General features: G+C 33.3%; 8 protein-coding genes and 1 pseudogene across 12 annotated transcripts; 5 read left to right on the top strand and 4 right to left on the bottom strand.

Moving 5' to 3' along the window:
- LOC107428256 (G-type lectin S-receptor-like serine/threonine-protein kinase RKS1) overlaps positions 1-1,502 on the bottom strand; it is a 4,120-nt pseudogene extending 2,618 nt beyond the window's left edge.
- Positions 1,503-7,052: 5,550 nt separating this feature from the next.
- LOC125418650 (G-type lectin S-receptor-like serine/threonine-protein kinase At1g11410) lies at positions 7,053-9,574 on the top strand. Its single transcript, XM_048462700.2, has 2 exons — positions 7,053-8,630; positions 9,045-9,574. Exon 1 carries the CDS (start codon positions 7,346-7,348, stop codon positions 8,402-8,404), a length of 1,059 nt encoding a protein of 352 aa, XP_048318657.1. The 5' UTR covers positions 7,053-7,345; the 3' UTR covers positions 8,405-8,630; positions 9,045-9,574.
- LOC125418757 (cysteine-rich receptor-like protein kinase 10) lies at positions 9,124-11,026 on the top strand (the record flags this gene model as incomplete). Its single annotated transcript, XM_060813528.1, has 4 exons — positions 9,124-9,195; positions 9,432-9,642; positions 9,781-10,259; positions 10,766-11,026. Coding segments are annotated over 3 exons (522 nt in total), but the record flags the coding sequence as incomplete, so codon positions are not given.
- Positions 11,027-12,316: 1,290 nt separating this feature from the next.
- Positions 12,317-16,718, bottom strand: LOC125418749 (G-type lectin S-receptor-like serine/threonine-protein kinase At1g11410). Of its 2 annotated transcripts, none has more exons than XM_048463132.2 (7): positions 15,343-16,718; positions 15,060-15,191; positions 14,518-14,702; positions 14,121-14,331; positions 13,763-14,000; positions 13,492-13,669; positions 12,317-13,098 (listed from the first exon to the last, which is right to left on the bottom strand). In XM_048463132.2, exons 1-5 carry the CDS (start codon positions 16,667-16,669, stop codon positions 13,957-13,959), a joined length of 1,899 nt encoding a protein of 632 aa, XP_048319089.2. In that variant the 5' UTR covers positions 16,670-16,718; the 3' UTR covers positions 12,317-13,098; positions 13,492-13,669; positions 13,763-13,956. The 2 variants fall into 2 exon arrangements, with proteins under 2 accessions (XP_048319089.2, XP_060669518.1); XM_060813535.1 differs by having other exon boundaries at positions 14,212-14,331.
- Positions 16,719-18,967: 2,249 nt separating this feature from the next.
- LOC112493217 (cysteine-rich receptor-like protein kinase 34) lies at positions 18,968-20,472 on the top strand (the record flags this gene model as incomplete). Its single annotated transcript, XM_048462699.2, has 4 exons — positions 18,968-19,178; positions 19,317-19,554; positions 19,645-19,795; positions 20,173-20,472. Coding segments are annotated over 4 exons (900 nt in total), but the record flags the coding sequence as incomplete, so codon positions are not given.
- Positions 20,473-21,767: 1,295 nt separating this feature from the next.
- Positions 21,768-27,643, bottom strand: LOC112493162 (G-type lectin S-receptor-like serine/threonine-protein kinase RKS1). 2 transcript variants are annotated; one of them, XM_048463136.2, is made up of 7 exons: positions 26,284-27,643; positions 26,026-26,157; positions 25,451-25,635; positions 25,041-25,251; positions 23,369-23,606; positions 23,098-23,275; positions 21,768-22,731 (listed from the first exon to the last, which is right to left on the bottom strand). In XM_048463136.2, exons 1-7 carry the CDS (start codon positions 27,590-27,592, stop codon positions 22,420-22,422), a joined length of 2,565 nt encoding a protein of 854 aa, XP_048319093.2. In that variant the 5' UTR covers positions 27,593-27,643; the 3' UTR covers positions 21,768-22,419. The 2 variants fall into 2 exon arrangements, with proteins under 2 accessions (XP_048319093.2, XP_048319092.2); XM_048463135.2 differs by having other exon boundaries at positions 21,769-22,731; positions 26,008-26,157.
- A 21,451-nt stretch (positions 27,644-49,094) lies between these two features.
- On the top strand, positions 49,095-55,764 carry LOC107428271 (inorganic pyrophosphatase TTM2). 2 transcript variants are annotated; one of them, XM_016038779.4, is made up of 12 exons: positions 49,095-49,572; positions 50,259-50,614; positions 51,354-51,468; positions 51,780-51,975; positions 52,084-52,197; positions 52,322-52,495; positions 53,213-53,407; positions 54,006-54,128; positions 54,257-54,378; positions 54,674-54,797; positions 54,952-55,224; positions 55,441-55,764. In XM_016038779.4, the coding sequence occupies exons 2-12, from the start codon at positions 50,278-50,280 to the stop codon at positions 55,660-55,662; spliced, it is 1,995 nt and encodes a 664-aa protein (XP_015894265.3). In that variant the 5' UTR covers positions 49,095-49,572; positions 50,259-50,277; the 3' UTR covers positions 55,663-55,764. The 2 variants fall into 2 exon arrangements, with proteins under 2 accessions (XP_015894265.3, XP_015894264.3); XM_016038778.4 differs by having other exon boundaries at positions 49,097-49,509.
- Positions 55,765-57,711: 1,947 nt separating this feature from the next.
- On the top strand, positions 57,712-60,258 carry LOC107428261 (F-box/FBD/LRR-repeat protein At1g13570). 2 transcript variants are annotated; one of them, XM_016038767.4, is made up of 4 exons: positions 57,712-57,926; positions 58,545-59,380; positions 59,506-59,664; positions 59,781-60,258. In XM_016038767.4, the coding sequence occupies exons 2-4, from the start codon at positions 58,568-58,570 to the stop codon at positions 60,072-60,074; spliced, it is 1,266 nt and encodes a 421-aa protein (XP_015894253.3). In that variant the 5' UTR covers positions 57,712-57,926; positions 58,545-58,567; the 3' UTR covers positions 60,075-60,258. The 2 variants fall into 2 exon arrangements, with proteins under 2 accessions (XP_015894253.3, XP_015894254.1); XM_016038768.4 differs by lacking the exon at positions 57,712-57,926 and having other exon boundaries at positions 58,548-58,689; positions 58,856-59,380.
- Positions 60,259-60,911: 653 nt separating this feature from the next.
- Positions 60,912-64,824, bottom strand: LOC107428258 (protein NSP-INTERACTING KINASE 2). Its single transcript, XM_016038764.4, has 11 exons — positions 64,352-64,824; positions 64,105-64,237; positions 63,889-63,960; positions 63,645-63,788; positions 63,474-63,545; positions 63,313-63,372; positions 63,072-63,163; positions 62,694-62,843; positions 62,269-62,610; positions 61,696-62,075; positions 60,912-61,572 (listed from the first exon to the last, which is right to left on the bottom strand). The coding sequence occupies exons 1-11, from the start codon at positions 64,455-64,457 to the stop codon at positions 61,252-61,254; spliced, it is 1,872 nt and encodes a 623-aa protein (XP_015894250.2). The 5' UTR covers positions 64,458-64,824; the 3' UTR covers positions 60,912-61,251.
- Positions 64,825-70,653: the final 5,829 nt, after the last annotated feature.

The raw sequence follows: 70,653 nt of genomic DNA, 5'->3' as shown, positions 1-70,653 counted from the left end.
AGAGAGTACCTAACTCACGCTCATCAACACGAACGTATAAATCTTGACCACCAGCAGCTGTGAACTTTCTGGTATCAGTCAAATTCCCATGCCATAGTATACATCCACTCCCTCCTTCACTGATATTAGCACTGGCATAAGCAGCGCAACTGCAGTTCCTTAAGCACTCCTTTTCACATGCTTTCAAGCTCAAACCGCCACTAATCACTTTAACATTGGAAGTATCAGGAACTTTGACATTTTCCACATTCACAAACCCATCACCTTCACTGCAAATCAACGTCCCGGGCTTCCTTACACAGCCATGTTTTGCATCTCTCATGTACCATTCAGCAGGAGACCCGGGTTCGAATCCCGGCAAACAAGTGCACTCGAACTGTTCAGCATTGCTACTGTCACAAAGGCCAAATGCACCACAATGATCATATTGGTCACAGCGGTCTGTGGGTGCCGACCACACTCCATTCCATTCTTGCTCACCTTGATCGTACCACCAATTGAAGCGTTCAACAATTCCAGACTCAAATACAACAATTCTTGACAGGACTGCGGAGTTGAGCACACCCCACATTTGACTGATTTCATTGTTGTCGTTCACAAAACTCAAATTGAAAATGAATTTACCAGCCATGGCAGGTATACCACTCCATCCGATCCCATTCCAGTGACCAGCTCTCCACCATGGAATCTGATCTTTGTACAAGAACTGCTGAGGGGACCCACTTGGCTCAATCCTATAAGTGTAATTTCCTGATCCTGGATCATCTTCAGACTTCCAGGATGTCAGGAACCGATTCAGTCCAGTTCTTCGATCTATCCCAAGTTTCATGTTTGGAAGCATTGTGTCCGTTGGGTGGTCAAAACTCTGCCATATAACCTGTTTCGTGATGTTATGGAGCAAAACAAGGTTGCCTGAGTCCAATAGCTGAGCTACACAGTAACTTGCAGGTGAACATGCTGAAGAAGAAGCATTTGTGGACCAGACAACCTCAGCTGTTTGATTAGTCCTGTTTTGGTAGAGTACGAGGTTTCCATTAGTTGTATCGATGGAGAGAAAACCAGAGGAATCATTTATAGGATTGTTTCTGTTAGCAACCCACACAACAGTTTGCCCTGGAATTTTGTGGTACCAAATTCCAACATAGCTGTAATTTGATTTGCCTGGTCTGAAAAATCCAAGTGCAAAGGTTCCGCCGCTGGAGACTAGAACATTATTATCTGTGGCTCTAATTGGTTGGGTATTTATGGATATTGTATCCAAGCAATTATAAAGTCCGAAAAGAAGGAATTGAAACAGTATTCTATAGTGAATCATACCCTGTACTGCAAACTTGATAATCTTTATTACTGATATGAGTTTGGAGCCTTTTTTTTGAAAAAATTTGCATATTAGTGAAGTTGTCGATTCATATTTTACATTAAGCTTGCTCAAGAGGAAGCCATAGATGCAACAAAAGAAAAAGTGACCCAGCTGATTTGTCAGCAAGGCATAAAGTCCAAGTGATAATTCAATAACAAGACGGCAATTGTGTAATTACTAAATACAAAATAAAATGACAATTTCAAACTGATGACGTTTAAGCCAATTACTATCAATTCTCAACTGTAAATATCTTCTGGAATCTTTTATTTGACAATTTCATATAGATATCACCAACTCTCATTTTTTTTCCCATTAGTAATAAAATCTCACCATATTTTGGCTGCTATTATTATTATAATTATTATTATTATTATTCATTTTGTTTATTTTATTTATTTATTAATATTTTTAGTTAAGATGATATTAATTATATCAATTTTTTTTTTTTTTTAGAGAGATTAATTATATCATTGGTGGTATAGGGAAAAAAAAAATGACAAAAGCTGGATTCATGTTTGCGAATCCATAAATGAATGAAAGTGAGGGCTTTTTGGTTTGGAATTTATCTTTACAGTAGGGGTACAATCAATTTAATTTGTACCCAATTATAATAAATTAAAAATTAAATAAATAATTCGCCCAAATAAATAAATAGAACAGAGCAAACAGAGGAGGGGATGAAGATAAAACCAACTTTCAGAAACCGAAATTCTTTTACAGGTTGAGAAATTCTAATAATATATGGTCCATATCCCCATTGGCATTTAGACTTTCCCTTCAAACAAAAATAGGGTGTTCCCAGGGAAAAAAAAAAAAGAATTCGATACAAAAACCAAAAATAGGGCCGGAACGTCCCTTTTATAACTATCATTCTCCTTTTACACATGTTTTTTTCTCATTGGTTTATAATTTAGTAGAAGGTTACATCTTTATTAGATTTACTGTACTTGCTATTAAAATAGTTAAAGATTTTTTCTTTTTTTGCTAAAATAAAGATGACAGTTTTTACACGTAAAAGTGTCTTTCATCATGAGACTTTCTTAAGAGAAAATTCCATCTAATGTTGTATGATATTTGGCCGAATAACAATTATGCTCAAAACTTCAACACTTTGTATTTTTTGAGCCAACCAAATAATGCATAAAGTTTCTTTCATTTCAGATTAAGTTGATTTCTTTATGGTCTATTTTAAGTTTACGTGTCAAAATAAATATAAGACATCTTGATGCAGACCATATAACTAATCAGCTTGCAGCAGCTCCAATTTTTAACATCTTTATAACTGGATATCTTTTTCTTGAAACTCATCTTTATTGTTTGAGATCGGCATTATATAAGATTAATTTTTTATATTGGATGGACTTCATAAGTTTTTTGTCAAAATAGATTCCCATAACTTATTGAACACTTTGTTCAAAAATAGCTACTATAGTGGAATGTTTGGGTGATTATACCCTACCCAGCAAGTATGTAATTATTGATTCCTCACTGTCAAAAAAAGTGGGATTTTTTGACAAATTGTGTAACTCTAAACTAACTGGCCGCTTATACTTGAAAGCCCAAATAGCTAGATACAAGTCTTTTAAGCTACCAAAAGCAAAGGTCCTATAGTGTGTAATAGTTATTATAGCACTATTCTGTAATGTGACTTTTATTGGTTAAAAAAAATCCAATAAATATATGTAATATATTGCAACTTGAGCATGGAATAACAATGGGAATGAATTAATTATGTGCATTGTTGTCTATTCATTAGGCATCATTTGTGTGGCTTTGCAAACAGTTAGAAAAAATAAAAGCCAACAAGGACACAAACCAAAAACAGAGAACAAAGAACAACGATACATCCCTAATTTTTTATCTTCACAAGGATTGGATATTTGGATTTATATTTTTGAAACTAGCTTTATTCACCTACAAATTGGATCAATTCTCAAGCAAAATTCTCTTCAAATTCAGTGCTATCATAGATTCTCGAAGCCCAAAGTTGGATTTGCTAGCTTCTTGAATTCTATATGATAATTAATACTCTCTCTAAAAAATGTTTTGGTTTTATTACTGTTGCAATTTAAGCCTTATTTTTTTGTCCTTTGTTTCTGCCTGCAACAAAATCTAGCTAGCTCTCCTCTACGATCAATCGGCAACAAAATCTAGTACCAAATTTAGTGCTCTTTGATTAATATTTAGTACCAAATTTAAAAGGACAAACTCTGCGTGATTAGAACTAAAACAGTTTGGTTAAATTATAATGCCAGAGTAAGAGAGCTTGAGAGAGAGGGGATTTCATGCCCCATATATATATATAGATATAGATATAACTGGTGTATGATTTCAGGGTCAACTAGTGAATGGACGGGAAATAGCTGTGAAAAGGTTATCAAAGCATTCGGGACAAGGAATGGAAGAGTTTAAGAATGAAGTCACGGTGATAGCAAAACTGCAGTGCCGACACCTTGTGAGGCTTTTGGGCTGTTGCATCCATAAGGAAGAGAAGATGTCAATATATGAAATACTTGCCAAAAAAAAAGCTTGGACTATTTCATATTTGGTGACAATTTTTCAAACCAAACTACAAGTTTAGTAGAATTACACAGATGACAATCATGATTATTATCATTCCAATCATGCATTACATTTTTAACTGAGCACAAATCTAGACTGAAGCTTTATCGCTATATGTTCTAGATGCAACAAGAAGGTCACAGTTGGACTGGACAAAGCGGTTTGAAATTGTTATTGAATTGCTCGAGGGATCTTTTATCTTCACCAAGATTCAATGACTTAAAATCATCCACAGGGATCTAAAACCTAGCAATGTTCTGCAAGATGCTTGAATGGATCCAAAAATTTCAGATTTTGGAATGGCTAAGATGTGTCAGCCATTTTCTGCTCAGGAGGAAATGTCAAAACGCATTCAAGTTGGGCTACTATGTGTGCTGGAAGGTGCAACAGATCGAACGACAATGTGGCTTATGAAACCTCTCTTCCTCCACTTAACACACCTTTTATTTTCCAACAGAATACCTCACATTATGCCAACTCTTCAACGTCAAGATCAGGAGAACCTGTGTCTTTGATTAGCATTACCATAACTACACTTGAAGCTCGTTGAGCTCGATATATAAAGTTTTGACCTCCTTCTTTTGAATCTATAATATATAGCATGGCTGGAATGATTTGTTTCATAATTTCTTGCAGGTGCAAATGGATGTATTTGTATAAAAATATTTTCCTATTTGATCCAATGTGACAATTAATAATTAAGCTAATACAGTTAGACTTTTAAAACTCAAATATAGACCAAGTTGGTTAAGAACAAGTTGATAAACTATGTTCATATTTTTTGCCATGTATATTGCTCATTAAGGAAGTATTTGCAACACAAACAACCAAAAATTGCTTGAAAATTTTCATACTGAAGCAGAGCTAAAACAGGGGAGTGCCTTATTTGTATGCCAATAATTACAACTACAATATCTGTTTGCTGTAAGAATTCAATCAATTTGAACACAGGTGGTCACATAATTAATACTATATATGTTCGCACATATGAGAATTGAGATGTTACCCATGAAGATGTACATGTAACACCATGATCAGGACCTGATAGTTTGAGGAGGAAAATAAGCTGTACATTTCCAACTCTAAATTCCATCTCAGACAAACTTTACTTGCTCTGTAGCGTATGATTTATGCATCAAATATAGCATCTTAAATGAGGACGTTAAATTTTTACAACTTCCATTCAAATGTCAAAACTATAATTTTGCTTCCCGTTATTAGAGACGCTCTAAATTGTTGGTCCTATTCAGGATGAGCTTGTGGGTCACATTATAGAACTATGCTATAACCATTACACACTATAAGTCCTTTTGCTTCTAGTAGCTTAAAAGACATGTATCTAGCTATTTGGACTTTTTTGGTGGCTAGTTTAGTGTTAAGTTATATGTCAGACACTCATACTTACTTGACAGTGAGAAATCATTGTACCTACATGTTGTGTGAAGTCCCACATCGATTGGAAAGAAGAACGAAGTATGGCTTATAAGCGTGTGGATACCTTTTCCTTGTAGACGCATTTTAAACCCGTGAGGGTTGGGTTGTAAGAGGATTTTCCAGGCTTAAAGCGGACAATATTACATGCAGGTGGTCTGGCCCATCACAAATGGTATCAGAGCTGAACCCAGATCAGTGTGCCAGCGAGGACGCTAGACCTCAAGGGGGGAGGATTGTAAAGTCCCACATCCCTTGAAAAGGGGAACGAAGCATGGCTTAGGGGGGAGGATTGTAAAGTCCCACACTCTTGAAAAGGGGAACGAAGCATGGCTTATAAGCGTGTGGATACTTTTTCCTTCTAGACGCGTTTTAAATCCATGAGATGCGTTTTAAACCCGTGAGGGCTGGGTTGTAAAAGGATTTTCCAGGCTGGGTTGTAAAAGGATTTTCCAGGGCCAAAATGGTATGCGGGTGGTCTGGGCTGTCACATGCTGGGTAGGATAATCCCCCAAACAATATTCCAAACACAAGGATAAATATGATGAATATTATACATGACATCGTTACTTATATGTTAATTAATAATTAGCTTCATTTAAATCAATTTTAAGTTTAAAAAAATTAAATTTATAAATGGAAAAGTAAATGCTTAACACAATCTAATTAATGATTAACACATAAATATAGATCCCACTGATACAGATCACCCAACGGTGACAAAATATCATTCTCCAATGCACAATGCCCGTATAGTTAGGGAATTACTTGACTCATTTTTCAGCATATACCAACTTTGGGCCCTGTTGTCAACACATGGTGGCTTTTTTTCCAGCTAATAAACTCCTTTTCTCCGTTTTATCATACCCTTCCAATTTGACCGTATAGAATTTTCTATAGAGACATCAAGACTGAAATCTTGTCTTCCATTTGGTCTTGGTTAGTCGTTATAAGTGTTTGACGACTTTTGTGATCTTCAGCCAAGCCAAGTAAGAATATACTCTTTTGACCAATAAAACGTCCAAATTTTCAATATAGAAAATATCCATAGCTTTCATCGTCCAAGAAAAAATAAAAAATTACTCATAGCTTCATCCTTCAATAAAAAGAGGCATCATTGTCTTGCTTGGTCATAGATCAACGTATCCTTTGGTGAAATTTGACTTAACTGACCATATCAGCCAAGCCAAGTAAGAATTTACTATTTTGAACAAAAAAAGTTCCACTTGCTTCATCCTTCCATAAAAAGAGGCATCATGGTCTTGGTTGGTCATAGGTCAACGTATTCGTTGTGGAATTTGACTGAACTGACCATATCAGCCAAGTCAAGCAAGAAATATACTGTTTTGAACAATAAAAGTTCCATTATCTTCAGCCTTCCGTGAAAGGAGGCATCACTGTCTTGCTTGGTCATAGATCAACGTATCCGTTGGTGAAATTTGACTCAACTGACCATATTTTACTCCAGGGAGGCTTATCCAATGAAGTTATTCACCACAGATGCGATTGATTTAAACAGGGGTGGGATTCACAAACCAGAAGTCATAAATTAAGAGGAAGGGGTAAAATTGGAAAAGTAAGTTAAAAATACGGTGGCAAAGGAGTTTATTAGCGTGGCAATATCTATGGCTTCCCTTATTAAGCAAGCCTAATATAATAAAAATGAAGTGCAAGTTTTATATACAAATATTTTCAAGAAAAGCTCTTGAATCCGTTTTCAATATCATATTACTATTATGAATTATCTTCCACAGTTTATGATTCACCATGTATTGGTTCTGTTCCTTATTTTCAGACTTTGCACTTGCCTAGACACAATATCTATAAAATCCCATCCGATCAGAGAGGGTGATGTTTTAGTCTCCAGCAGAGATACTTTCGCACTTGGATTCTTCAGCAGATCAAATAATCACCGCTATGTTGGAATTTGGTATCACAAAATTCCAGGGCAAACAGTTGTCTGGGTTGCTAACGGAGATAATCCCATAAATGATTCCTTTTCTCACCATTGATACTACAAATGGAAACCTTGTACTCTACAAAACAAACAGGACAAATATTAATCAAACTGTCCAGGTTGTCTGGTCCACAAACGCTTCTTCAGCATGTTCACCAGCAATTGACTGTGTAGCTCAGCTATTGGACACGGGCAACCTTGTTTTGCTCCATAACATTAGTAAACATGTTATGTGGCAGAGTTTTGACCACCCAACAAACACAATCCTTCCAAGCATGAAAGTTGGGATAGATCGAAGAACTGGACTGAATAGGCTCATTACATCTTGGAAGTCAGAAGATGATCCAGGAACAGGAAATTACTCTTTTAGGATGAACCCAAGTGGGTTCCCTCAGCTGATCGTGTACAAAGGTCAGATTCCATGGTGGAGTGTTGGTCACTGGAATGGCATTGCATGGAATGGTGTACCAGCCTTAGCGGTTAAATTCCGCTTCCATGTGGGTTTTGTGGATGACAAAAATGAGACAGGTGGTGTGTGGGATGTCTTCGATTCGTCAATCTTGTCCCAATTTGTTGTAAATGAGTGTGGAAGAATTCAACTCTTTCTATGGTACGAGGGAGCTGAGCAAGGATGGAATGAAATGTGGTCAGCACCAACGGATCGCTGCGACCAATATGGACATTGCAGTTCATTTGGTCTTTGTGATAGTAGCAATCCCTCACAGTTTAAGTGCGCCTGCTTGCGGGGATACGAACCCAGGTCTCCTACCGAATGGTCCATGAGAGATGCAAACCATGGCTGTGTAAGGAAAACAGGGTCATTGATTTGCAGGGAAGGTGAAGGATTTGTTAAAGTGGCAAATGTAAAAGTTCCCGATACGCCTAGAGTTGAAGTGATTAGCAGCGGTTTTAGCTTGAAAGCATGTGAGAAGGAGTGCTTGAGGAACTGCAATTGCACAGCCTATGCCAGCGCTAATATTAGTAAAGAAGGGAGTGGATGTATACTATGGCATGGGAATTTGATTGATACCAGAAAGTTCACAGTCGATGCTGGTCAAGATTTGTACATTGCGTTGATGAGCATGAATTAGGTGCTTTCTTCTAAGCATAGAAAATTTTCTTTCCATATATTTAATTGAATTGTTATTCTTAACTAATTAGTAGTTTTTTTTTTTTTTTTACCAGCCAAGTATACCAAGAAATCTAAAGGTTTGCTTGCCGCTAAGTTGACTCATATTATACTGGTAATCTCTGCTGTAGCAATTTTGTTCGGCATCATCTTCTTAGCATATTGGCTTTTAAAGAGGAAAAGAAAAGGTATGTCAAACTTTTTTTTTTACAATTTTGTTTTCTACAAAGCTTTCAAACATTTCTGTTTTTTACTGTGTCAAATTCCTGCAACAACTCAACAGTAGGTCAAAAGTCAAGGTGTCCTAAACAATATTGAATTTGCTTATCATCTTGTGTTGTAAGACTATGTGTTTTATTTGCTATATGGCCTTTGGCCCTGTTGCTGGTGAAAATTACTGTGGTGACATAAAGTAAAATCAAGATTTCAATCTTCAAGTAAAAAAGGAGAGCCAGAGACATATATATATATATATATAGAGAGAGAGAGAGAGAGAGAGAGAGTAATAAAGATGGAATTATTTAGTCTTTTATTTCTCTGTTATCACTTCTTTTGTAAAAAAGGAGCTGAAGAGTGTGTGGTAATACTATCTTTGTGTCAAGGACAACATAATTTATTCCTCAATGCTAACATTACTTCCGGAGAATCGTCCAAGGAGAGGAATCTTGGGAAGAGTAAAATCATCTTACTGCCACGGACAATTTCTCTGCTACAAATAAGCTTGGACAAGGTGGATTTGGATCAGTCTATAAGGTAATTACTTAAACTAGATAGAATATTGAGAGGCATTATAATAATCATCTTACTTTTCATTTCACATGGCTTCCCATTTAGTGCTCTTTGATTAATATTTAGTACGAAATTTACAAGTCTAACGACAAAGTCTCCGTGATTAGAGCTGAAACACTTTCATTAAATTATGATACCAGAGTAAGAGAGTTTGGGAGGGAGAGGGGATTTTATGGCATATATCTGGTGTATGACTTCAGGGTCAACTAGTTAATGGACAGGAGATAGCTGTGAAAAGGTTATCAAAACATTCGGGACAAGGAATGGAAGAGTTTAAGAACGAAGTCATGTTGATTGCAAAACTACAGCACAGAAATCTAGTGAGGCTTTTGGGTTGTTGCATCCACAGGGAAGAGAAGATGTTAATATATGAATACTTACCAAACAAAAGCTTGGACTACTTTATATTTGGTAAGACTTTTTCAAAACAAACTATCAGTTTACTAAAATTGCACAAAAGAAAATCATGTATATTATCATTTCAATCATGCAATTACATTTTCATCTGAGCTTTAATCTAGACTGAAGCTTTGTTACTATGTGTTCCAGATGCAACGAGAAGGTCACATTTGGACTGGACAAAGCGGCTCGAAATTGTTACTGGAATTGCTCGAGGGATCTTATATCTTCACCAAGATTCAAGACTGAAAATCATCCACAGAGATCTGAAAGCTAGCAATGTTCTATTGGATGTTTCAATGAATCCAAAAATTTCAGATTTTGGAATGGCTAGGATGTTTGGAGACGACCAAACTCAAGCAAATACAAACAAAGTAGTTGGTACATAGTAAGTGATCATATTGATTATGGTATTCACCTATTTGGACCAAAGATGAACAAGATTATATGCTATTCTTTTCACACTGTGTGCCTACAGTGGTTATATGTCACCGGAATATGCAATGCAAGGGCTATACTCAACAAAATCTGATGTGTACAGCTTTGGTGTTTTGCTAATAGAGATCATTAGTGGCAGGAAGAACACAGATTACATCGATGGAAGCTCCTCGCCAAATCTCATTGCACATGTAAGTTTTGCTTTCTAAGTGCTCATTTGGTAGCCTATATGTTATTTGTTTTCAGATTTTTTTCTTTTAAGATTTTACTTTATTAGTTGTGCATGATGGGCTTTTGCTTCAAATGATAGTTAGGCTTCTAAGAACAACAGTTCAATCTTAAAGAAAAAAATATATGTAAAATGAAAGGCATTTCAAACTATTATAAAAAATAATAAAAAAAAAAGAAAAAAAGGCTCATGTTAGCATACATCTTTGTTATTGCAAATGACTAGTATAAGAGTCATTTTATCAATATTTAGGCATGCTTAGTCTTCAACAAACGACCTTATTATTAATTGCTTACTTTGAGAATCATACTAAAAATGAAAAGTCATTTTTTTGAGTGATATAAATATGGGAGTTATGGAAGGAAGGAAGAGTGTTGGATATGGTTGATCCAACACTTTGTCAGCCATTTTCTTCTCAGAAGATTTCAAAATGAAAAATGCATCCACATTGGGCTACTGTGTGTGCAGGAAGGTGTAACAGATCGACCGACAATGTCTGCTGTTATTGGTTCCACAACCCAACACACCTGCATTTATTTACCTAAAGAATACCTCTCCTAATGCAGACTCTTCGATGTCTAGATCATTAGAAGCTATTCTTTGAATAGCATCACCATAACTGCATTTGAAGCTCGTTGAGCTTAATGTATAATGTGTGACCTTCTTCTTGTTCTTCTACAATAATATTATATTGAATTAATTTAAAGAACCACATGTACCCATGCCACTAATATAATATTTGAAGAATAATTCATATAAAAGAACAGAGGAGTCATAAGTAGATTGATAAATGTTATAGAGGAAATAAGAATAAAGAGCTGTTTTTTTTGCCTTTTTCTTTATATCAAAAAAGGCTCTTTTATCATGGAAAATATGCTTTTTATTTTAAAAAGTCCCCTTGAAAATGCTCTTAACTCTATGAATGATTCTTACAAAATCAATCAATTAAAATCTATAAATTCTTTTAAATTCATTAACTCCTTTAAAATCTATCAAAATATTAATTGAATAGATTCCCTAGTTCATCAATTTATGATATGAAGACTTTAAACAAAAAGAGAAATAATAAGTTTCTAGGTGGTTTGAATTAATTTCTGTTGTCTGTCTAGCCTCTGAAATTTATCTAGGTTGAATGCAATTATAAATTTCAAAGTTTCTGCACTGAGATCTCAAACCGGATTGAATACTTGTATCTCTATAATTTTATATGATAAGGACATTATGATTACTTTATGGTAGGTGTTAAGATTCTATGGCTAATTGGCTCCTTCAATTTAAGAGAAAAAATCGATTTATGATAAATTGGCTCCTGTATTCCACCAGGACTTGCTGTCTAAGGTAGGTGTCGAGATTCTGATGGTTAAAGGCCTTGAGAATTTCTTCATATCTTATAGAAGAAGTAAAAGGCCTTGAGAATGTGGGGTTTAGTTTAGAAGAGAAATTGTTATAATTAATTATGTGAAAATCCAGTTAAAGAGATGATTATATATAATCCCCATGCAAATAATCTATGGATCATTTTATTTCATGCTCATATGGCATAGACCACCCCACCTGCTAAAGCAGAGAAATACGTGGATAACAGCTCATATTACAAATACAAAGCAAACATACACGAAATATATAGAGCCTTGAACCCTGGCTGGCGTACAACATCACATTTCTCACAGCTTAAGGGTTGCATATTGAACCATCACAGTAAGCATCCTCAACGGGACTGCGCCATCTCCCACCTGCTTTCTCTTTGAGATCAGGGGATGTTGATGATGATGAAGAATATGATGTTTCCTCCAATTACCAATATAATTATTACAACTAAAAAAGTTAGCTATAATAAAAACCATGCCCAAAATAACAAAAGACCCACTCCAATCTTCATCATTTTGCTCCTTTTGATCTCTTTTTCTACCTAAATCCAGGCATTATCTGCTTGGCATTGATGGTAAACCAGAAAAGAAAACATATATTTCCTGCGAATTTGTCAGCACATGTAGACATTGTATCACCACATACAGCCAAAAAGTACCAAATATTTTCATTGTAGTAATCACCATGAACATTTATGCATGGAAATATTTGATAAAATACAATAGTGTCACTGTAATTAGTGCCATTCAAAGGCAGTTCCCCTGTTTTAGCTCTGTTTCACTATGAAAATTTTCAAGTAGTTTTCGGAAGTTTGTGTTCCAAAGACTGACTTAATGAGCAATTTACAGGACAAAAAATGCTAACGTAGATGATCAAATCATTTCACGATAACCATGGGTTTTTCTGCTCTTAACCAAATCAATCAGATCACCCTATATTTGAGCTTGAAAAACCTAACCGCTTTGGTTTAGTTATCAATTGTCACATTGGATCTAATAAGAAAATATTTTGAACTATTACACCGATTTTCCTTCAGAAGAAATTATGAAAAATATCATTCCAACCACGCTACATGCTCTAGATGAAAGAACAACAAGAAGGTCAACCCTTATACATTAAGCTCAACGAGCTTCTAGTATAGTTATGGTATCGCTATTTGAAGAAACAGCTTTTGCTGAGATAACCATTAAAGAATCAGGAATATGAGAGGCATTCTTCTGGAAAATAAATGCAGGTGTGCTGGGTGGAGGAAGAGAGGTTTCATTAGCCAACATGAAAATAACAGCAGACATGGTCGGTCTAAATTTTGCACCTTCCTGCACGCACAGTAGCCCGATGTGGATGCATTTTGAAACCTCCTTGGCAGAAAATGGCAGGCACAGCTTTGGATCAACTACATCCAACACTTTTCCTTCCTTCCATAATTCCCATATCTATATCACTCAGAAAGATGACTATTCATTTTTAGTATGATTGTCAAAGTAAGCAATTAAGAGTAAGGTTGTTCATTTAAGACTAAGCATGCATTAATTAATGATAAAATGACTATTAATAATAAAATGACTATTATAATAGTATTTTATCCTTAATAGTCATTTGTAATGACAAAGTGTATGTTAAAATGAGCCTATTTTTTATAGATAGTTTGAAATGGTTTTCATTTTACACCTATTTTTTATTTAAGATTGCCTTTTTGTACTTGGAAGCCTAACTATCATTTGAAGCAAAAGCCCATCATATACTATTAAAGTAAAAACTACAAGAAAAAAACTGAAAACAAATAGCATAGTTGCTACCAAATGAGCACTTAGAAAGGCAAAACTTACATGCGCAATGAGGTTTGACCAGGAGCTTCCATTGATATAATCTGGCAAGGAGCTTCCGCTGATATAATCTGTGTTCTTCCTCCCACTAATGATCTCTAATAGCAAAACTCCAAAGCTGAACACATCAGATTTTGTTGAATAGAGCCCTTGCATTGCATACTCGGGTGACATGTAACCACTGCAGTCAAACGATATAAAAATAAAAACATATAATCTTGTTCATCTCTTGTTCAAGTAAGTGAACCATAAATGAATGAATGTGATCACTTACAATGTACCAACTACTCTGTTTGTATTTGCTTGAATTTGGTCATCTCCAAACATCCTAGCCATTCCAAAATCTGAAATTTTTGGATTCATTGAAGCATCTAGTAGAACATTGCTAGCTTTTAGATCCCTGTGGATGATTTTCAGTCTTGAATCTTGGTGAAGATACAAGATCCCACGAGCAATTCCAATAATAATTTAGAACCTCTTTGTCCAGTCCAAATGCAACCTTCTTGCTTCATCTAAAACATATAGCACCAAAACTTCAGCCTAGTGAATGTTCAGTTAAAGATGTACATGCATGATGAGAATGATAATATCCATGATTTCCCTATGCTCAACTTCGGTAAACTGATGGTTACCAAATATGAAGTAGTCCAAGCTTTTGTTTGGCATGTATTCATATATTAACATCTTCTCTTCCTTATGGATGCAACAACCCAAAAGCCTTACAAGATTTCTGTGCTGTAGTTTTGCTATCACCATGACTTCATTCTTAAACTCTTCCATTCCTTGTCTTGAATGTTGTGACAATCTTTTCACGGCTATCTCCTTTCCATCACCTAGTTGACCCTGAAATCACACATCAGTTTTATATATTTATGTTCTTGAAATCCCATCTCCCTAGATCTCTTCCTCTGTCATGATTTAATCAAATTGGTTCAGTTCTAGTCCAACACATTTTTCCTTGTACTTATAAAAATAGTGCTGAGCATTAATCAAAGAGCATACATTTCTCAATGATTTATAGTTAATTACCTTATAGACAGAACCAAATCCACCTCGTCCAAGCTTATTTGCAGCAGAGAAATTGTTTGTGGCAGTAATTAAGGTTTTAAGACCAAAAAATGGTAAATCCGGATGTCTTTTACTCTGGCCAAGCTTCTCCTCCTCGGAGGATTCTTCAGAAGTAACGTTAGCATCAGGGAACAGTTTACGATGTCCTTGACACAAAAACAGAATATGTTTGCAGCTCCTTTTCAGAACAAGGGATAGTAGTGAAGCAAAAGATTAAATCAATATGCATATATATGCGGGTTATATGTCTCTGTCTTTCCTTTTTACTTGTAAACTGAAACCTTGAATTTACCTTATGACACAGTAGTAATTCCACCAGCTAAACCGTAAGCCATTTAGCAAATAAAACACATAATCTTCCAACATAAAAGGGTAAGAGAATTAAATGTTGTTTAGGACATAATGACTTTTGACCTATTGTTCAATTGTCGTATTAATTAGAGACAACAAACAGAAATGTTTGCAATTTTAGTAGAAGACATGTAAGAATAAATTTGACATACCTCGTCTTTTCCTCTGTAGTAACCAGTATGCAAAGAAAATGATGCCGAACAAAATTAAGACACCAGAGACTACCAAAATGATAAGAGTCCTCTTGCTAACAAGCATACCTTTTTGTTTCTTGGCATACTGGGCTGAAACCCCAAAAACAAAAACAAAAACACAAAAAAAAACAAAAAAACAAAAAAAAAATATAGGGAACTTAGACAATTAGTTAAGAATTCAAAGTGAATACAGGGGAAAGAAAATTTCACGGTTAACATGCTCAACTTAAAGAGAAAGTACCTAACTCACGCTCATCAACACGAACGTATAAATCTTGACCACCAACAACTGTGAACTTTCTGGTATCAGTCAAATTCCCATGCCATAGTATGCATCCACTCCCTCCTCCACTAATATTGGCACTGGCATAAGCCGCGCAATTGCAGTTCCTCAAGCACTCCTTTTCACATGCTTTCAAGGTCAAACCGCCACTCATCACTTTAACATTAGAAGTATCAGGAACTTTGACATTTGCCACATTCACAAACCCATCACCTTCACTGCAAATCAACGTACCGGGTTTCCTTACACAGCCATGTTTTGCATCTCTCATGTACCATTCAGTAGCAGACTTGGGTTCAAATCCTGGCAAACAAGTGCACTCAAACTGTTCCGAATTGCTAGTGTCACAAAGACCAAATGCACCACATTGACCATATTGGTCACAGCGGTCTGCGGGCGCCGACCACACTCCATTCCATCCTTGCTCAACTTGATCGTACCACCAAGTAAAGCGTTCAAAAATTCCAGACTCAAATAGAACAACTCTTGACAAGATTGAGTGATTGAGCACAACCCACATATAACTGATTTCAGTGTTGTCGTTAACAAAAGTCGCACTGAAAAGGCGTTTACCAGCCATGGCAGGTACACCACTCCATCTCATCCCATTCCAGTGACCAGCTCTCCACCATGGAATCTGACCTTTGTACACGAACAGCTGAGGGGACCCACTTGGGTCAATCCTATAAGTGTAATTTCCTGATCCTGGATCATCTTCAGACTTCCAGGATGTCAGGAACCTATTCAGTCCAGTTCTTCGATCTATCCCAAATTTCATGTTTGGAAGCGCTGTGTCCGTTGGGTGGTCAAAACTCTGCCATATAACCTGTTTCGTGATGTTATGGAGCAAAACAAGGTTGCCTGAATCCAGTAGCTGAGCTGCACAGTCACTTGCTGGTGAACATGCTGAAGAAGAATCATTTGTGGACCAGACAACCTCGGCTGTTTGATTAGTCCTGTTTTGGTAGAGTACGAGGTTTCCATTCGTAGTATCGATGGAGAGAAAACCAGAGGAATCCTTTATTGGATTGTTTCTGTTAGCAACCCACACAACAGTTTGCTCTGGAATTTTGTGGTACCAAATTCCAACATAGCTGTAATTTGATTTGCCAGGTCTGAAAAATCCAAGTGCAAAGGTTCCACCGCTGGAGACTAAAATATCATTGTCTGTATCTCTAACTGGGCGGGTATTTATGGATATTGTATCTAAGCAATTACAAAGTCCGAAAAGGAGGAGTTGAAACAGTATCGTATAGTGAATCGTACCTTGTACTGCAAACTTCATAATCTTTATTACTGATTTGAGTTTTGAGCCTTTTTTGTTGAAAATATTTGCATATGAGAAAAGTTGTCGTTGATTCGTATTATATATTAAGCTTGCTTAAGGGGAAGTCATAGATGTAACAAAAGGAAAAGCGACCCAGCTGATTTGTCAGCAAGGCAAATTGACAAGTGGTAATTCCCAAACTAGATGGCACTTGTGTAATTACCAAATACAACATAAAATGACAATTTCAAACTGATGACGTTTAAGGCAATTACTATCAGTTCTCAACTGGGTCCGTAGATATCTTCTGAGATCTTTTATTTGACAATTTCATACCGATATCACCAACTCTCACTTTTGTCCCATTAGTAATAAAATCTCACCATATTTTGGCTGCCATTATTATTATTATTTATTTTGTTTATTTTATTTATTTATTACTATTTTTAATTAAGATGATATTAATTATATCATTGGTGGTATAGAAAAAAAAAATGCAAAAAGCTGGATTCATGTTTGCGAATACATAAATGAATGAAAGTGAGGGCTTTGGTTTGGAATCCATCTATATTGTACGGGTTACAGTTTAAATTATACCCACAACTCATAAATTAAAAAATAAATATATAATTCATCAAAATAAATAAACAATACAAAGCAAACAGATGAGGGGATGTAGATAAAACCAACTTTCACAAACCGAAATTCTTTTCAAGGTTGAGAAATTCTAATAATTTATGGGTCCACATCCCCATTGGCATTAGAGTTTCCCTTTCGTATTGTCTAGTACATTTAATATTTCTATACGCATGTTTTTTGTCATTGATTTGTAATTTAGTAGAAGGTTGCATCTTTATTAGATTTAATGTACTTGTTATCAAAATAGTTAAAGACGGCAGTTTTTTACAAGTAAATGTGTCTTTCATCATAGTTGACCAAATTCCATCTCATATTGTCTTATCATAGTTGACCAAATTACAATAATGTTTAAAAATTCCATCTAATATTGTCTTATCATAGTTGACCAAATTACAATAATGTTTAAAAATTCAACACTTTGTATTTTTTTGAGCCAACCAAATAATGCATAAGGTTACTTTAATTTCAGACTAATTAAGTTGATTTCTTTATGGTCTATTTTAAGTTTACGTATCAAAATAAACATAATACATCTTGATGCGGACCATATAGCTAATCAGCTTGCAGCAGCTCCAATTTTTAACATCTTGATTATTGGATATCATTTTCTTGAAACTCATCCTTATTGTTTGAGATCCACATTGTATAAGATTAATTTTTTATATTTGATGGACTTTATTAATTTTTTATATTGGATGGACTTTATAAGTTTTTTGTCAAAATAGTTTTCAATAACTTATTGAACACTTCCTTCAACAATAGCTACTATTTAAAACCACCAATTTAGTATTGCTCTATTGGAACTTTGGGGGATTATACCCTTCCCAGCAAGTATGTAATTATTAATTCCTCACTGTCAAAAAAAGTGGGATTTTTTGGCAAATGGCTTAGTCTAAACTAACTGGCCACGTCTACTTGAAAGTCCAAATAGCTAGATACAAGTCCTTAGCTACTAAAAGCAAAGGTCTCATAGCGTGTAATAGTTATTATAGCACTGTTCTGTAATGTGACTTTTATTGGAAAAAAAATCCAATATATTGGAACTTGAGCATGGAAAAACAATGGGAATGAATTAATTGTGTGCACTATTGTCTAGTCATTAGGCATCATTGGTGTGGCTTTGCAAACACTAAGAAAAAATAAAAGCCAAAAAGGACACAAACCAAAAACAGAGAACAGAGAACAACGATACATCCCTAATTTTTTATCTTCACAAGGATTGGACATTTGGATTTATATTTTGAATCTAGTTTTATTCACCTTCAAATTGGATCAATTCTCAAGTAAAATTCTCTTCAAATTCAGTGCTATCATAGATTCTCGAACCCCAAAGTTGGATTTGCTAGCTTCTTGAATTCTATATGATAATTAATACTCTCTTTAAAAAAGTTTTGGTTTAATTACTGTTGCAATTTAAGCCTTATGTTTTTTGTCCTTTGTTTCTGCCCGCAACAAAATCCAGCTAGCTCTCCTCTACGATCAATCGGCAACAAAATCTAGTACCAAATTTAGTGCTCTTTGATTAATATTTAGTACCAAATTTAAAAGGACAAACTCTGCGTGATTAGAACTGAAACAGTTTGATTAAATTATAATGCCAGATTAAGAGAGCTTGGCAAAGAGGGGATTTCATGCCCCATATATATATATATAGATATAGATATAACTGGTGTATGATTTCAGGGTCAACTAGTGAATGGCCGGGAAATAGCTGTGAAAAGGTTATCAAAACATTCGGGACAAGGAATGGAAGAGTTTAAGAACAAAGTCATGTTGATTGCAAAACTACAGCACAGAAATCTAGTGAGGCTTTTGGGCATCCACAAGGAAGAGAAGATGTTAATATATGAATACTTACCAAACAAAAGCTTGGACTACTTTATATTTGGTAAGACTTTGTCAAAACAAACTATCAGTTTACTAAAATTGCACAAAAGAAAATCATATATATTATCATTTCAATCATGCAATTACATTTTCATCTGAGCTTTAATCTAGACTGAAGCTTTGTTACTATATGTTCCAGCTGCAACGAGAAGGTCGCATTTGGACAGGACAGAGCAGCTCGAAATTGTTACTGGAATTGCTCGAGGGATCTTATATCTTCACCAAGATTCAAGACTGAAAATCATCAACAGAGATCTAAAAGCTAGCAATGTTCTATTGGATGTTTCAATGAATCCAAAAATTTCAGATTTTGGAATGGCTAGGACGTTTGGAGACGACCAAATTCAAGCAAATACAAACAGGGTAGTTGGTACATAGTAAGTGATCATACTCATTATGATATCCACTTACTTGGACAAAAGATGAACAAGGTTATATGCTTTTCTTTTTATATTGTGTGCCTGCAGTGGTTACATGTCCCCCAAATATGCAATGCAAGGGCTATATTCAACAAAATCTGATGTGTTCAGCTTCGGTGTTTTGCTACTAGAGATCATCAGTGGCAAGAAGAACACAGATTTTATCAATGGAAGCTCCTTCCCAAATCTCATTGCACATGTAAGTTTTGCTTTCTAAGTGCTCATTTGGTAGCCTTTATGTTATTTGTTTTCAGTTTTTTTCTTTTAGCCTTTTACTTTAGTTGTGTATGATGAGCTTTTGCTTCGAATGATAGATAGGCTTCTAAGAACAAAAGTGCAATCTTAAAGAAAAAATATGTGTAAAATGAAGCCATTTCAAACTATTATAAAAAATAATAATAATAATAATAAGAAAAGGCTCATTTTAGCATACATCTTTGTCATTAAAAATGACTATTATAACAGTCATTTTATCAATATTTAGGCATGCTTAGTCTTCAACAAACGACCTTATTATTAATTGCTTACTTTGACAATCATACTAAAAATGAAAAGTCATCTTTTTGAGTGATACAGATATGGGAATTATGGAAGGAAGGAAGAGTGTTGGATATAGTTGATCCAACACTTTGTCAGCTATTTTCTGCTCAGGAGATTTCAAAATGCATCCACATTGGGCTACTGTGTGTGCAGGAAGGTGTAACAGATCGACCGACTATGTCTGCTGTTATTGGCATGTTGGCTAATGAAACCTCTCTTCCTCCACCCAACACACCTGCTTTTATTTGCCTAAAGAATACCTCTCATAATGCAGACTCTTCGATGTCTAGATCAGGAGAAGCTGCTTCCTTGAAGCTCGTTGAGCTTAATGTATAATGTGTGACCTTCTTCTTCTTCTAGAATAATATTATATTGAATTAATTTAAAGAACCACATGTACCCATGCCACTAATATAATATTTGAAGTATAATTCATATAAAAGAACAGAGGAGCTATAAATATATTGATAAATGTTATAGAGGAAATAAAAATAAAGTGCTTTTTTTTTTTTTTTTTGCTTTTTTCTTTTCTTTATATCAAAAAATGCTCTTTATTATGGAAAATATGCTCTTTATTTTAAAGAGTCCCCTTGAAGATGCTCTAAACTCTATGAAAGATTCTTACAAGACCAATATTGTGTCTAGAGAAATCAGTTAAAAATCTATAAATTCTTTTAAAGTTATTAACTCCTTTAAAATCTATCAAAACATTAATTGAATACATCCCCTAATTCATCAATTGATCATATGAAGACTTTAAACAAAGAGAAATAATAAATGTCAAGGTGGTTTGAATTAATCTCTGTTCTTCGCCTAGCCACTGGAATTTAGCTAGGTTGAATGTTATTATAAATTACACAGTTTCTGCTCCGAGATTTCAAACCGGATTGAATACATGTATCTCCATAATTTTATATGGTAAGGACTTTATGATTACTTTCATGGTAGGTGTTACAGATACCATGGCTCACTGGCTCCTTCAATTTAAGAGAAAAGTTAGGTTTATTATTAATTGGCTCCTTTATTCCACAATGACTTGCTAAGGTAGGTGTTCGAGATTCAGATGGTTAAAGCAGGTATATATATGTAACATGATGTAACAATTTCTTCATACCTTATAGAAGAAGTAAAAGGCCTTGAGAATGTGGTGTTTAGTTTAGAAAGAGAAATTGCTATAATTAATTACGTGAAAATCCAGTTAAAGAGATGATTTTCTATAATCCCCATGCAAAATAATATGTGGATCATTTTATTTCATGCTCATATAACATAGACCACCCGAACTGCTAAAGAAATGCACAGATAACAACTTACAAAGCACACATACACAATATATAGAGCTTTGAACCCTGGCTGGCGTACAACATCACATTCATCACAGCTTAAGGCTTACTAGCATAAGCCAAAAACAATTCCAAGTGAAAAAAAGATAGAATGTTTATCATAGTCCTGGATTAAAGGGTTGCATATTGAACCATCACAGTAAGCATCCTCCAAGGGACTGCGCCATCTCCCCCCTGCTTTCTCTTTGAGATCAGGGGATGTTGATGATGATGAAGAATATGATGTTTACTCCAATTACCGATATAATTATTACAGCCAAAAAAGTTAGCTATAATAAAAACCATGCCCACAATAACCAAAATCCCACTCGAACCTTCATCATTTTTCTCCCTGTGATCTCTTTTTCTATTTAAATTCAGACAATATCTGCTTGGCATTGATGGTAAACCAGAAAAGAAAACATAAATTTTTGTGAATTTGTCAGCACATGTAGACATTGTATCACCGCGTACTGCCAAAAAGCACCAAATATTTTCATTGTAGTAATCACCGTGAACATTTATGTAAGGAAATATCTGTTAAAATACAACATCGTCGCTGTAATTATTGCCATTCAAAGGCAGTTCCCCTGTTTTAGTTCTGTTTCACTGTGAAAATTTTCAAGTAGTTTTCTGTAGTTTGTGTTCCAAAGACTGACTTAATGAGCAATTTACATGACAAAAAATGTTAAAATAGATGATCAAATGATTTCACATTTTGGAGAAGATCACCATGAGTTTTTCTGCTCTTAACCAAATCAATTAAATCAGCCTATATTTGAGCTTGAAAAATCCAACCCCACTGGTTTAGTGATCAATTGTCACATTGGGTCTAATAAGAAAATATTTTGAACTATTACACCGATTTTCCTTCACAAGAAAATATGAAAAACATCATTCTTGCCATGCTATATGCTGTAGATGCAAGAACAACAAGAAAGTCAAACCTTATATATTGAGCTCAACGAGCTTCTAGTGTAGTTATGGTAATGCTATTCGAAGAAACAGCTTCTGGTGCTATAGACATTGGAGATTCAGGATTATGAGAGGCATTCTTTTGGAAAATAAATGCAGGGGTGTTGGGTTGAGGAAGAGGGGTTTCATTAGCCAACATGAAAATAACAGCAGACATGGTCGGTCTATCTTTTGCACCTTCCTGCACGCACAGTAGCCCAATGTGGATGCATTTTGAAACCTCCTTGGCAGAAAATGGGAGGCACAGCTGTGGATCAACTACATCCAACACTTTTCCTTCCTTCCATAATTCCCATATCTGTATCACTCAGAAAGATGACTTCTCATTTTTAATATGATTGTCAAAGCAAGCAATTAAGAGAAAGGTGGTTTGTTTAAGACTAAGCATGCATGAATTAATGATAAAATGACTATTATAATACTCATTTGTAATGACAAAGTGTATATGTTAAAAGTGAGCCTATTTTTTATATATAGTTTAAAATGGTTTTCATTTTACACATTTTTTTTTTTTATTTTAAGATTGCACTTTTGTACTTGGAAGCCTAACTATCATTTGAAGCAGAAGCCTATCATACACAACTAAAGTAAAAACTAAAAGAAAAAAACTGAAAACAAATAACATAGATGCTACCAAATGAGGACCTAGAAAAGCAAAACTTACATGTGCAATGAGGTTTGACCAGGAGCTTCCATTGATATTATCTGGCAAGGAGCTTCCATTGATATAATCTGTGTTCTTCCGGCCACTAATGATCTCTAATAGCAAAACACCGAAGCTGAACACATCAGATTTTGTTGAATACAGCCCTTGCATTGCATACTCCGGTGACATGTAACCACTGCAGTCACATGATATAAAAACAAAAGCATATAATCTTCTTCATCTCTTGTTTAAGTAAGTGGAGCATAATTGAATGAATGTGATCACTCACATTGTACCAACTACTCTATTTGTATTTGCTTGAATTTGGTCATCTCCAAACATCCTAGCCATTCCAAAATCTGAAATTTTTGGATTCATTGAAGCATCTAGTAGAACATTGCTAGCTTTTAGATCCCTGTGGATGATTTTCAGTCTTGAATCTTGGTGAAGATACAAGATCCCACGAACAATTCCAATAATAATTTCAAACCTCTTTGTCCAGTCCAAATGCGACCTTCTTGTTTCATCTAGAACATATAGCATCAAAGCTTCAGTCTAGTGAATGTTCAGTTAAAGATGTACATAATGACTCATAACAGTTTTATTACTTGCTCTTATCTGTAACAACCTATGTATAGCTTTGCATTTATGTATATCTATTTTGTTTATCTTTTGTACCTATTCTCTTGTATTTATACAGCAGTTCAATACATCAATAAAGAAAGGTTTCACACTACATTCTCCTCTGTTCTTTATGGTATCAGAGCACTAAAAACTTCATCAGTTTTTCGATCCTTTTTTTTCTCTCCATGGCCCAACACTTCACAGACGAAGCTTCTTCATCTGCACCCGTTGTCACTGTGCAAAATGAACCAACGTTCTCTGGCCAAAATCTTATTGTTCTGAACGTCGCCTCTCAATATCCTCTTCGTCTCACAGAGTCTAACTACTTTCCTTGGCGTGCCCAATTTGACTCTTTACTCATTGCCTACGATCTGTATGGCTATATCGATGGATCAAAATCTTGCCCTTCTCCAACTATCACCGATACCTCTATCGATCCTCCTTCCATTAAACCCAACCCGGATTATAATCATTGGGTTAGGCAAGACAAATTCCTGCTTAATGCCCTTCTTGCTTCTCTCACACCAGATATTGCTCATCTCGTCGCAACTGCTACAACCTCTTATACTGTATGGACCACACTGGCGACCCACTTCGCAAAACTGTCCAGATCCCATATTCTCCGTTTGAGACAGCGCCTCATCAAACCACCACAGCTTATATTATTTTTCTGGGTGCCAACCCCATTTCTTGGACATCAAGAAAACAAAAGTCCATATCCAGATCCTCTACCGAAGCTGAATACAAGGCTGCTACACATGCCACTCTTGAACTCTGCTGGTTGGAGAATTTACTCACAGAACTTGGTGTTCCCCTCTCCACACCACCAGCACTCTACTATGACAATTTAGGGGCTACATATCTTTGTTCTAATCCTCTCTTTCACTCACAAATGAAGCATGTAGGTGTGGACTTTAACTTTGTCCGGCAACGAGTTCAGTCTGGCAATCTCAGGGTATCTCATGTCTCCACACGTGATCAGCTGGCTGATATTTTACCCAAATCTCTAACTCGGTCATCGTTCTTGTCCAACAGGTCCAAAATCTGTGTTCTTCCAAGACCACACATTTTGAGGGGGCATAATGACTCATAACAGTTTGATCCCTTGCTCTTATCTGTAACAACCCATGTATAGCTTTGCATTTATGTTTATCTGTTGTGGTTATCTTTTGTACCTATTCTCTTGTATTTATACAGCAGTTCAATACATCAATAAAGACAGGTTTCGCACTACATTCTCCTCTGTTCTTTAGTACATGCATGATGAGAATGATAATATCCATGATTTTCATATGCACGACTTCAGTAAACTGATAGTTGTTTTGAAAAATTCTTACCAAATATGAAGTAGTCCAAGCTTTTGTTTGGCATGTATTCATATATTAGCATCTTCTCTTCCTTGTGGATGCAACAACCCAAAAGCCTTACGAGATTTCTGTGCTGTAGTTTTGCTATCACCGTTACTTCATTCTTAAACTCTTCTATTCCTTGTCTTGAATGTTTTGACAATCTTTTCACAGCTATCTCCTTTCCATCACCTAGTTGTCCCTGAAATCACACACCAGTTTTATATATATATATATATATATATCATTGAAATCCCATCTCCCTAGCTCTCTTCCTCTGTCATGATTTAATCAAGTCGTTTCAGTTCTAATCCAACACATTTTTCCTCGTACTTGTAAACATAGTACTAAATATTAATCAAAGAGCATATATTTCTCAATGATTTAGAGTAGCTAATTACCTTGTAGACAGAACCAAATCCACCTCGTCCAAGCTTATTTGCAGCAGAGAAATTGTTTGTGGCAGTAATTAAGGTTTTTAGATCAAAAAATGGTAAATCCGGATGTCTTTTACTCTGGCCAAGCTTCTCCTCCTCAGGGGATTCTTCAGAAGTAACGTTAGCATCATGGAACAGCCTACGATGTCCTTGACACAAAAACAGAGTTATCTGATTTCAGACAAATGATAGTAGAAAAGCAAGATATTAATCAATATACATATATAGGCAGGTTATATGTCTCTGGCTTTCCTTTTCACTTGTAAATTGAAACCTAGAATTTACCTTATGTCACAATAGTAATTCCACCAGCTAAGCCATAAGCCATTTAGCAAATAAAACACATAATCTTCCAACACAAAAGGAAGAAAATTAAATATTGTTTAGGACATAATGACTTTTAACCTACTGTTCAATTGTCGCATTAATTAGAAAGTTAAAAAAAAATTAATAACAAATAAAAAATAAATAATTGTTGCAATTTTAGTAGAAGACAAAGTGTAAGATTAAGTTTGACCTACCTAGTAAGTTTGACATACCTCTTCTTTTCCTCTGCAGGAACCAGTATGCAAAGAAACTGATGCTGAACAAAATTGAGACACCAGAGACTACCAAAATGATAAGCGTCTTCTTACTAACAAGCATACCTTTTTGTTTCTTAGCATACTGGGCTGAAAAAAAAAAAACAAAAACAAAAACAAAACAAAACAAAACTTAGACAATTAATTAAGATTTCAAAATGAATACAGGGGAAGGAAAATTTAACAGTTAACACGCTCAAATAAAAGAGAGAGTACCTAACTCGCGCTCATCAACACGAACGTATAAATCTTGACCACCAACATCTGTGAACTTTCTGGTATCCGTCAAATTTCCATGCCATAGTATACATCCACTCCCTCCACTTATATTAGCACTGGCATAAGCCGTGCAATTGCAGTTCCTCAAGCACTCCTTCTCACATGCTTTCAAGGTCAAACCGCTACTAATCACTTTAACATTAGAAGTATCAGGGCCTTTGACATTTGCCACATTCACAAACCCATCACCTTCACTGCAAATCAACGTCCCGGGCTTCCTTACACAGCCATGTTTTGCATCTCTCATGTACCATTCAGCAGGAGACTTGGGTTCGAATCCCGCCAAACAGGTGCACTCAAACTGTTCAGCATTGCTACTGTCACAAAGACCAAATGCACCACAATGATCATATTGGTCACAGCGGTCTGTGGGTGCCGACCACACTCCATTCCATCCTTGCTCACCTTGATCGTACCACCAATTAAAGCGTTCAACAATTCCAGACTCAGATACAACAATTCTTGACAAGACTGAGGAGTTGAGCACACCCCACGTTTGACTGATTTCATTGTTGTCGTTCACAAAACTCACATTGAAGAGGAATTTAATACCACTCAATCTGAACCCATTCCAGTGACCAGCTCTCCACCATGGAATCTGATCTTTGTACAAGAACTGTTGAGGGAACCCACTTGGGTTAATCCTGTAAGTGTAATTTCCTGATCCTGGATCATTTTCAGACTTCCAGGATGTCAGGAACCTATCCAGTCCAGTTCTTCGATCTATCCCAAGTTTCATGTTTGGAAGCATTGTGTCCGTTGGGTGGTCAAAACTCTGCCATATAACCTGTTTCGTGATGTTATGGAGCAAAACAAGGTTGCCTGAATCCAATAGCTGAGCTGCACAGTAACTTGCAGGTGAACATGCTGAAGAAGAAGCATTTGTGGACCAGACAACCTCAGCTGTTTGATTAATCCTGTTTTGGTAGAGCACGAGGTTGCCATTTGTAGTATCGATGGACAGAAAACCAGAGGAATCGTTTATAGGATTGTTTCTGTTAGCAACCCACACAACAGTTCGCTCTGGAATTTTGTGGTACCAAATTCCAACATAGCTGTAATTTGATATGCCTGGTGTGAAAAATCCGAGTGTAAAGGTTCCTCCGCTGGAGACTAAAACATTATTGTCTGTGTCTCTAATTGGGTGGCTATTTATGGATATTGTATCTAAGCAATTACAAATTCCGAAAAGAAGGAATTGAAACGGTATTGTATAGTGAATCATACCCTGTACTGCAAACTTCATAATCTTTTATTACTGATATGAGTTTTGTGCCTTTTTTGTTGAAACAGTTTGCATATTAGCAAAGTTGTCGTGCTTGCGTAAGAGGAAGCCATAGATGTAACAAAAGGAAAAGCGACCCAGCTGGCTTGTCAGCAAGGCATAAAGTCCAAGTCATAATTCCCAAACGAGACGGCAATTACCAAATACTATATAAAATGACAATTTAAAACTGATCTTCTGGAATCTGTCAGTTGACAATTTCATATAGATATCACCAACTCCCATTTTAGTCCCATTAGTAATAAAGTCTCACCATATTTTGGCTGCTATTATTATTATTATTATTATTATTCATTTTGTTTATTTTGTTTATTTTATTTATTTATTAATATTTTTAGTTAAGATGATATTAATTATATCATTGGTGGTGTAGGGAAAAAAAAAATGACAAAAGCTGGATTCATGTTTGCGAATCCATAAATGAATGAAAGTGAGGGCTTTGGTTTGGATTTTATCTATATAGTACGGGGTACAGTTTAAATTGTACCCACTACGAATAAATTAAAAAATAAATAAATAATTCATCAAAATAAATAAAACGGAGCAAACAGAGGAGGGGATGTAGATAAAACCAACTTTCAGAAACCGAAATTCTTTTACAGGTTTAGAAATTCTAATAATATATGGTCCATATCCCCATTGGCATTAGAGTTTCCCTTTCGTGTTGTCTAATAAATTTAATATTTCTACACGTACAAACAAAAATAGAGTGTTCTCCAAAAAACCAAAAATAGGTTCAGAAACTATCATTCTCCTTTCACACATGTTTTTTTGTCACTGATTCATAATTTAGTAGAAGGTTGCAACTTTATTAGATTTAATGTACTTGCTATTAAAATAGTTAAAGATGAGAGCTTTTACACGTAAAAGATCATGAGACTTTCTTAAGAGAAAATTCCATCTAATGTTGTCGTATGATATTTGACCACATAACAATAATGTCTAAAAATTCAACACTTTGTATTTCATATTAAGTTGATTTCTTCATGGTCTATTTTAAGTTACGTGTCAAAATAAATATATGACATCTTGATGCAGACCATATAGCCAATCAGCTTGCAGCATCCCCAATTTTTAGGATCTTGATAATTGGATATTATTTTCTTGAAACTCATCTTTATTGTTTGAGATCGGCATTATATAAGATTAATTTTTTATATTGGATGGACTTTATAAGTTTTTTGTCAAAATAGATTCCCATAACTTATTGAACATTTTGTTCAAAAATAGCTACTATTTAAAACCACCAATGTGGTATTGCTATATTGGAATGTTTTGGGGATTATACCCTACCCAGCAAGCATGTAATTATTGATTCCTCACTGTAAAAAAAAGTGAGATTTTTTGACAAATGGCGTAGCTCTAAACTGACCACTTATACTTGAAAGACCAGATAGCTAGATACAAGTCTTTTAGGCTACCAAAAATGAAGGTCCTATAGTGTGTAATAATTATTATAGCACTATTCTGTAATGTGACTTTAATTGGTTGAAAAATCCAATAAATAAATGCAATATGTTGGAACTTGAGCATGGAACAACAATGGGAATGAATTAATTATGTGCATTATTGTCTAATCATTAGGCATCATTTCTGTGGCTTTGCAAACAGTTAGAAAAAATAAAAGCCAAAAAGGACAAAACCAAAAACAGATGACGAAGAACATTGATACATCCTAAGTTTTGATCTTCACAAGGATTGGATATTTGGATTTATATTTTTGAAACTAATTTTTATTCACCTCCAATTTGGATCAATTCTCAAGCAAAATTCTCTTCAAATTCAATGCTATGATAGATCCTCAAAACCCAAAGTTGGATTTGCTAGCTTCTTGAATTCTATATGATAATTAATACTATATTTAACAATTTTGGTTTTATTGTTGTAGCAATTTAAGCCTTGTTTTTTGTCTTGTTTCTGCCTGCAACAAAATCTAGCTAGCTCTCCTCTACGATCAATCGGCATGGAATAATATCCAGAATGGATCATGTATTTGTTGTTTTCTAGTCATCAAGCACAATCAGTGTCGCTTTGCAAATAGTCGGAAAATAAAGCAAAGTCACAGAAACCAAAAACAGATCAAAAGGCAAAACAGAGAAGAAATAACAATGAAAATGACTGGCTTGTTTATTGTTTAGCAAGACCTATTTCTGTCATTGTGAAGAAATTAGATACAAAAAATACATGTTCTATATATATAGAGTAGAGGCCGTGTGGCATCTGATATATGACAGTACCTTCAAGACAAAAAAATCGTGGTTGACTATGTTCTTAGTTGAAAAATAATATAATTAGTAAATATAAATTGATGAGTTTATTATTACAATGACAATTAATATTCTTGTATACTTGTACAGAACTATTGTACTTTGTGGTTGTGCCGCCAAGATTTTCTACATGTACAAACTATAAATTAGAACCAACTAGCTAGGATGAATATGCAGATCACACATTTTAAGAGCTTAGAAATTGAGAAGTATTACTTATACGGAGATGATCATAATGAATAAAAAGAAGATCGGTTTGGTTTTATTAGTTGTGGCCATGATTCTTTCTGCTAACTTTGTAAGCTGTAATATTATTCATGGACATGTACGGCCTGATCATCATGGTAATTGGAAGAGAAATCATGATTTTCATCATCATCGTCATCATCATCAACATTATTCTCTCACCAATAGAAATCTGGAAGGAGGAACGCCTATGGAAGGGTGTAACATGGATATATGCAATCCATTTACCCAAAATTGCAAAGATGAATGTATCTGTGTTCCAACCAGCATTGTCATCGGGATCTGCGCTGGCAGATGTTGCTAATTGGATACATTAGTTCGTATGATAGCCATTGTTGCTTATATTATGGTGGTAAATATTGGTGCCCAATTACATATAATTTGGAATAACATATCTAATAAATTAGATATAGGCAATGAGGTTTATTATCCAGGACCGTGCGTATATATGTATCCAATACGAATCCCAGGTTGTGTGTCTGTTACGTTTTATATATATAAATATTGTGTGTCTGGTTTTTGGGAAGTTTCAATAATCTGTATGCACCTCTACCTCTATGAAGTGAGGCTTCAAATAATTAATCTGATTGAGATATATATATATATATATATATATGATTTTATATGGAATTATGCATGTGTGAACCAATTGAGTATGTTAATATCATCTATATGATTTTATATGGAATTATGCATGTGTGAACCAATTGAGTATGTTAATATCATCTTTATATATATATATATATATATATGTATATGATTTTATATGGAATTATGCATGTGTGAACCAATTGAGTATGTTAATATCATCTTTTAATTATGACAATTTAATTTTGATCAAATCAGAATATCTAATTTTATTGAAATATTGATCCACACCTATCCATATGTGAAGAGGCACGTTGATTAGAACTAAACATCTCTCTACATATGGATAGGCGTGTATATTCATATTTTAGTTACACAAGGATATGGAAAATTTGTTTTGTATATTATTTGTTTTATAATTGAATATTTTAAGGTTCTTATTTTAGGTACAAGCAAAGAGCAACTGCGTACACTATGTAATCAATTAAAAGCTGCATTAGAAAATGATATTGAAATTTCTATGCTCTTATAGAAAAAGTGAAGGCATTGAGAATGTAAGTTCTTACAAAGAAAAATTATTATTATTATTATGCGAATTATAATAATTGATTAGACAACAACTTACACCGTGCACCAATTTATATATGTAATTTTTTTTTTTTTGAATAATTCATCTAATTTACAAACTATCCAAAATTTTCATTTTCCATGATTCGAACTCGTGCTCACATAGACACAAATAGAGATGCTCTACCACTAGAACTAACTGCTTTGTCAATTTATATATGTAATTTTATACATATGTAAATTGAAACATATGCATATACAGGTAGAGACAAAGACAAAATTTTAATCTATTAGAAATATATTTTCATTTTGTTGAAATTTTACCAACCAACATAATAAATGCTAAAAGTCGAAGAAACAAACTTTTAACATTTATATGTATTATTTCTCACATAAAATAAGAATATATTTTTCAATAGATGAAAATAGAGGAAGAGGAAGATGGAGATGATGATTATTTATCTTCCCGTTCGAATCTGAGCCAACAGATCCAAAATTCTTATTACAGCTAACAAAGTTAGCCATAATAAAAACCATTGTCAAAACCAGCATTAAATGACTAATTACCTTCATCTTACTCTCCATATATATTTAGTACCGATACTGCTTGTTCTTTCTATATCTCTAAATTATTCTTCTCTTTTTTATGACTTCTAATTAAATTTGTTGTCGAACCTCCTAATTACAAACCCCATTTTATAGTCCAAAACACATATGTACACTACAAAATTTTGATGAAAATTATATAGATTCTCTACACCGGCCATACAGCAGTTAAGGTGGTGTATCGCCGGCATGGATGTTAAAATAATGTATAATAATAATAAATTAACATCAAGATCTGATCAATTTTTCTGCACATTGTTATATCTGCATGATCTTGTGATCACCACTCACAACCAAAAAAAAAAAAAAAAAAAAAAAAAAAAAAACCGAAATAGTAGAGATCTGCGGCAAATATAACAAATGGTAATGTCAATTTGTCTTTGTCATTGTAATTGTAACCCCCAAGTTTTATAAATAATTAAATATAGGTTTCATCTTTGTATGATCAGATTCTGCATCTTCATTATCTAATTTTTGTTACACATTATCAAGCTATATCTATATATAATATTTGTTGCATAGATTTTGTTTATATAATATTTAAGGAATTGTTGTATAGGTAATTTTAGTAGTTGTTAAGGTTCCGACTGGAACTTATGAAAGGATCATTATTCTGAGTTTTTCATTGGGGAAAAAAACTATTTAAAAAAAAAAAAAAAAAGATAATTATTCTGAGAAGTCAAGGGTTTCAGATTTCTGGTCAAACCGATATATGTTGACCCAATCCTGAGGCAGCTGGCGAAGATACATCAATTCCGTCCAGCATGTCCACTCTCATTTCGACCCACAATTTTATTTTTTATTTTTTTTTAAAAAAAGGTGCACTCAATCTTACAAAAGCACCCAAATCACTATTCCAGTGATTTTTGTATTTGTAGGTGAAAATACACATTTAGATATATGATTCAAACCATAACCTGGATTTCTATTTAATTATAATGAGATTAATATCAATAAAAAAACTGCAAATATAAATAATTAATATTAGAGATCTGAGGCAAATATAACAAATGGTAATGTTAATTTGTCGTTCTAATTATGACCCATAATTAATAGCGGTTGCATCTTTGTATGATCAGCATCTTCATCATCTAATTTCTTTTACACATTACCTGTGACCATATATAATATATGTGCATAGATATTGTTCATATAATATTTGATTGTTTGTCATTATTTAATATAAGTTGGAATTGTTGTATGGGAAATTTTAATAGTGATAATATTCCGACGGGAATTTGTAAAATGATGATAATTCTGGGTTGTTCATTAAAAAATAATAATAATAATAATAATTAAAATTCTGAGCTTCTAGTCAAGGGTCTCAGATTTCTGGTCAAACCAATATATGGCGACCCAAGCTTGAGGCAGGCCAAGCCTGATCCAATGTTTCGGATCAACATGTGCACTCTCACTTACCATAAAAAAATAATAATAAAATAAAATAAAATAAAAAGTGCATTCTCACAAAAGCACCCCATCCAAAATAAAATGTTCAAATCACTATTCGAGTTATTTTTGTATTTCAAATCTTAAAGTAAATACTTATCCGATTATTTATAATGAAATTAATATTGCTAAAAAAAAATCACGAGCTATGTTTTTGGAAAACCCTACATGTGGCACTCATGTTTCCAAACAGTAAGACCTATAAATAGTTAGAGAAATTCTCTTTAAAGATATGTTCTTTCAAGTCCCTGACATATTTTTCAAGGAAGATTTTCATCTGGCTTGAGTATTAGCAAGTAATAGTCCGGTACTATACCAATCCTCCTGGCTCTTCTTCTTTCTTGTTTTCAGCCGCTTACCATCGAGCTTTCACTGGAAATTTCACGTAGTTCACTCTTGATTAACAGTTTGTGTGCAAACATTTTTCCTAAGATTGAGCTTGATATGGCCAGCAGGACGTTGAAAGTGTAATAACACTGAAAATTGAGGACTTTATTTCTTTTTTTTTTTTTTGGGGTATGAAAAATTGAAAACTTAGATGTCAATAACATTCCTTTGAAGTTCGGGTACCCATTGTCAGAAGACATGTGGGCTTCCAACATATATTTTTTTATATATTACTCTCAGACAAATTTGTGGCAACTTCTGGGCTCATGGTCTAAATTGCTTCGATCTTTGTGCTCTAAATAGGCCCAGCCCAATGGTATCTCGGTAAAATAGACCTCCTATAACTATTACGAGGCTACAATTTATTTTAATTTGGGAGAGATTACTCGGTACAATCCATGTTTATATATTTTCCTTTTCACGTAAAATATGAGTTTTATTTGTTAAATAAATTCATAATTGTAGATCTAATATAATCAATTACTTACTTATAGAGTCTATTCATGCTATTAATGGGACTGACTTATTTTAATATTTTGTAGTAGAGTCCTTGGTCACACACTCTTTATAAGACTCCAGTTGGCCCATTGGACTGGAGGACCAATTCTATTTATAAGCCCATTGACTTACCTATATTTTTCCTAGTATTATTATATTATTAAATTATTAGTATTTTGTGTGTGTTAAAATTAATGGATAAGTGTGACTTGCAGAGATTATAAAAGGTCTAAGGCAAGCAAACAAATATATGCCATATGGTATTTTGATATTAGGGTTTTCAGGGATCTGAAAGTGGTTTGAGAGTAGTGTATCCATAGGCACTACTTTACATTGTTTTCTATTTTGTAAAATTAAAGATTTAATTTATCAATGGCTGCGGTTGAAGATTAGTAATTTATGATTTATGGAATTCATTATGTATGTTTAGATCCGTAAAATTCTAACAATTGGTATCAAAGCATGGTTACTATGCATAATAAATTTCTTTGTGATTAGTCTTCGTTGTATCTAAGATGATCGGATTGAACAGCATATATTCGGTCATCAAATTCAGCCATTGATGATCTATACATTGATTACATGATGTTTATTTTTATTATTGTTTGCTCTTCCTTTATTAATCGGATACTATATGTTGATTGTCTGTGAAATATAATCCGACTGTTATATACTCAATAATAATAATAATAATAATAATAATAATAATAATAATAATAAAATTATAAAATTATAAAATTTTCGGCCGTATATTGCTTTTGCAAAATATTGAGAAAATTGTGTTTTGTATGAATTTTTGATCTGGGTATTGTGGTTCTTGTTCTCTAAGTCTAATGGAATTAATTTTTTAAGTTAATTAGAACTGAAAACTTTGAAATTGGATTTGAAAATTCTTGTTTAAAGGCCGAATTCATCTTGTTTGGGTGTTAAACTTTGGAGGTTTTTTTTATTCAAATTGAATTGGGGAAACAATTTCCTGTAACTAGAAGAACCTAAAGCCGCCAGAATCATTGAAAACGATGGTCGGAACGGCGAGATAAAGTCGGGTGAAAATAGCAGGTGGCGTGACCCGTTTGGACTGAAACCGAATCCCCCGTGACCCGGTTGTGTGAAGAAGAAGAGAGAAACGACATGCCATTTGGAGCCTTGGTGCTGACATCAACAGCACAAAAAAAAAAAAAAAAAAAAAAAAAAAAAACTTTTTTTTTCTTTTTACTTTTATTTTATTTATTTATTTATTTGGTTATTTGTTTATTTATCTATTGGTCACTCTTATTAACCAAAAAAACAAAAAAAAAAAGGATGTTATTCATTTATTTATTTGTTTATTTATTTCATTCCAATTTTATTGAATTAAATTACATATCTATGCTTGATGAATTGGATTGTGTTAACTTTCCCTAAAGAGGCTTTGTGCCTAGTTGGTATAGTAGTGTGGAATTTTAAGTACTCACCTATCGTGAGACTTATTTTGTTTGCATTATGTGTACCAATGTAATGTATGTTGGCATAGTGGATGAGATGTTTTATATTTACCTATTTCATGAAATTGCCAATATGTTATTTTCTCCCACTTATTAATCAGGGTCTATAAGGGTAACTAAACTACCATGTCGATGGTTTTAGTTGCTTTATATGACGCCTGAAATGGCAGTGGAAGTTAATTAAATGCCATGTATCACAGGTTCTGAGTTACCCTGTCGATGATTCAGTTCAATGCATTTGATTGTGATTATTTGGTTGACTGTCCCTGGTCCGCAAAAGGGTATCTGTAGTGCTACAAATACCCTAACGATATTGATATTTTATGTTTTGTATTAAAGGGCTGGAAAATAGTTATTGTTTTATATATATTAAATATTTCATTGTGCTTACTATTTTCACAGTTAGTAGCACCCCCAAATATTCTGCCTATGACTGCCATGATGAAATTGGATGGGACAAACTATCAGAAGTGGAAGAAGACTTTAGTTATGAATTTGACATTTATGAAATTGGATTTGGCTTTAGAGATAGATCCACCAGAGATACCAACTGATGAGAGTAGTGCAGCAAATAGGAAACTTTATGAGGATTGGAAGCATTCTAATAAGTGCTGCATGATGATGATGGAGAATTACATGGATGAAACTATATATGCTAGTATTCCTAAGGCTGATATAGCAAAGGAACTTCTTGAGGAGATAGGAAAGAAATTTATCAAGTTTGATATGAATGAGAAGCATTATTATTTGGACCTTTTGAATAATACTAAGTATGATGATGCTTATTAGATAGGAGAAAGGAAAGAGTACTTCAATAAAAAGTGTGGCTACTACAATAAAATTGGACACAAGAAGATAGAGTGTTGGAATTTAAAGGGAAAGCAAGAAAAGAAAGGGGATGATAAGGCAAAGGGGCCAACCAATCTTGAGCAACACGTTTATATGGGAGATAACTCAAGAGTGAAGGTGGATATCATGGGAACAATCAAGTTGAAGCTTGCCACTATATATGTTTTAGAATTACAAGAAGTTTCATATGTACCCTCAATTAGGATGAACTTGTTATCTATTTCACTTTTGGATAGTCAAGGTTTTAATTTTTTGTTTGAGAATAATAAAGTTGAGATGTATAAGGATGATAAAGTTGTTGGTTTTGGAACTTTATGTGGCAATTTATATAAACTTGATTTATTTAGTAATGGTCTCAATTCTTCTATTAATTTTGTTGTTGCCCCTATTATTGCTTCTAAACGTCCAAGAGTTAATGATAATTCTTCAATATTGTGGCATAAGCATTTAGGACATATTTCTAAGCACAGGATGGAAATGTTAGTGAAGGATGGAATACTTGCTAATCTTGATTTCTCCGATCTGTCGACTTGTGTAGAATGTGTGAAAGGGAAGCTAACTTTCAAGATTAGAAAGGATAAGATAGTAAGGTGTGGAGATGTTTTGGAATTAATCCATACTGATGTATGTGGACCTTTCACTCCAACTGCTTTGGGTGGTTATAGGTATTTTATTACCTTTATTGATGATTTTTCTCATTATGGACATGTTGAGCTTATCCGTGAGAAGTCAGATTCTTTAGTTGCTTTTAAGGAGTTTAAGGTAAAGATGGAGCTTCAAAAGAATAAGAAGATAAAAGCTATGAGGCCTAATAGAGGTGGTGAATTTTATGGCAGATATGATACACTGGACGGAATCCAGGACCATTCGCAATTTATTGACATGAGTGTAGCATTGATGCATAATATACAATGCCTGGTACACCTCAGCAGAATGGCATAGCTGAGAGGAGAAATCGCACTTTGTTGGACATGGTACGATCTATGTTGGCAAATTCTAGCTTGCCAGATTACTTGTGGGGAGAGGCTTTAAGGACGGCTGCTTATATTTTGAATCAAGTTCTAAGTAAATCCATTTCTAAGACTCCTTTTGAGTTATGGTCAGGGAAAAAGCCTAATTTGCATCATTTTCGAGTATGGGGTTGCAAAGTTAAAGTAAGGATTTATAATCCCCAAGTTAAGAAGTTGGATCCTAAAACTATAAGTGGGTATTTTGTTGGCTATTGTATAGAATCTAGGGGTTCAAGATTCTTTTGTCCATCTCACACCACGAGAATTGTTGAATCAGACAGGGCTACTTATTTTGAAGATGATTTTGGGTTTGATGATAGTAATGGTCCAAGGAAGCCTCAATTTAGAGAAGAAAATATATTCATTCCCAGTGTTGTAGTTCCTGATAAAGATATTATTAATCCAGTAGTTGATGAACCAATAGTTGATCAGGATGAACCCATCATTGAAAAGCAAAATATCCCAGCTATTGTAAATGCTGATGTGCCTTTGAGAAGGTCACAAAGGACTAGGAGGTTAGCTATTCCTGATGACTATGAGGTTTACTTGCAGGAGCATGATTTTGACATAAGTGATGATTTAGATCCAGTCACTTATGAGGAAGCCATAAGCAGTTCGCACTCAAATTTTTGGTTGGATGCAATGGAAGATGAAATGAAATCCATGGCATCAAATGGTGTTTAGGATTTGGTTGAGTTACCATTGGGCAGCAAGCCTATAGGGTGCAAATGGGTCTTTAAGACTAAAAGAGACTCTAATGGTCAAGTAGAGAGGTATAAGGCTAGACTTGTAGCCAAAGGGTTTAGCCAAAAGGAAGGAATTGATTATATAGAGATATTCTCTCCTGTATCCATAAAGGATTCTTTTAGAATCATTATGCAATTGTGGCACATTATGACCTAGAGTTGCATCAGATAGATGTCATAACTGCTTTTCTGAATGGTGATTTATTTGAATATGTGTATATGGTTCAACCAGTTGGCTTCCACCAAACAGGAAATTGTAATTTGGTTTGTAAGCTTAAGAAGTCAATTTATGGTCTTAAGCAGGTTTCGAAGCAATGGTATCTTAAGTTTGATGAGGTTGTCATCCAAAATGGCTTTAAGGAGAATGTTGTTGATAGATGCATATATATCAAGGTCAGTGGGAGTAGTTTTATATTTCTGGTGATGTATGTTGATGATATATTTTTGACTACTAATGACACTGACCTATTGGTTAAGACAAAGTAGATGTTGTGCAACCATTTTGATATGAAAGATCTTGGAGAGGCTTCTTTTGTTTTGGGCATCAAGATTGTTCGAGATAGAACTAATTATGTGTAGCAATTGTCTCAAAAAGCTATATTGATAAAATCCTTAAGAGATTTGATATGCATAATTGTTCTCCTGGAATTGTACCGGTCACAAAGGGTAAAAGATTTTCTAAGAATCAATGTCTCAAGAATGATAAAGAGAGGATGGCGATGAGAAATATTCGCTATTCTTCAGCAGTGGGTAGTTTGATGTATGCTCAAGTATGTACACGGCCTGATATAGCTTTTGCTGTGGGTGTGCTTGGTAGATTTATGAGAAATCCTGGTCCTATTTATTACCAAGCAGTTAAAAAGGTCTTTAACTATCTTCAGAGTATTAAAGATCATATGTTGACATATCGACACACCAACTCCCTTGATGTTATTGGTTATAGTGATGCAGATTATAAAGGCTGTGTGGATGATAAGAAATATACCATTAGATATATATTTATCATGGTAGGAGGTGCGGTATCGTGACGCAGTGCCAAACAATCAGTGACAGCATCTTCAACTATAGAGGCAAAGTATGTGGTGTGTTATGAGGCTACTCATCATGCAGTTTGGCTTCGAAATTTTATTCGTGAGTTGGGAGTGGTTGACTCCATTGAGAGGTCTATTATGATGTATTGTGACAATACTGCAGCAGTATCTTTCTCCAATAATTTAAAAAGTACCCCTGGTGCGAGGTACATTGATGTTAAGTATTTTGTGGTTAAGGAGAAAGTTGAAGAAGGGCTCATTACTATAGTTCACAAGCCTACTTACAGCATGGTGGTAGATCCACTGACCAAGGCCTTACCCGTAGGCATATCTGAGGAGCATGTGTCCCGTATGGGATTGTTAGACAGTTGAAACTGCTGTGGGTTAGTGGAAGTTTATTATATTTTCTGCAGTAATATCCATGTTGAGTATTATTTATTTCTTTAAGTATTTTGATACAATGATGTATGTGGATCATTATTTATTTATGAGATGATTTATTACACATATTATTGCTCCTATATTTACAGGCCTGTTGAGACTATTAATCTATGTGTATGTGTATATTGATCCATAGGTGCCATGGTGAGTCCCTACTACCTAGTTTGGGTATATTGTTGTATCCTGTCGATACACAATGTGCTCGGCTGAAATGGTATTTGTGTGTCGGGGGATTGCACGTGATTAAGTAAATCTCTACTACCTAAACTGAGTTTATAGCATGCAAAGTGTTCAGTTGAAATGGTATCATGTTTTGGGAGATTTACTGAGAGAATCTCTACTGCCTAGTCTAGTATATTGTTATGCCCTATTGGTATGCTATATATTTAGATGAAATGGCATTATGGTTCGGGAGATACTATAGTAAGTGAATTTGGATTATATATATCATGATGATTATGCAGTCCAAGTGAGAGAATATTAAATAAATTAATAATTATGGACTTAGCATAATCAATTACTCACTTACAGGGCCTATTTATGCCATTAATAGGAATGGTTTATTTTAATATTTTGTAGTAGAGCCCTTGATCACATACTCTCTATAAGACTCCGGTTGGTCCATTGGACTGGAAGATCAAATTTCTTTATAAGCCCATTGACTTACCTATATTTTTCCTAGTATTATTATATTATTAAATTATTAGTATTTTGTATGTATTAAAATTAATGGGTAAGTGTGAGTTGCAGAGACTATAAAAGGTCTAAGGCAAGCAAACAAATATATGTCATACGGTATTTTGATATTAGGATTTTCAGAGATCTGAGAGTGGTTTGAGAGTAGTGTGTCCATAGGCACTACTTTACATTGTTTTCTATTTTGCAGGATTAAAGATTTAATTTATCAATGGCTGCAGTTGGAAGTTAGTAATTTATGATTTATGAAATTTATTATGTATGTTTAGATTCGTAAAATTCTAACATTATTATGTGCGATCTATATTCTATGTGAGAGGAAGGGTGTATATACATGGTGTGAATAATTTTTCTTAATTTAACATGATGTTTAGAATTTTACTTTTTTGGGTAATAGACAATTTTTAGAAGTTAGAAATGGTTCTTGTATGAAAAACTTCCATTATTTCTACTTACCACATCAAGCAAAGAAACCTTAAGTACCTTGTTTTCAAAGATTAATCTGAGTGGTGCACTCTAAAATCCCAGTCTTACTTTTGGGTTTTAAACCGTAATTAGAAACTAATTATAAGTTGATCTTTATATTTGTTCTCTTTGTTGGTATCTACCATTTGCAAGAGATGATCAAATAGAAGCTAATATAAAAATTACCTTCTTCTTACTCTCCATATATATATATATATATATATATATATATATATGTATATATATATATGTCTATATATTTAGTACTGCTACTTCTTTTTCTTTCTATATCTCTATGTAACATCCCACATCGGTTGGAGAGGGGCACGAAGCGGTCTTTAGAAGACTGTGGATACCTCTCCCTTCAAGACGCGTTTTGACAAAACCTTGAGGCCAGGGGGGAGAGAGGGAGTGAACCCTGGGCCAAAGAGGACAATATTTTGATGCGGGTGGTACTGGGCTGTTACAGTAGTATCAGAGCCGGACCCGGATCGGTGTGCCAGCGAGGACGCTGGGCCCCAAGGAGGGAGGATTGTAACATCCCACATCGGTTGGAGAGGGGCACGAAACGGTCTTTAGAAGACTGTGGATACATTTCCCTTCAAGACGCGTTTTGACAAAACTTTGAGGCCAGGGGGGAGAGAGAAAGTGAACCCTAGGCCAAAGAGAACAATATTTTGATGCGGGTGGTACTGGGCTGTTACATCTAAATTACTCTTGTCTTTTTGATGGTGTATCAGCCGGCATGGATAGCAAAATAAGTGTTAAAGATCTCTGGTAAACGTTTCAAATATATATTGTCAATTCGACATTGTAATTCTAACCAATAAGTTTTACAATGATTCATATTGGTAACAGATCTTTTCTCTAATGTTTTTTTTTTTTTTCTTAAATATAAGTACATGGGTCATCTTTTTTGGCTCAAAATATATGTATATTTACAGCAAGTTTCTCAGGTGGCTTGTACTCTAGGTGATGCGGGACATGAGGTACAGCATATTTTATGCGTGAGGAAGGTTCAACCTAAACTTCTAATAAACGTGATTGACGGGTTTCATCTCATGCACACGAATGTATGCCTGAGGAAGGTACAGCCTAAACTTCTAATAAACATGATTGATGGGTTTCATCTCGTTCATACGAAGGGCTCTCATGCATAAGTATGACTCGCATCCTAGCATGACCTCCTCCATGTGCCTCTGGTATAGACGTCCCATTGCTACACCACCTATGGCGGTTTCTTCTCATGAAGAGGATGGTTTTGTTTGGAAACAGATTTGATATCATTTTTCAAGATTTGAAATTTCAACCTAAAATTAAAGTAATCTAAACCTTTTATATACTTTTTAAAATACTCATATCTTACTAATTTAGGATTTATGTTTACAATATATGTAGATAAAACTTTATTTATGTATATTTAGTAAGTTAAAAAAAATTTCCTAAGCTTGGTATGCCGGCCGTACGCAGAAATTAGTATAATGATATTGAAAATTGAGGATTCAGATGTGAATAATACTCTTTGAAATATTCAAGTACCAAATTCTCAGAAGCTAACGATGTGCCTTCCACACAGGCACACACACACACACACATATATATATATATATATATATAAAATGTGGAAAAGGATGGAAAAATGTGTAAAAACCTATATAGTTTTTAGGGTGGGTTTGGCATGCACCTTATAAAATGATGTTGCTCATATATATAATCAATTACAGTGAATCAGTATTGGCTTGTAAATTCATCAATTTTAAGCCAATTCTAACTAGCAACAACCAAACAGATATAATCAATTTGGAGGAAATTAGTCTACTAAAAATTTCCAAGGAATTTAAGATTGCAAATATCCTTTTCCTTAGTTTTCGTTTTTTTTTAATATCTTTTTTTCTTTAATTTACTTGTTTGAAATTGCCCTTTGTCTTTAAAAAAAATAAAGAAAAAAGAAAAAAGGAAGAATAGATACTTAATACCGCAGGACTTGACCTTATTAAAACGAAAAGGGCTTTTGTACCCCATAAGAATACTTCTTTTAACTTATTTTATTCAACTTTATCTATGAATGATATTGAAGTTTAGATCACTTTTATACAGTAGAGAAATAATTAATTAATTTGATTCTTCTGACTACTGTACATTAGAATCCTTCCAATATATATGGTCAGACATTGCTGCTTTACCTTACCTCATCGAGAAAATGTAAACAAAGTTTGCAATCTTGAAGTTGATCAATTAGGAAAATGAAAAAGTGGGATTAAGCGAGAGAAGCATGAAAAACGGGGTCAGTGTACGAGTTCATACATCCATATTTATCATTTTGGACAGCAGCCTGTGAATACGTTTACAAATTAAATAATAATAAACAAACTAAAAAGAACAAAACAAAACAAAACAAAAAAACAAAATATATATACATGTAAAAACGTGTACAGTTTTTGGATAAAAATTCTTCCAAAGCTCATGTAAAAAAAATAATAATGAAAAATAAGAGAGTAAATTTAAAGTTAAGTTTTTTAATCAAAATTTTAATATTTAATAATTTAATATCATTATAATGTTTTTATCTATAATAAATAAATGTATAATAATATCAATTTAATAACTATTTAAAACCTATCATATATTTGTTTATTAAAATTTTAATAAAATAATTTGATATATTGACATCCAAATCAATCCCTAAACGATCCATACTCATGATCCAATAGGCCCAGCATCAGGCTTAGGCCCAGACCCAATTTTATTTTGTAACTTCAGAGTTTTTGAGCCAATTCTAAAAACTCTACATTATTTCTACCAACCATATAAATTATCAAGCAACTTTCGATGTATCTTATCAAAAAACAAAAAAAAAAGTAACTTAATTAAAAACTAATTACAAGTCGACTTATTAACTGCTATAACCTTGTAAGTCGCATAATAGATATTATAAAAAATTACTTGACAAATGTTGAGGAAAAGAATATAACCTAACTAAAGCTGTTAAAAAGGCCATTTATTATTTATTTTTTACTTGAATATTTTAAGGTTCTTATTTTAGATACAAACGCAGAGCAATAAGTATTATGTAATTAAAAGCTGCATGAGAAATGTGATAATGAAGTTTTTTTCTATATATGCCCTCATATAGAAGAAATGGAAGGCATTGATCAAAATGTGAGTTTTACAAATTACGAGAAATTGTTATTATATATTATCCGAACTATAATATAATTGACTAGACAAAAACATACCACCAATTCACACTCAAAATTTCATCCATGTAAATTAGACCAAATATATTTTATCAAAAAAAAAAAAAGAAAAAAAACAGACAGAGAAAGTTTTGATTTGTTAAAAACATATTGTCATCATTAAAAATTATATTATAAAATGACAAATGTTAAAAGTGCTATTTTGGTTGAAAAAATTTAGCAGGGAAGTAACAACTAGTTAAAACTAATTACCATATTTTATATTCTATTCCATATAGAATAAGAACATGTTTCCAAAACAAATCAAAATTTTATGTATACCAACCTAATTAGCAACAAGAGCCAGAACATATCTAGATGGCAATGTTGTACCATATTTTATATTCTATTCCATATAGAATAAGAACATGTTTCCAAAACAAATCAAAATTTTATGTATACCAACCTAATTAGCAACAAGAGCCAGAACATATCTAGATGGCAATGTTGCTCGGAATGCATAGTCACAGAAGACATCGGCGATAGGGCTGTGTAAAATCACCAACACACGCATTTGGCAAAGGGCCCTCCACCTTCGACCTTTGTCGACTTTGAGAATGATAATGGATATTGACGAAGATGATGAATGATAATGGACATTGATGAAGATGATGATTTCTCTTCCAATATCATTACAGCCAATACATCTAATATTGTTATTATATTTAACAAAGTTAGACCAAAACCAACACCAAATTTTTATAGCCAAAACACATTATTTATATGCTACAACATTTTGATAATATACATATATACATTTTTTTTTTTTTGGAAAGAAAAATGATATATATATCTATATATACTTTTTTTTTTTACTTTTTTTTTTGAAACAATTATATAAAAAATATATATATGCATATATATATATATACACATACATATATATCCTCACCATCAAAGAAATTAAGATTGGTGGGGAGGAGCATTATCAGCTGGCATGGATAGAAAACTAATAATAATTATATTAATGATGATAGTGACAATTAAAATCAATGTCAAATTTTCAGTTAATTTATCAGTACATGTAGACATCTTGTCACCACATACAACCAAAAATTACTAGATATCTCTAGACAAATATAACAAATATTTTTTTATTATTATAACCCATAAGTAGTTTGTAATCATTTACATCGGTTGGATAAGTATGATCATCCTCATCATCATCTACTTAATTTCTTTAATTTAAATTATATACATAATCTATATATGTGAACATAAAAGTATATATGCTAGCTCAATATAAAGTTGGAACGAGATTCTAATATCAAAATTATATATATGTATATATATATTTGTTTTTCTTATTTAATATATCATGGTTATATTCTAAATAGTTTTTTATTTTATTTTTTTATTGGACAAATAGTTTCTTTGGTTTTCCTTTCTTTCTTTCTACTTTTTTATTTTATTTTATTTTTTAATTTTACTTGTTAAGGAAGAACAATTATTTCTTAATATTTGCAGTACTTGACTTTAAAACCAAAATGGCTTTTGTCCCCCTAAGAGTAATATCATCTTATCTTCTTCAATTTGTCGATTGACTGCTATTGAAGTTTAGATCAATTTCTACGTTAAGAGTAATAATTAATTTGATCTTTATGAATTAGAATTCGTCCAATATGTATATTGGTCACATATAGCTGCTTTACCTTACCTCATTGAAAAGAATATGTATACAGTCCTGTAGTTTGGTCAAGGAAAATAAAAAAGAGTGACAAAGTAAGAGAAAATATTTTTAAAAAAATAATGGAGACATCAAACCTGCATACTTGTTCTTTTACCAACAACCAAGAAAAAAAGTTACAGGTTTCTCAGACAGAAAGTCTTCAAAGCTCGAAATGTTAATATTTTTTAAAAAAAAAAATACTTTTTCAAAGCACTTAAAAAGAAAAATATCATTTTGAAGTCCAAAAATTAATAATATATATATATAGTACTCTTTGTGGAATTAATGTTGGAAATGGATCATAAAAATAAGCGAAGAATCTAATTAATTTGTAGAGAAGACTTTGTGCCTCAATTATGTAAGCCGTGCTTTAGACTTCAAAGAAACCTTGAAAGAAGTGAATGGATTTTGCTTCGGAAGCTTCCTCTGTCATTTTCAACGTTTTAAATATTTATTGGTCAGCGGGAAAAATTCGACCAAAATCAAACGCAATTCCTAGTCATATGTATGAACACTTTCTTGTCAATTATTCTGCAGAAAGGAGACGATATTCCATACTTTTCCAAATTAATAATATTGCTCTTTCAAATGGATATATCTACATATTTTCTTTTCATCTATAATTAATTAATATAGTGTCATATTATTTAAAAATATTAAAAAATTAAAATGAATTAAATAAATAATAATAATAATTTTATTATTGATTTAATGAAAATAAGTATAGAAAAATGAAAGACAGAAAATTTTTATCCCTTCTAATAGTATACTACATTAATAATATTATTAAAATTGATACCTACGGAAATTTCTTCTGCTTTTGTTGGAGTTTTGATTTACATTTTTTTTTTTTCTCTTGATTTTGTGACCAATTTTGTTTGAAGACATAGAACAAAGAAAAAAATAAGTGATTTGACTGGCCGTGTGGAAGGGTTAGGGTCACGCAACCGTGAATGTGACGGTATTTTGGTTTGATTAATAATAAAGATCGAGTAAATATTCAATTTTTTCATATAAATATTTTGTCCTTATTTTATAAAAGTTTGTGTGAAATCTTGTTAGACATACAGCTGAATTAGAGGAGTTTTTTATTTTTATTTTTATCACGATTCACTTTGCAATAATAAAAGGGGATATATGTGTGTGTGTATATATATATATATATATATTACAATTTCATTATCGGATTGTTTCTATAAAAAAATTATATATACATTTGAATATTAAATTAAAGGTGGGGATTAGAAGTTCCATGTTACCTGAATAAAATGCCTTTTACCATTGATTAGGATGTCCTGCAGTTTTTTATTTTTATTTTATTTTATTTTTCCTAAACAAAATGCTTGGTTGAGAATTTTATTTTATGTTATGATATCTAAGAAGATTTAATAGGAAAGACGTATAATCAATAGTTATGTGCAATTACGGCCAAGGTCGCAGTCAACATGGAAATAGCTATTCTTGTTAAGTACTCCATGCAGGTTAAGAGAGAGAGAGAGAAAGAGAGAGAGTGAAAGCCATCTATAATCATTAATTAATTGTATATCCTTTTAGCTTTTTATAGAATAATTGTGGGGATTTTTTTTTTTTTATGGCACCAAATTTTGGGGAATTTAATGTGATAATAATATGACAGAAGTTTTTGGACTGTGTCTGCGTGGGATATATGATCATTTAATTATTATCATGATCCCAATTACATGAAAAATATTCCTCACCAGAATTAATAAGAACGAAAAATAAAAAATAAAATAGAGAAAAAAATAATCAAGTTGTAGGGTCCTCAAACTCCTAATTAATTAGCTAAACCTAAAATTGAAAATAAAAACCTTATTCTCACATGTAATGTTGCAAAATATACACATAAATACATATATATACACGTCCTTAAGCAGCCCTGTTTTTTGAGTCGACATAAATGTTGAAATCAATGTAGGAAAATAATTAAATCCAAATATATAATAATAACAAAAAACATATAAAAGGGAGACAGCCGAAAACATAGGCAAAGCTTCCTCTTATGGAGTTTAGACACATCGAATTATCCATGTGCACATAATATATATAGATAAATATTGACAATAACCAATCCCAGTCCACTTTCTGTCTATTACAAAGTTTAATTTCCTAAAGTTTGGTATTTTGCTTTTTAAGAATAGAATTGCTTTCTTAGCTAATTGTCCAAAAACTTTCCCAATCAAGTTTCTTCCTAAAGCTACTTATAGAGGCCAAGTGCAACCCATGAAATCAAGCAAGACAAGACAACTTCCTCTTCTATAGAGATAGTAAGTTTGTATCTAATGATTAATGTGTGAAACGCATGAGAGTTTTCTATTTTTTTCATCTAAAAGTACAATTCTAAGTAATTATAGATAAATAACACCTTAGATTCATGCACTTCCATGCAATTCACTTGGGTTGCTTTCACATAGCCTTTCTTTTAGAATATTAAGAAGTGTACTATATAGCATATATATTTTATATTATATATATATATATATATATATATATATTCCCATAGCAAAAAATGACAAAGATGATAAAATTTTCTCTCATATATGAAGGGAGATTATTTATGATTTTTTTTGTAGGTTTTTTGGATTTATCCTACAATACGGGACATTTAAATAGGACCACCGAAACCTAAAAAGCATGACTTATGCTTGTTTAATTTTCTTAAGGATGAAGAGGAATCAATATTTGGTCTTATTCTGCTTTTAGCCGAACATGATAATTCATTTCCGCGGAGAAAAATTATGAACAGACTAAGTGCAAAATATAATAGCCACTCAATGACATTCATCTTTTTGTCAAGATTTTTTTTTCTTCTTGGTTAATGATAATTATTGATTTAAAGAAAATTAACCACAATTTGCACGATTGTCGCGTGTCATTGTACATATTAATTTTACAGGATTAACTCGACGACACCTATTCAATATAATTGTTTCAAAATACATATGCTATATGTGCTATTTTTTAGCATATGTATTTTCTACATATTATTTTTATTTCTCGAGTATAGATACAAGTTTTTGAAATTTTATATATATCTATATATATATATATATTTTATTGTGATTGGGATTGCAAAATAGAAAAAAATAATAATAAATAATAAAATAAAATAAAAGAAATCTCTGTTTTAAGGCATAGAGCTTTTAACCTCACCGCTCTCACCGCTGTAGCGTATATATGTTTTTGTTTTGTGCAAAGTCTAAATTCTACACAAACAAGACTTGGTCTTTTTGGGTTGTAATTGTGTTTGGAAAAATTGGAGATAAAAATAGGAAAATTTTAGGAAATTATAGTTAAAAAAATAAAAAATAAATAAAACTATTTAGTAGTTCTGCGCTCTGTCTCTCTCTTCCTTAAGAGTCCTTTTCTATATATTTCTCTTCTTCGTTAGTGTTTATTGTAGATTCTCTAGAATTCCCACCTCCCAAAAAATCCGGGAAAATCACATTCCTTTCTATTCCAAGAAAGAAAACGGGAGAGAACGAAAAAAGAAAAAAAAAATACATATATATATATATATATATATTTAGAGAGAGAGGAAAACCGACCTTACTGGGAGTTGCAGGGTTCTGAGTTGATATTGCTGAACTCACTGTCACTCATTGCCAGAGAAAGAACTCATTCGGTCTGTGCTCTTATCGTCACAAATGCAGACATTGGTTTGGTTTTGATCGATTTAATCTTCTGGGTATTGTTTGTTTTGTTGTTATTATTGCTGGGTGATTATTGTTTCCTTGTTTGATTCGTGTTTGCTTGAGGCGTTGCTTTGCGACATAAAAGTTAGATCCAAAACAAAGGTTTAGGACAGAGTATTGAAATTGTTTTTTAAGCTTTTGCTATTTTTATGGATATTTTTCAATTTCTCCTTTTCTGGGTTTGATGTCTTTTCTCATTTAACTGTCAGGGTGATCGTAAATTTTAAAGCTTTCATAACGATGGATGTTGTTTGGATCAAAATCTTGTGTTTGTTTTATAAATTTGGGAGTGTATGTATTGTTTGTCTGGATCTTTAAAATTAAAATCATGGTTTTGTACTTTATATGCATGACTTTGATGTGGTTCTGACAAAGCATATGCTGACAAAGTTCAAAGGTAAATATTATTTTGTTGTTAACTTTGAGTGATAGCTTCTATGGCAACTTTTTAGATATAAAATTGCAATTACCTTAAAATAATGTGGTTCTTTTTGTGATCACATGGTACAATTAAAAATCCTTGTTTTCTGAACTTTTGAAGCATTGATTGCAATTGCCATATGAATTCCATGATTATTGGAAATGTCATGAGATTAAGCAAAAAGAATTTTCCATGATGATGTTTCGAAGTTATCTGTTAGCTTTGGTACTTATTTACTTATCCATTTCTTTCCATCAGAGAAGCTAGCGATTTCTTTATGGCTCAAGACACTTCTGGTGCTGATTCACTTGAGAAACGGCCAGGCCTCTTAAAAGATCAAATTCGGTTGGTTAAGAGAAAAGACTCCAATCGTTATGAGATTGTCTCAATTCAAGATCCTCTGTCATTTGAGAAGGGTTTCTTTATAGTTATCCGAGCATGTCAATCATTGGCTCAAAAAAATGATGGAATAATACTGGTAGGAGTGGCAGGTCCATCTGGAGCTGGAAAAACTGTATTTACGGAAAAGATACTCAACTTCATGCCTAGCGTTGCTGTCATATCGATGGATAATTATAATGATTCCAGTCGAATTGTTGATGGAAACTATGATGGTAAGGCCTTTCTACTAATTTTTTGTGAAGATTTAGTCTACCGTATATCCATTGTTCTTTACAAGAAAGAATATCTAAGTACAATTTTAAAGATGTTCCTAGAAAGTGTTAATGGAATAGATTCTGCATCTAAGTTCATTTGATATCACTGATGTTAGGAAACTTTTTCTCTTCACACGGTTGTTTTCGGTATGATGATGGCTTTGTTGCTCTCATTTCTCTACAATATTATTTGAGAAGGCTAATGAGTTTGGTGACTTCACTCTGACATGATGGCTGGTTGTCCTTTAACTTGTTTAAGGTTATATTAAGTGGGAAGGTAGGCTAGACTTGATGGCCAATGCGTCGGTGACATGGTTTAAGGATCACTAGTGTCATATCTTAGCTCTACCCATGTACCAAGCAGCATTCCTTTTGAATCCAGATGGTTTTTGCTGTCTATGCCGCTTAATGATTTAAAAACTGATTTAATGACTATCATAAGACCAAGAGTCATCTCCACCAGTACAATTTTATTGATATATATGAGATTTATTGCCGATGGCATTAGGAGATATGAGCATGCATATGTTACTACATTGTAAAGCTGGCTTGAAAATTTCTTGATGCTTACATTTAACATGGTTGAAAATTATGTTTTACATGTATGGATTCCATCTTTGATAGGCTTGTGTTTTGAATTTATGCTGCAATACAGATTATAATTGTTGGTCTACTTTTTCTTTTTAATTTGAACCAGATCCACGCTTGACAGACTATGACACATTGCTCCGGAATGTTAGTGATCTAAAGGCAGGGAAATCAGTCGAGGTTCCAATTTATGATTTCAAGTCTAGCTCACGAACTGGATACAGGTTGAGTAGCCCCTTATTATTAACCCACATAGCTTAAATATTATTGATGTCTTCACTTTTCAAGAAATCCTTTGGCGAGTGTATTATCATAGGGTAAAATGAAGGAACATTTAAATGCAAAAAATTTTTGTATGAATTGTAAACGTCTATTTGATATTAGGGCTCAAAAATTGGAACTTTTAAAACCTTTTTGATTTTTACTTCAGTTTTCTCGGTTTCTAATTTATAAAATGTATAAACCTACATGATTTATATTTCTTTGTATTCAATTGTCTGGCTTAGACATTAATTAAAGCATTTACTGCTGACAGGACAGTTGAAGTCCCTAGTTCCCGTATTGTCATCATTGAAGGCATCTATGCTTTGAGTGATAAGTTGCGGCCTCTAATGGACCTGCGAATATCAGTAACAGGTGGAGTTCACTTTGACCTCGTGAAAAGGGTTTTGCGGGATATAAAACGAGCTGACCAAGAACCAGAAGAGATAATTCAACAAATATCTGAAACAGTACATCTTATCCCCATTAACTACAAATTATTGGACTTATATGTGACAAATCAATGTGTTAAAGACAAATCAATGTGTTAAAGTTCTTAGCATCTCTACCCTCTGCAGGTATATCCCATGTATAAGGCCTTTATCGAACCGGATCTCCGAACAGCACATATAAAAATTATAAATAAGTTTAATCCCTTTACTGGATTTCAAAGTCCCACTTATATTCTAAAGGTTAGTCTCTGCTTCATTCAGTTTTCGGTTATACATGAGTTGCTTCTGATTGCTATACCTATAGTCTTTTGGTGGCCATACCTTATTACACATTGATAACTGAAACTTGTTTTGCATACTGTAGTCGGCAAAGAATGTGACAGTGGATCAAATTAAGGCTGTTTTCTCTGAAGACTATATTGAATCAACAGAAGAGACTTATGATATGTACCTTCTACCACCTGGTGAAGATCCAGAATCCTGCCAATCATATTTAAGGATGCGGAATAAAGATGGAAAATATAGTCTGATGTTTGAGGTTTGCCTCAATTCTAGTTTATTATGTATTTGTGTGAGGTGAGACATGGTTGCTTGGAATTGGTTAGCATATAGACTATGAAATATTGTTAACTGATAGGTGAAAAGAGTCATATAGTCCTTCCCAACTAGGTAGGAGCAAGTACCTTAGCAGGACAAAATGGAGTAGGTGTATTAGCTGATTTATATTTCTTTCTCTTTTCCTATATGTATAATGCATTCATGGTGTATATCCTTGACAAAGATGACACCACATGCTGCAAGAGGAAATGTGAAAAATGAGAAACATTTTCTGTAAGGGAACTCAACAATTGTCATTTCTGTAACCAGATGGTTCTAATATTTCAATCTGGACATTTCGTAGGAATAAATTTAAACAAGTATTACCTGGGTAGAGTTTTTGGGTGTACGATTATGAAGGTACTTGTTCTAATCCTGGGTGCACAAAGTCATATGTTTGTGTGCTACAGCATAATTAGTTTTCCTGGCAGACAACCTTAGTAAATAAACTAAAAATTGTAGTTCTTAAATACCTAAAATAATGAACATCGCTTCAAGTATCTTGCAGGATTGTTAAATGTCTGTGTAAGAAACAATGATAAATCTTTTTCGATATAGGGATAGAATACCATCTGGTTCCTTCTGTTAATGCTAAATTTGCCCAGTACTTGCTGGTTATCTTTTTTTAGAGTGTTCTATAATCTGATTTCTATCTCAGGAATGGGTGACAGATACTCCATTTGTCATATCACCAAGAATAACTTTTGAGGTGAGCGTTCGTCTTCTTGGTGGGCTAATGGCCTTGGGCTACACAATAGCAACTATCCTTAAAAGAAGAAGCCATGTATTCTCCAATGATAGGGTGTGTGTAAAAATTGACTGGCTAGAGCATCTAAATCGTCAATATATTCAGGTATTGCTAAGTATTTTTACAATCATCTAACCTCTGCCTAATTATCAGATGCCTTTATATCTCTCAAATGGGTGTATTATGGCCTCTTTGTTTTCCGATCTTCCTTCTTATTCCCTGAATAAGATAATTAGATAAATTTATAAGTGGTTATGTGCTACTCTGTTTATTATCCCTTGTTAGAAAGTGGTATACATTGTTGGAGGAGTTGGCTTTACGAAGATCATATTGGTGTCTTGTTTGCATTGTTATTTTGAAATACACTAATGATTGAAAGAAAAAGAAAAAATGTTATAAATTATTTAAAACAAGTACATTTACTTTTAGTTGTTATTTTTCTGCATCGATTAGTAGAACCAATAGGAAATATGCATCGCGTGATATGCCACATTTTGTTCCACTAACTGGTAATTTTAATCTTATGAAAACATGCCAGGAAGTATGCCCAATGAGAACATAGATATTCAACTAACAATTTGTTGGTTATATATCTGATTGTGTGGATCTCATGACCAACTCACTAGTTTTATCCTTTTCTGTCTCCAGTTATTAGTTTGTTACATGAGTGATTAACTTGACCTTATTGCATATTTGACAAAAGGTGCAAGGAAAAGATAGGTTGGTTGTAAGATGTGTCGCAGAGCAGCTCGGTTTGGAGAGTTCATACATTCCTCGTACCTACATTGAACAAATTCAATTAGAAAAGCTTGTGAATGAAGTCATGGTATGATCAGTTCTCTCATCCTTCTTTCTCCCTCTCTCTTATTGGACCAGGTACCATAGATCAAACAAGTTGCAAAACCAATGATATGCTCTGTTGTCTTTTTTAGTTCTAATATGGTAATCTTGCAGGCCTTGCCAGATGATTTAAAGACAAAGCTGAGCCTCGATGATGATCTGGTTTCAAGTCCGAAAGAAGCACTTTCTAGAGCCTCTGCAGATAGGGTTGCTATGAGAAATAAGTTTCTTAAAAGGTTTGGTTTTGATCCGATCTGTTCTTTGCATTTGTTGAATCCCTTGCTATCAGAAAGCATTATGTCATTGTGTGGTCCCCTTCTTTTCTTAGTGATGTTAATCAACCTGCCTGTGACTGTGAGAAAGCTAGAATGATACATTTTTTTTCGATTACCTCATCTCTTATGTTATTTGTCTTATTCGTGGCTCTGAAATACAGTACTGCCATTTTATTGTGAAGAATGGTTTCTTCTTTTTCTTTGAATTTCCCAGAGCTTTTGAACTAGTTTGTTAACCTTTTCCTATCATGGACAGTGGCATGTCGCAGTCATATACAACACAAAGGGACAAGAATATTTCAAAGCTCACTGGGTATGCTGCTAATGGTGGAAGGTTTGACGAGAGAAGTTCAGAGTCACCTGCAACCTTAGCGAACCAGGTATACTTATGTCCTCTCTTAGCCAATCTTAATGGTATTACTGTTGTGCATTTTGTTTAACTAGAGCAAGGACTGTTTTGTCATCATTTATATATATATACATATATATATATATATATATCCCCTTTCCCATTTCTCCTTTTTATTGTGGCAGGGAGTTATTACTCAGCTTTCAGAACAAATTTCGTCACTAAATGATAGAATGGATGAGTTTACGAACCGTATTGAAGAGCTGAATTCCAAGTTACCTGGAAAGAAAAATTATCCAAGCCAACAAAACATGGCTCTCCAATCTGAAGCCTGCAATGGCTCTGCTCCAACTTCATACTTCGTCTCTAGTCTTGGCAATAGCACGTTGACTGGTTGTGTGATGCCTAATTCATCATCTTCGTCACAGTTGGCAAAGGAGTCTCCATTGATGGAAGAGGTATAGAAGTTAATCTCATTTTAATACTCTATAAATCCTCTTTTGAGAATTATATGAGATAATGATAAGCCTTTAGCCAACATGGTTTTTATCATCACAATCTCTTTACTGATGGAAAATTTGCATGTACATTGTTGTTGAAGTCTTTCATACTCACCCTAAAGTACAGAAAACTTCATCTACTGATTCATGCCTATGGCACTGTGTTCATGATAGATAACAGGAATTGCTCGGGGACAACGACAAATTATTCATCAGTTAGACAATCTCAGTAGTGTTCTCCGGGAAAGCATGGGAGAGAGGTCTTCACGTCCAGTAAGAACAAAAAGGAGAAGTATAATGTCTGACACCGACCCTATCACCGGTCCTCTCATCTTAACACTTGCAGTTGGAGGCATAGGAGTCCTCTTGTTCAGGAGTTTCTTAACCCGGAATTGATGATCCTGATTCAACATTTACTCAGACTGTTTAGTCTTTGCTTTCTTTTTAGTTTTTTAACAAAAAAGTAAAAGAACAAAAAAAAAAAAAAAAAAAAAAAAATGGTTCCACTGAGTTCTGTCATACTCTACCCTTCTTCTCGGGAAAGACAGTCAAGCAAATGTGCCATGGACTGATTGTTGAGAGATACTGAAGGCAAACTTGGAGCTTTCAAAGTTCTCTTTTGAGGGTTTATAAAGAAGGGTCTCTTTGTTTTTGTTAATTTAAGGGAATTTAGAAATTTCGTGGGCCATTATTGTCTTTCTAACTAGTTAAGCATTTTATAGTTATATGTAAGAAGAGTACCAATAATTATAGGAACAAAAAAAAATATAGATATGTTATCAAGAAGAAATTCACAGTAATTCTTTTCTCCCACCTTTTCTGCAAGTATTATTATTAATATGGTTTAGTGGTTAAAGCTCTTTGTTTGTTTTCTTTTTCTTTAATGAACGTTAAAGACAAGGAACTCGTTAATGATCAAGCCATGGGTTTCAGGTTCAGGATCCTTTGATTCGGATTTTAGGCATTCTTTTTTATTTTATTTTATTTTATTTTTTTGGTAATGATGGACTTTAAGCTACCAGAGAAGCGAAAACTTCGTTGACAATTGTAATTAAAATATTAGATGGTATCATAAACAGAAAGAGGAAATTTAAAATATTTCTTTACTTTTATTTTTTAATTAAAAAACAAATCTTGTTTAGGATGAAACGTCACTTGTTCAACTTTATCATTATTATTGTCCAAAATAAAAAAAATAAAATAAAACTTTATTATTATTATAACAAAACGTTTAAAAACCACACCATTTTCCATCTGTCAATTTCATTCACAACACAATTAAAATAGTTTTTTTTTTCTATCAATAAAATTATTGTTTATTAATATTTTAGAAAACAATAACAATTATATTCGAACTTAAATCAAAACGATTATGAGCGAATGAATTTAGAGGAATCTATTCAATTTGAATTTAATGGATTTTTGTAAACTTTTTAATTTAAGAAAACATATATAATTTGGATTTTAATAGATTTTTATAGACTTTTTAAGTGATTAACTTATGAATTTTAATGGATTTTATAAACTTTATGGGATTTTAAAAGAAATTTATAAATTTTATTTTTATAGATTTTATTAAATTTTATAGAGTTTACAAAATTAGAAAAGGTTATGAACTTTTATAGATTTTTTAATTTTTAAAAGATTTGGAGAGTTTTTTTTTTCTTATATTGGTAAACATTTTCTAAAAAAGTAAAAAATAATTAAATCATATCAAGAAGGAAAAATTATTTAGAAAAACTAACAACGATGGAAACTCATAATAAGTTTATAAAATTTTTATGATATATTTGAATTACCAATATTTTAATATTTTTATTAATAATTTATTTAAAATTTAATAGATACTATAAGTGAAAATGGTGCCATAATAGACCAAGACCCCAAAAAATAATAATAATAATAATAATAAGTACAAGGAAAGTTTTCCATTTTATGTAATTTTCTTTCACGTGAGATAGAGAAGACACAAGAAGAAAAAATTAAAAAAAAAGGAGTAAAATCGTCAAAGCCCTATGCAATATTTAAAAATAATAGGGAAAGAGGGTTTAAAAAATAATATGTAATTAATTTCAATTGGATCATTTAAAAAACATTTTCAATAGTCTAGTTTTGGGGTGAAAAATAAAGAAATTTTAAAGCAAATATTAATTTTTAACTCAAAAATTTAGAAAAGAAAGTATATAAAAATTATTATCATTTTATTTTTATAGATTTTTAAAATATTGTAATTGAATACTTAATAAATTTTATAAGCTTTTTAGAAGTTATATTAAATATATTTTAAATTTTAAATTCATAAAAATCTTTAAAGGCTTTTTAAAATCTTATTTGAATACACCAAATGGAATTCAATGATAGCTCTACTAATTTTATATTTAAAGAGCAAAGTGAAAAATGGGTACTAATTTAATTAACCCCAAAAAAAAAAAAAAATCCTTGTCTGTAAGTGAAAAATAAAATAATAAGGAAAATTATGTCAAGTAGAATGAGTACAAAACGACCACACGCCGAAGCCGAACGTCAGCTCCGAAGTCCCAACCAGATTGTAAGGCGTTTTCGAACGGAGAGAATTTGGGCAAATTTGGAAGTAAACAAATTTTGATCTTCCAAAGCAAATAAGCAGAGCATCGCTCTGTTTCATTTCTTCTTCAATATCGGTACTTGTTGCTCTTTTTACCCTTTTGCATTGTTTCTTCTTCTCAGATTTTCTGATACAGATATTCTTTTTTGTTGTTACTTGAGTGCAAGATCTGATTTTTTATTTTTTATTTTTTAATTTTGGCTAATTGGGTTTGTTTGGTTACACTGACAATTTAAGATTATTTTGATTGGGGAGCATACGGAAATGGAATGTAATTGTATCCAAACCTTCTGATTGGTTGCCAAGAAATTGTGAAAAAATAAATAAATAAATAAAATCAGTTGTAAAGAGTTCAATGCAATGTTATATCGGTTTCGCTACAATTCTATGTCAAAAACTTATTTTTGAAGAGTCACTCATCTTTGGGATTTTGGATTCTGTTGCTCCTTTTCTTTTTCCTCTCTAAAAGATCCTCTGTTTTGGAATATCCTAGATTGTTGAGTATTTATTTTTCTTTGATTTCCATAATAGTCCAAATAGGAGATCAAGGGATTAATATTGGGTTTGATTCAAGTTTTATTTTTTTTTGCAAGTATTTGGGTTTTGACGATGATCTAAGTAGTTTGTTATTATTATTATTATTTTTCCTTAGTTCCTCATTTGTTTATTTAGATTATGTTATGCTGTTTTATAGTCCTTTTGAGCTAAGGTAGACAAATGGGAGATCCTCCGGATCCAGATTTGATAAGTGATCTGCCTCAAAGCATCATAGAGAGCATCCTCACTCATTTGCCGATAAGAGATGCTGTAAGAACTAGTATTTTGTCTACTAAATGGAGGTATAAATGGAACTCACTCACTCAACTTGTATTTGATGAGAAATGTGTAACTCTATGTGCTGACCGAGCTCTTGTTGAGAAAAATCTCATAAACTTTATCACACGAGCTCTCTTTCTTCACCAAGGACCAATTCACAAGTTTCAACTTTCTACTTCCTACTTGCAGAGCTGCTCGGATATAGATCAATGGATACTTTTCCTTTCAAGGAATGATATTAAAGAGTTGGTTCTTGAATTAGGAGAAGGTGAGTGGTTTAGGGTACCTTCATGTCTTTTTCATTGTAAAAAGTTGACCCGATTGGAGCTGTTTCGATGCGAGTTGGATCCACCGCCTAGTTTTACAGGATTTTTAGGTTTGAAGAGCCTCAATCTCCATCAAGTTATAGTTGCTCCTGACGTAATTGAAAGTCTTATTTCAAGTTGTCCTCAACTTGAGAGTTTGGCATTATCATACTTTGATAGTTTAGCTCTGAATGTATGCGCTCCAAATCTGAAATACTTGTGTCTTGAAGGTGAATTTAAGGACATATGTCTAGAAAATACTCCACTTTTGGTTTCTGTTTCTGTTGCTATGTATATGACAGATGACATTGCTGAGCACTTTGAGCAAAGTTCTAGTTGCAATTTCATCAAGTTTCTTGGTGGTGTACCTTGTCTTGAGAGGCTTATTGGGCATATATACTTCACTAAGGTAACTAATGTTAGAAATTTTTTCATTAATTTGATGATTATTTTCTTTTCTTTGGAATCCTAATTGTATGCAATCGACAATGACTGATAAGATGAATATTAACAACTCATCTTTTTTGTTTCAAGTATTTGAGTATAGGCCATGACCTTGGACGATTGACAATTACATATAGCCATTTAAAGGTTATCGAATTATACCAAGTAAGTTTTGAAGATATGAAAGAGATATTTGTTGTTCTTCGCTTGATTACCAGCTCTCCAAATTTAGAGGAACTTCATATCTCGGTAAGTTATGTAGGTTTTTCCATTCTTGTATGCATTGGTAGTTAAGATTTGCCACACTAATGTGTTTCCTCGAACCTTTGTCTTCTCATGTGCTTGTAATTTTTCTTGAAAATAAGGGATCTTCAAACACATTAGCCGCAATTGAAGCACTGGATTTGGATCTTTGGGAGAAAGAAAGCCTCTCAAAATGCACATTTCCAAAACTTAAACTTGTGAAGATGACAGAAATGTCTGGTGTACCACATGAAATGGAATTTATCAAGTTTTTGCTTGGCAGCTCACCAGAGCTTGAGATAATGAGTATTATGCCTTGTGGATATGTCGTAGATGGAAGATTGAATATGCTGATTGAGTTGGTGAAGTTTAGACGTGCATCTGCTCGAGCAGAAATATTATTCATCCAAGATTAAGCATTTGTATATGTCTTGTAAATTTATATTTGGGGTTTCTCATGCCCAACAAAGCTAGACGACTCATTGTTTCTGTTTGTATCTAATTTTTGTTGATGTAGATAACATGTACTTTTTTTTGTCCCCCTAATTGTTTATTACTAATGGATAAATAAATAAAACTCCCAATTGATCTTTGGTTGCTTTTGAAGAGACAGATGACGCAACTTTTGAACCTCAAGACAAGTTTTTTTAATCACCCCCAAAAAAGAAAAAAAAAAAAAAAAAAAACGACAAATTTTATGGCAAGAAATTTCTTTATTTTGCATCATGTTCTTCATGCTAAAAACATACAAACTCTTAATTATCTTCTGTAATTCACTTGTCAACTAAGAAGATAGAGTAAAACTAGTTTGTTACTAATTTGAATATCCTAATGATGACCATGGAAGCAAGTTACATTGTTTTAGAACTACAAATCCCTGTTCATTCTTGAATAAAACAACCATTCTCTGTCATCTTAGCCTTGACCACTCTTTTATTTTTCTTTTTTTCCCTGTTAAAATCAAAATGGAAAAGACAACTATTGTCGGACTGCTTTTCAAGTATCCTGTGCTTTTACTTGGCCGTTTTTGTTTGTTTTTGTTTTGATTTGTTTTTTTTTTTCTTTTTTCTTCAATTGGGACTATTGGATATAATATACAAGAAAATGAATTTCATCCAATTTCTTAATTTGTTGCATCTTGTAAAATTCTTGTTACTGCTTTGTACATCATGAAGAACATACTGGTCTTTGATGTAATAATTATTAGTGAATCTCTTTTACGATTCAAAATGCTCTACTAAAAAGCTCAAGAATACAAAACAAAATTCAAACCCCAGAAAATCAGAATATTATTCATACAACCCTCAAAACCTCTTTAGGACGTTGCCAAGTAATTAAACACTTACACTCAAGTGGGAATCTGCATCTAACACTCACAATCTAAATGTCAGTTTCCCAAATATCAGATTTCTGTGCAGTGAGAAATGAACACACCACCTTTTACCTCCAATATTTGATATCACTAATATACAACAAACTCTTTTCCACTGGTAATTTTTTTTTTTTTTTTTTGCTTGGTATCATAATCTATTTTTCAGATTCATTTGTTATTTTTCAACTTTTTTTTAGCTCCTCCTCATTTTGAGGACTACATTACCTTGGTCCAGATAGCTCCATTGCTTGTACAAGCAATGAAGAGTCATCAGTAAGATCAGAATATCTCTCTGAAGAAGAGAAATCATTAGCTCTACACCTGGTTGACTCAGCTCTCTGAGAAGCTTCCCATTTCTCTGCAAGGCCATCTCCTTCGAGCATCCGAACAACTTCCGACATTTTTGGTCTGTGACTTGGTAGGTATTGAGTGCACAACAGAGCCACTTGAATAATCTCTTCAAGCTCAATCCTGTCATAGTTGTTCTTTAGGTCCTTGTCAACTAACAATTCAAACTTCTTCTCCTGCTGAATTTTCTTTACCTGTGGTAGTAGAAGTAGTAGCATTAGGTTGTTATGAATTAGACAAGATTGGAAAAAAGTTTGTGAAGTAAACAAAGAATAGTTTTTGATAAATGCATGAAAAAAAGTTTATGTTTGGCTTACCCAATCAAGCATAGCTCCTCTTTGGCTTGCAGCTTTCCCAAAATCTAAAGCTCTTTGTCCAGATATCAATTCAAGTAGAAGGATACCGAACCCGAAAACATCTGTTTTCTCTGAGGACTGTCCTGTAGAGAGGTATTCTGGAGCTATATGCCCCACGGTACCCCTCACCGCGGTTGTGACATGTGAATCATGGTGATCTAATAGCTTTGCCAGCCCAAAATCTCCCACCACCGCCTCACAGTAGTCGTCAAGCAATATATTTGCAGCCTTAACATCTCTGTGAATTATCTTGGGATCACACTGTTCATGCAAGTATAGTAAACCTCTTCCAGCTCCCAAGGCAATTCTTTTTCTGGTACCCCAATCAAGGACTGGTTTGGCTGCAATGGTGAAAACATATTGAGAATTTTCTCCTCATGTTTGGACATTGCTAAAGACAGAGGCATTGGAATTACTTCTTGTGCAAGCATTGCTTTTATATCAGAGATTTTTAACTTCTAGCTCTATGTTCTTACAAAATGATCAAGTTAATTTGAGACATAGACTCTGCGGATACCAAAAAATCCACCTTACCTTTGAGACGGGTAGCAACACTTCCATTGGACATGTAGGGATAAACTAAGAGCCTCTCATTGGTTGTCATACAGAAACCATAAAGCCGGAGAAGGTTCCGATGAACTGCTAGGCTAATCATCTCAACTTCAGTCTGGAATTGAATTTCACCACCAATGGCATTTCCATCTTTTAGCCTTTTAATTGCTACTACCGAACCATCTCGAAGACAACCTTTGTAGACATTTCCAAATCCACCCTTTCCAATCAAGTTTTTGCTGCTGAAGTTGTTTGTTGCAATCTGAAGTTCTCTGAACTGGAATTTCTTCAGGTTTCCAAGGCAAACTTCTTCATGATGATGTTCTGAAATTTTGAAAAAGAGTGTTAGTGAAGAAAAAGTGGTATTTTTACATTGAATACCAAGTATCTGCTATTGCTTGACTAACCGTTAACATCGAAGAATATCTGCTTGTTGTGTCTGTGCCTCCACCAGAGAAGGAAACCAAACCCAAGAATTAGCAGGCAGAGACACCCTAGGCTTGAAGCAAACGCTAAGGCTATTTTGTGCCTTCTTTGTCCCTCAGCAGGTTGAGAATCTTTATACAAGCAGTTAGAAAAAAAATCAAATTAGACAGATTGCTAGAACAGGACTGGTTAAATAATGGAGAACAAAATTCTTCATTTACAAGAAAACATGGAAAACAAAATTGGAAATTCAAAATGATGGTACTTAAATTTTCTAGACTAACTGAATTATGAACTTAAAAAAAATAGTCTAAAGGATTGAACAGAGGAATTTTTTAACTTAAAACTGTAGCTATTACTTTGTGAATTATGCAAGGAAGAAGAAATCGGCATCGGTATTGTTCCAAAGCACTGCATTCCAGTCGTGCATATCAGAGGATTTCCCACAATGCTGTGTCAATTTAAAAAATAATAATAATAATTAATGAATGAATAAATAAAGTTGCTTAAACATTTAGCATAAGCAGTTTTATGTATTTTTCAGCATTGACAAAGAAAAAAGAACTTGAATGAGAAACAAAGAACAGCAAATTAACTTACTTGAATGTCTTAGCAGGCAAGAGAGGTACTGGACCACTCAAATTGTTGTAGGAGAGATCACTGTGGAGCATTAAACAAAATTTTTATAAGCCTTATTAGCAAAGTTTCAATAGGAATTGAAACTGAAACTTATTGTTAGAAGCAAGGTTGAAGAGAATTACAGAAAGGTAAGCTGGGTCATGTTAGAAAAAGATGGAGGAATTGCTCCACTGAGACGGTTACTGTCCAGCCTCCTGATTAAAATTCAAAACATAATTGTCAGAATCAGACTGGAAAAGGAGAGACTATTTAAAACTAAATGGTATTTGTTTTGTTTTCTGAATCCAACTTACAGATAATGGAGGTTTTTCAGGTGGGGAACTGTATTAGGAATTTCACCAGTGAAGAAGTTGTTAGAAAGGTCAAGAGTATGAAGCTTTTGGAGCCTCCCAATCTCAGAGGGAATTGATCCTGTTATATTGTTATTCTGTAAAAGCCTGCCCAAATTTATATACATATAAAAAAAAAGCTAAATTTTAGTAACAAAATTTAGGCAGAAAACAAAAGCAACATTGGCAAATTGTTGGTTTTACTCACACACTCTGGAGATATGTCAAGTTGCCTATGCTTGGAGATAGGATACCAGATAAGTTTTGGCTTGGAGTTCCTCTGTAGCCCAAAAAAAAAAAAAAAAAAAAAAAAAAAAACAATTTCAATAGGAAACTCTATATCCTTTTTAACATATTTTTGATGCAAAGTTGGAATTTTCAAAATCTATTGGCATAGTAGGTGTTCTGTCAGCACAACACTTACAAGCTAATCACATGACCATCAGGAGAACAAGTAACCATAGTCCAACTGCAGGGATCAACAGCAGTCTCATCCCATTTCTCAAGAACTTTATGAGGATCATTAAAGGAGTTTTTAATGCTCATCAAAGCTAGAACTGTTTTTTGCAAAAAAGAATAAAAAAAGAAAAAAGAGAGATTAATTACTCCTTTATCTTAATTTTGTACAAAAAGAAACAAAGTAAGGAAATTTCCAAATTCTCAGAAACTACCTTCATAATTGACACCTTTTGGAGAAAGAACATCAGCTGCAGAAGTTAATACCAAGAAAAATCCCACAAAGCAAAGAACAGCAAGTTCTCTCTTTATTATTTCCATTGTAGAGAAAAAAGAGAAGAGCTTTCCAGATGCAAAAAAAAAAATCTTATTTCCAATGAAGATGGTAGAAATGGTTTGCAAAACTTGAATACCAACCAATCTCCAACTCAAGTTTTACCCAGACAAAAATTTTTCCAACTGGCTTTTGTCTTGTTTTTTATGTACTGTTTCACATCAGGAACCAACCGGTACAATTTTTCATGCCAAACCAGAATTACGCACCCACTCACTCACTCATCTTACTGTCAGAGCTAAGAGCCAAGAATCCTGAGGTTTTTGGTACTTAAAAAAAAAAAAAAAAAAGAAAAAAAAGAAAAAAGAAGACTTTAAAAGAGAAACTAACGTGCCTGCCGCAGAACGGCGAAGAAAAAAGAAAAAGGAATATATAAAAGCTAAGAAGAGGCACATTAACCAAATTTAGATAAGTTTAAAAGATTGATTGGACCAAAAAAAAAAAAAAAAAAAAAAAATTCCTTCAATCATGCATTGGTTTAGATAGAAGCTTGGTACTTGGTTTCTGTATGGAGAATTTTTGCTTTTTCTTTATTCCCTGATTATAAAATTGTAAAAGTTTAGTGAAATATTACCTGTTAAGCACTGTAAAACTTGCAATTAAGACATTTTTAGTCAAAAGAATTACTTGTTGCATATCAGTGAAAGTAAAGAAAAAGAGAGAGAAAGAGAAAAGAATTCGTTGGCTTGGCTACTGCTAAACTTTCCAGAACGAGCTTGCCTCTGGAATCTAACATTCCCTGAGTTGGCCATTAAATTAAATTCTAAAATTCCATCTAATTATTTTTTTAAAAAAAGGCAGAGAATCTCGAGATTTAGAATTGAGATTGGTGATGTAATATCTCCTACTGAAGATCTTTGTAGTACCAATTATTTCTCACACTTTTCTATTTTTCAATAAAAATATTATCTCACTTGGTTTTTGCTTTAATGGTTCTAATATACTCTTTTTGCCTCCACAATCAGCAGACAGTCCGTTCAATAAACAATACAAAAGTAGCCAACTTTTAAAAGCAAAAGCTGATCTCTCTCTCTCTCTCTCTCTCTCTCTCTCTGTGTACATATAATATATATTCATGATGTGTGTGTGGGGGGTCCTATATATAATGTATTTGGTAAGGTAATGTCTCTCCAAACTTGATTACATTTTATGAAGATCAAAGGTTCATGGTTTAACAAGGAGGAAATAATGTATAGAAGATCAAAGGGACCCAGTACTGTTGCAAAAACCATAACAAAGGTAGCCTAGGTGCACGTGCAATGTAGACCCTCACCATTGCCGTTGACTTGATGTTCAAAGATTTCTTTGGACCAATTGGCTAATAGTGCTTTTCTATGATCATCAATTTTAAGATTCTTATTTAAAGTTGATCAGATGGTTATAATTTTATGATCTGACATAATGTTAGGTAATTAATAACTATTGAAGCATTTTTTAGGAAGTTGTTTGGACATAGACATTTTGATGCCCATGTCCATGGCATGGATGGAGAAGCCAAATGTGTTTCTCAATTGGTTTCAGGGTTAACTTTTGAAAAGGATAGAGATTAAGGGTTTGAGGCTTTTTTTGATTCACTGGGAGATTTGGGAACCATGATACTCCTGAAACTTGTTTTTTTTGAGTTTAGGAATTTTCCTTGTATTTTCTTTTGTACTTCAAAGATTAAACTTTTTCATAAACAAGGGGTCTTGGTCATGGAATAATATGGTCTTTCTTGCAAAGAATTGGGTCCTCAAGAACCAAGGTCAAAACCCGAATGAAAATGTTAAATATAGGCAAATCCTTGTACACACACACACACATATCCAAATCGACCAAATCCTTGCAGAAAAAAATGGATCTATGAAGGTATAAAACTTATACAAACGGAAAAACCCAAAAAAGGGTTGAAAACCTTGGTCCTCTAACCTCTGAAAGGAATGCAAATTACGTACCAAACAGAAAAGAAAGGAATATTTGTAATTGATCAAAAAAGGAAAAGGAAAAAAAAAAAAGGTATATTTTTTTTCAGGTTGGCGCTATAAATTCGCCTTAAATAAGAACTTTATTAAACGATTTCCAGGGTTTTATGACCAAATTGAATGCCTTTCTCTCATATCAATGATTTTGTAACTTGAGACTTCATCCTTACTCTCAGCAGGAAGAGTAAAGTTCAGATTTTTGAACTCTAACGGCTAGGACTATATAGTTGGTATTTGTCCTTTTCATAAACAGGACCAAAATGGCTTTAGTTCCTATCAGCAATCTTCAAATAAACCAAAATAGTTATATATATATATGTATATATTTGTATTTGGCACTTCCCTCCCTTCCAACACCCATCACAAGCAGTTAAGAAGACAGAATTCCATTTGCTGGGGCTTCACAATTATCATCTTCAGATGACCATGTTTTGGTACCTGCTAGGTCATACCCATTGATTACTTTTCACCTACTCTTTTGTCCTCCTTTTTAGCCCAATTCCCTCCATGATCAGCAAAAACCTTTCTTCTTTTTGTCTTTTTTTTTTTAAATTTTTCGCATTTAACAAAATGCAAAATTATTAATTGCCAAGAATGATCATACAGAGCTAAAAGGGAGTCAAAATACAAGTGGGGTTAAAAGAGAAGTTGACCAAAATAATCCTAATGAAGATATGCCCTGAGTGGATATGCCCAAATGAGTAGCAAATAATTCTGCTTTTTTACCACTTGAAGGTGTTTGAATGAAAGAACCACTACTTTGAACAATTTGTACCAACTCACTCACATTATTTTGTTTTTTTATTTTGCCTCTCTCTCTCTCTCTCTCTCCCCAAAGCCTTTCAAAGTAGTGGTAGGTCACCACCCTCTTACCCCACACTTGTCCCCCCTCTCCCTTCCAAAACCTCTCTCTCTCTTTCTCTCTTTCTCTTTCTCTCACTCAGTTCACTCAGTTCTGAATGTCTTCCCCTACTCACTTAGGTTTCTGTACTTAATGCAGAGAACTCAGTCATGACAGTCATATCCATCTTCTTCCACATTATAACAATCATTATTACTGTCATGGCCTCACGTATGCTTCTATGCCCTTTCTTTGACGACAACTCTAAACCCCTAAATCATAACTTCCTTATGCTTTATTAGCATCTCTCATAATCCTAAGCACCATCAAAATCAAGCCAAGTTATAGAGACAGAGTACATATTAAGCTACAATGGTACATATGTGATATGTGTACACAAATCATCTATGTGATGGAGTCTAATAGATAATTTAACATATCCAAGTTTTTGAACTGTGATAAGAATACAAAAACCACTGGAACAATATAGTTGTAGTTGCTGTAGATTTTTGGATCCTGGAAGAAGGAATTTCAGTATGAGTTTCAAATTAAAAAAAAAAAAAATCCCCATTCAAAGTTGAACCTCTAGAAGCATAGGATACCTCACATACCATCACCACTACCACTAGAAGCACATCACTCATTTTTTTTTCTTTTTTTTCTCCTTTCTTTTTTTCTGTAGTTTATACATGACCTTTTACATTTTTTATTTTTTTGGTGAAAAACATGACCTTTTACATTCTTTATACACTCCTAATGCCCATCCAATAAAGAGTCAGGTAAAAAGCAACGGTTATCTACTCTCTCTTTCTTTCTCTTTAGAGGGGTATTCTTTGGCATGCTAAAAATACCCAAAACCCAGTTGGCACAAAAAGAGAAAATAGTAGCTCTTGAAGCAGATAAGGTCAGGTAGAGCCACATATAGTACCCAAGATGGCGTTAAAGAAGCCAGTTTAAGTGTACACAGATCCCACTAAAGTCCCTGTTGTCTATGAGTGATTTTGACCACTTGAGCAGACCCAGAAACAGCTTAAAGACTATTACACTGTTGAGTCCAAAACAATAATTTTGTGACCTTTTTTTTTTTTTTTTTTTTTGTTTATCTACTTCCACCCCCTGTGTCACTTCATTAGTGATTGAGAAGAAAACACACAACTAGGTTTAAACTTTATTCCTCTTTTTTTTAATATAATTAAGAAAAGTAAAGAAAAATAAATAAAAGAAGGATGTTCCACCACTCAATTTCTTAGTGGTGTAACCAAAGTAGGATCTCTATATGTATCTAACAAAGATTTATAGTCTAAAAGTTGTCCGTTTGATGCAACCTAAAACACTGCTTAATACATCCTTCTTCTCAATAATTTTGATTTAACATTATCTTTTAGAAGTATTACAAAAAGTAAGTGGAATAACAGACTATCAGACAAATAAAGTGTTATTAAAATAAATAGACTACCATTTAAAATGGAGGATTAACAGAGATTTGCTTCCTGAAAAGTTGTTTTCATTTGGAAGCTAACCACTTCTTTTTAAAAGGAAAAAGGATAATACAAGCTGGCTAGCATACATTATGGGATAATGAGAGACGCTTGAATAGCTTTTCTTTTTCCACCCAAAAAAAAAAAAAATCTTAACTACTCTGCTTTCTATATAAATATATTTATATATTTGGATTCTTTATGTAAATGTGTAAATATGTTTCTGTTTGTGTATGTCTATTTTATTTATAAATAGGTTTGTTTCCCTTTCTTGGTTTCTCTTGCAATTTTGAGTGAAATCTGAATTCAAAAATGGAATATAGGCAAGACCTGAGAAGTAGAAAAATAGTCTTGAAATGGAAATTAAGAAAAGGATCAGCACCAGTATATTTCAAAACCAAAGTGACAAAAACAAATTTAAAGTGAAAAAATAGGCTCTTTTTTTTTTTTTTAATCTATCAGACATATCTTCGAATGAAGAAAACCTTGAAAGTTAATAAAATTACTAATAACTCAAGAAGTAGTATATTTACAAAAAAACTCTTGAAGTAGTGCATATTATATTCTACTAAAACGACTAGCAATTGGTTTAACTCATAAAAAATTATAATAAAAAAAAAAACAAAAAACAAAAACAAAAACAAAAACAAAAAACAAAAAAACGAAAAAACGAAAAAACGAAAAAACTAAAAAACGAAAAAACAAAAAAACAAAAAAACAAAAAAATTATGATATATTTTCTCCAGATTAAGCTTCCTGCAAAATAGTGGTCCTTTTCTTCATGTCAGATTAGATAAAGTCTTTGGCATATATATACATGGTGCAAGATTCAGCTTCAGGATATGGTGATGACAGATTAATAAATGAATCTGTTTGTTTTCTGCAAGTACTTCTTCGCCCAACTAGCCTAATACTGAAGCTCTTAGGCATTGCAGAGAGGCCAATTCCTTCAACGTTTTGAACCGTGCATGATTTAATGGGGGAAAAAAAAAAAAATAATAATTGAGAGCTTTTCTAAAATCTCATATCCCTCCTCAACCCATGAGCGCCATCAAATTGGATTTATTTTTGCTTTTCTTTCTTTGCTTTTTCTTTTTCATTTTTTTTTTTTTTTTTTCAACCAGGCATGTGCTTAAAGCCTGTTACCGAATACAACCACACGTAATCAGAGGATGACAAAGGAGCCAGAATTCATAGCATTTGCTTTCTTCCAAAGTAGCTGAGCTTCATGGTCCCTCAGTTGGATGTTTTATGTAGACTAACTATAATTATATGAATTATTTAATGAATTTATTTGTAACAGTAATAGAATTGGTTCATTTGTTGACTTTTGCAGTAGATCAATTGATACATTAGACTGAAGGGTTTATTCTCTTTAAAAACCCATTTAGCTTATTTTCAGTTTCATTAATATTATTATTGTTGTTGATGTCGTTGTTATATGTATATTAAAAACTAAGGAATAAGTCATGAGATAGTATGATACATGCAATGAGATTAGGACTTGAGGTAGGCATTTGTGGTATCTGTATTATGATGACCTAATAGAGAAATATTAGAGAGAAGTATGTTTATGAAACACTATTTCTTTTATATGTTTGACAGGCTAAAGGATTTTAAAGGATCTAAAAAATCAATAGTTGCGATTAAAAAGTATGTTAATCATATTTTAATACAGTATTTGGCATGTGCGTAGATTCTGAATTTATAAATGCTACTGTTAATTTTTCCCCCACTTTAGAATGACAAAGCAGATTGTAGTAGCCAAAAAAAAAAAAAATAGGGAACTGTTTCACATATGTAGCTGTGTATGTGTTTGTTTCCCGAGAAAGTTGAGGATGTGTGTTTCAGAAACGTCAGAGATATAAAACACAGTAGAGTCATGTTCACTTTTAAATGTTCT

The sequence above is a fragment of the Ziziphus jujuba genome, chromosome 12, assembly GCF_031755915.1.
Source record: "Ziziphus jujuba cultivar Dongzao chromosome 12, ASM3175591v1".
Classification (NCBI taxonomy): Eukaryota; Viridiplantae; Streptophyta; class Magnoliopsida; order Rosales; family Rhamnaceae; genus Ziziphus; species Ziziphus jujuba.
The sequence above is the reverse complement of the archived record's forward strand: the minus strand, read 5'-3'. Positions and strand labels throughout refer to the sequence as shown.

Bases quoted from the DNA above. Each gene is read 5' to 3' on its own strand.
- LOC125418650 (XM_048462700.2), top strand. From the start codon at position 7,346: ATGATTCCTTTTCTCACCATTGATACTACAAATGGAAACCTTGTACTC.
- LOC125418749 (XM_048463132.2), bottom strand. From the start codon at position 16,669: ATGAAGTTTGCAGTACAAGGTACGATTCACTATACGATACTGTTTCAA. The intron at 14,703-15,059 runs GTATGTCAAATT...TTTTGTGTCAAG, and splicing joins ACTACAGAGGAAAAGACGAG to GACATCGTAAACTGTTCCCT. The intron at 14,001-14,120 runs GTAACCATCAGT...TATATGTTTTAG, and splicing joins CTTGGACTACTTCATATTTG to ATGAAGCAAGAAGGTTGCAT.
- LOC112493162 (XM_048463135.2), bottom strand. From the start codon at position 27,592: ATGAAGTTTGCAGTACAGGGTATGATTCACTATACAATACCGTTTCAA. The intron at 26,158-26,283 runs GTACTCTCTCTT...TTTTTTTTTCAG, and splicing joins TGTTGATGAGCGCGAGTTAG to CCCAGTATGCTAAGAAACAA. The intron at 23,607-25,040 runs GTAAGAATTTTT...TATATGTTCTAG, and splicing joins CTTGGACTACTTCATATTTG to ATGAAACAAGAAGGTCGCAT.
- LOC107428271 (XM_016038779.4), top strand. From the start codon at position 50,278: ATGGCTCAAGACACTTCTGGTGCTGATTCACTTGAGAAACGGCCAGGC. The intron at 51,469-51,779 runs GTTGAGTAGCCC...TACTGCTGACAG, and splicing joins AGCTCACGAACTGGATACAG to GACAGTTGAAGTCCCTAGTT. The intron at 55,225-55,440 runs GTATAGAAGTTA...TGTTCATGATAG, and splicing joins AGTCTCCATTGATGGAAGAG to ATAACAGGAATTGCTCGGGG.
- LOC107428261 (XM_016038767.4), top strand. From the start codon at position 58,568: ATGGGAGATCCTCCGGATCCAGATTTGATAAGTGATCTGCCTCAAAGC. The intron at 59,381-59,505 runs GTAACTAATGTT...TTTTGTTTCAAG, and splicing joins GGCATATATACTTCACTAAG to TATTTGAGTATAGGCCATGA. The intron at 59,665-59,780 runs GTAAGTTATGTA...CTTGAAAATAAG, and splicing joins TAGAGGAACTTCATATCTCG to GGATCTTCAAACACATTAGC.
- LOC107428258 (XM_016038764.4), bottom strand. From the start codon at position 64,457: ATGGAAATAATAAAGAGAGAACTTGCTGTTCTTTGCTTTGTGGGATTT. The intron at 63,164-63,312 runs GTAAGTTAATTT...AAATTGACACAG, and splicing joins TTGCCTGCTAAGACATTCAA to CATTGTGGGAAATCCTCTGA. The intron at 61,573-61,695 runs GTAAGCCAAACA...CTACTACCACAG, and splicing joins GAGGAGCTATGCTTGATTGG to GTAAAGAAAATTCAGCAGGA.